The sequence below is a fragment of the Molossus molossus genome, unplaced genomic scaffold (genome assembly GCF_014108415.1).
Source record: "Molossus molossus isolate mMolMol1 unplaced genomic scaffold, mMolMol1.p scaffold_m16_p_4, whole genome shotgun sequence".
Lineage (NCBI taxonomy): Eukaryota > Metazoa > Chordata > Mammalia > Chiroptera > Molossidae > Molossus > Molossus molossus.
Window position 1 is genome coordinate 96,184,817 of NW_023425377.1, and position 72,089 is coordinate 96,256,905.

General features: G+C 39.1%; 1 protein-coding gene across 5 annotated transcripts; it reads right to left on the bottom strand.

The window, feature by feature from the left end:
• Window positions 1-8,490: 8,490 nt before the first annotated feature.
• On the bottom strand, window positions 8,491-55,687 carry GASK1B (golgi associated kinase 1B). Of its 5 annotated transcripts, none has more exons than XM_036241305.1 (5): window positions 55,673-55,687; window positions 53,319-54,459; window positions 37,006-37,220; window positions 14,359-14,585; window positions 8,491-10,818 (listed from the first exon to the last, which is right to left on the bottom strand). In XM_036241305.1, the coding sequence occupies exons 2-5, from the start codon at window positions 54,226-54,228 to the stop codon at window positions 10,611-10,613; spliced, it is 1,560 nt and encodes a 519-aa protein (XP_036097198.1). In that variant the 5' UTR covers window positions 54,229-54,459; window positions 55,673-55,687; the 3' UTR covers window positions 8,491-10,610. The 5 variants fall into 5 exon arrangements, with proteins under 5 accessions (XP_036097198.1, XP_036097195.1, XP_036097194.1 ...); XM_036241302.1 differs by lacking the exon at window positions 55,673-55,687 and adding an exon at window positions 55,134-55,269 and having other exon boundaries at window positions 8,491-10,179; XM_036241301.1 differs by lacking the exon at window positions 55,673-55,687 and adding an exon at window positions 55,134-55,258.
• Between the last annotated feature and the right edge of the window lie 16,402 nt (window positions 55,688-72,089).

Below are 72,089 nucleotides of genomic sequence, written 5' to 3' on the forward strand. Positions count from 1 at the left end.
AATTCCCTTTGTCTCCTATGAATCACGAAGCCCAACATGATAACGCTTTAAACAGTAGGACGTGATGCCGGGAAACATTAAAGATTACCATCTCACATAACATGAGTAGAACCACACACGCATGAGGTATTGTCGATTTCAGTGGCTCATACTTATCTCTATTAGTCAGTTTTTCCACTTAAACACTTGGCGTGGTTTCTGCAATTTTTCTCAGTGTGTATAAGAAATAAAAAGTCTCTCAGAGAAATCAGTCGCTGTGACAGAGTGGAGAGAGCGCTGAATGGAGTTGGGAAGGCTCTGTGGCTCAGTTGTATTAAGCATAAACTGGGAAGTCAAGTAGATTTGGGTATGAATCTCAGTAGGGTCACTTCCTGGCTGTTTGTTCTTGGACAAATTACTAACTTCTTCATTCTTCCATTTTCTTACTGTCAGCTAGTCATCAGGACTAAAGTACCTCACACCATACCAGCCTCCTGGGAAGAACCTGATATGGTGTTATTATTAGATTAAGACATCAGTCATATTGCTTTATATCACCTCTCTAGAACTCATATGTAATCATTTTCAAAAAAAAAAAAAAAAGGTATATATTGTACCAAATGAGCCCCAATAATAACCAGATTTCCAACTGGGTCATTCTAATCGTTATTGGGCTCTGGCTTTATCTCATGCTCTTTCAGTATATTTAAATAGTGTCCAATTTTTTTTTAATTTATTAATTTTTGTTACAGATATTTCTCCTTTTTCCCCCATTGACGCCCTTCTCCCGATCCTGCCCGCCCTCCTCACAGCACTGTTGTCTATGTCCATCGTTTAGGCTTACATGCATAAGTTCTTTGGTTTATCTCTTCCCTCCCCCACCCCCGCCCTCCTCCTCTGAGATTTGTCAATCTGAACCCCTACTTCTATGTCTCTGGGTCTAAGCTGATGAACAAAAAAATAGTGTCCAATTCTTAGGTAAGAAATTTTTAAAGAGTTGGAAGGTGAGGCAAACAAGAGGTTTGTGAAGGTATGCAGAAATGGCCAGGTTAATTTAGCTGTCATTTGCCAAGGCAATAGAAACAACCCTATGCATTTCTTGAGAGTGATAATATGGGGCGGGGTGGGGGTGGGTAGTGGGTAGAGCCTTAGGGCAAGTGAGGGAAGCATGAGAACAGGACAGATTATCAAAGCCTGTATCATCGTGTCCCACAGAAAAGGGGGAAATCAGCATCAGTGAAAAATGGAAAGAACCACTGGAGATTTTATGGAGGCGAAATGGCTATATATTGCCCAGAAGTTATTACAATTGTCAGAAATTACACTAAAAATAAATCTAGAAAAAAATAAAATAGAGGTAGCAATTCTTCAGTGCACTCAAAAACAAAGTGTAGAAAGAAGAAAAAAAGACTGCTAATAACGAAGACGGAGCTCTAGGATGTGGAAGGCCCTTGAAAGGGATTGTGTTACCACGAAGGAAAACAGTCTTCGGGAGTTCGGCCTCTTGAACTTTGCTGTCTGGTTCCTATTACTCTTCCTCTTCAAAAAATGTCATCCATCTCTTTCAGGGCAGGAGGTTTTGCCAAATACACTATTTAAATATTGATTTTAGAACATTTCCTTGATTTGAAAGCATACTACCAAGACTGGCAAAAATCCAAACTATTTCTTCCTGTACTCTTTGTCATGATTTATATGGGCAGTTTTGGGTTTTTTTTCTATCAAAGATAAAATGGAAGAAGACCAGAAAGCAAACTGCATAAAACACACAATTCCTGATAGTAAAATGCATTGGCTGGAGCTATTATGAAGAATTTTTGAGCTATTACTCAGGAGATTCTGATTATGCACACAAAGATGTCTGTAAAATAATGTTTCTTTTTTATAATAGGAACATTTGAAGAACAGAAGGGAAGGTTAAGGGAACGCTCTATGAAAGTTTTTCTTAAGTATGAAATTTTTTTGGCTAATGCTGCCGCCACCTCTTTTATCACATATCACAGATATTAACTTTTACAGTTTAATGATCGAAAATTTGAAGGAAGCTGCTAAAGATGAATGCATTCTTTTTTTCTTTTTCTCTGCTATATCCCAAGAACTAAAGTAGTGCCTGGCACATAGTTGGCAGTCAACAAATATTTGTCACAGGAGTTGAATAAAGTCCTAAAGCAATTAAATTAGCAACTAAATTCTTTCATCATTACCACCTAAGAGCAAATTGGGCCAGAAAATCCTTAGATATGGATTTGATCTCATGGTTTTGAGCACCCCAACCTGAGTGCTCAACCTGAACACTCACCCAACCTGATAATAGTAACTTGGTTTATAATCATCTGTAAAAAGAAGTTGTTCATTAAGAAAAAAAAGAAAAACTATCTCGCTCCCTCTCTGAATTTCTTGTTCCGTGTGTCCGTCTCCATGTGTCCATCCTTCTGATTCTTTCTCAGTGACATAAACTCAGATGACTTTCTCTGACTCAGACAGGTCTTTTTAGGGAAGATTACTGACTGGTGTGATGACTGCAGCTGAAGAAAATAAATCTAAATAAATCTAAAGCCCCACAGCAGCCTGTTTTACATAATGTTTCTAGAATATCTTTTCAAGTTGTTTCCCATGGCAGTATTTTTCTGAGAGTGGTTAATTCCCTTTGAATCTTAACATATGTAATAGTCCACAGTTATGTTTTAAAAATACTTCAAATTAGACCCATCTTACTTTATTCCTTGATTGTCTTGTGCTTAAGTAACGTCTAGAGCTTCCTAAAGTCCTTCTCACATAGAGAAAAGTATAACTAGGGTCTCCAGAATATCACCCTTTATTACTTTGTCCTGAGTCCTGGTTTTCTCTTTTTTCAGTTCTAAAATTCTGAGGCAAGTTTTCTGATTGGCCCGTGGAACCAATCAACTGTGGCCTGGACGTGCAGGCAGAGGTGAAATAAGGTGAGGTGGGTGGTCCCCAAGGGGGAAAAAAGGGTTATTGGATAGACAATAATAGTTTTAGGTTATATTTGTCTCAAATATTATCAGAGTCGCCACCTGTAGCCTTCAGCATGTGCGGTGGTTACCAGAGTTATTCATCAGGTAGTTCAAGTTTGCCTACTTCCCAGACCCTTCTGGTCGGTGAGCTGTGATGGGGAGAGCCAGCTTTCTGACCTTCCACTGAGGCCCAGAAATGGAAACTTCCAGGCTCCTCACCCGCGTGGGGCTCTAGGTGTCTATGAAAAACAAAGCCCTCCTACCAAGCTGGGATGACATACCCTTTTGGTAGACTTCCTTATATTCCAGGCATGTTCTCAAAGAATGCAGATACAGACCCTGGGACAGAGGAAATTAGGGTACATATTTTCAAGCACTTTTACCTCCCATTACCACCCCCACAATGCAAAGCTTTTGCCATGATATTTACTGTGTCATAAATCCTAGATTTAATTTTCCACCTAAAAATGTTTTTCTTGGAGTCCCAACACGTCTCCTTCCCCTGACCCTCACACAACGTTTTTCAATGATCCCTTTCCCCAAGACACCAGACCTCTTTGGGCTCTGACTGATGTCACACAACACGGCAACACATTCTGACACAAGGAAGCTGACAGAGACACTCTTCATAAACTGAATGTGAGAGGACAAAAAAAATTTTAAAGGTTTACCTTTCTTTTAAACTTTTTTTTTTCCTTTATTGATTTTAGAGAGAGAGGAAGTAAGAGGGAATTAAATTAGCAACTAAATTCCTGCTAATTTAGGGAGGGAGAGAGAGAGAGAAACACATCGATTGGCCACCTCCTGCATGCCCCCCACTGAGGATCTGGCCCACAACCTGGGCCTGTGCCCTGACTGGGAATCGAACCGGCAACCTCTTGGTGCATGGGTTGACACTCAACCACTGAGCCACACCGGCCGGACTAAACGGTTTACCTTTTATGGAAGATTTTCTATCAATGGACAAAAAACAGTAGTTCTCAACCAGGGGGTGATTTTGTGCCTCCTCCTACCCCCAAGAAATATTTTGCAATTTCTGGAGACATTTTTGGTTGTCACACTCGAAGGGGTGTTAAGAGGTGTTACTACTGGAATCTGGTAGGTAGCCTAGACTAAAGTCAAGATTTAATTAGGAATTTGTGTTAACGAGGAATTCGGTAGTCTGACTGCTGCCAAGTAACTCCTCTTAAACACAACATATATCTCTCCTTGCAACCAGCAGCAGGAGTAAGACAGAGGAGATAACACCATCCTAGCAGGAATAGTGTTGTACAATAGTCACCACAGCTCTTATAAAAGTGTTACCTGATTAAATAAGAGGATGGTTGACTCTCTCCCAAGAGATGCTATGAATTATTTCTTCATTCTCTTAGGAAAACCTGAATCTTACGAACATTCTCACCGTTAGATAGGATATCTGAACTATTGTTTATCTTTTTAAGTACTATGAAGTTAAAAAAAAAAAATGTTGACCTCAATTTTTAATACTCCTGAGGGCCTGACATGAGGATACAGAACAAGATCTCTTGTTCTTCTAAACAGAAGTCGAGCCAATAACACAGGGTATGAGCCAAACACTGCCTGGTGTCCTGGAGCTAAAGAAAATGTTGGCACATCATGCTAAATCACAGCTGTTTCAGTCTCCTTTAGTTCCTGGTCCCACTCTCTGCAGCCCAGTTTGCCTTTTGAAATACAGCACAGCTAGCTATTCTATAGTACGTGATTAAATGACAAGGGAGGTTTTCTTTATATTTTAGCCCTTTGTCTCAGAAGCTTTAGAAATCTTGACGAGTGCTGCTAAGAAATACAGATTCCTTTTTTAGAAAGAAGATGCATAGAAATGTCTTAATGTGCACATAATTGTGCATATTTTTGTCAACAAACTAAATGCAATCATGAGGGGGAAAAGATACCTTTTCAAAATGAAAACAGAAAAAAGAAAGAAGAGCTAATTGAACCGTACCCAGTGCTGTTATAAGAAAGGGTTTCTGTGACTTCATTCACTTACCGCGTGCATTTTTAGGTTGCTAAACAGTGTCTGCCAGCAACCCGTGAGAGGCAGAACTCTCTAACAGCACGGCCCTATCCCAAGGAACTCAAGAGCTTAAAAATTAGGGAAACTGCCATATTTTGACTTAAAACAGCTGTGCCTGAGTGAAAAGAGGGATAAAAGGTGAAATGAGTCTAGTCTAGACACTCCGAAGTCTCTGACTGGCCAAAGGAAGAGTAAGAAAGGGTTACAGTTCTTCCCATAAATGTCAAGGAAATAATTCCACTGGGGAAAGTTTATTCTTTTTTTTTTTTTTTTTTAGGAAATTGTGTTATAAAAAGCAGGAGCATTATGTTGATGCTCAGAAAACCACTAGTGGTAAGTCAAATAACTTCATTTTATTGTATAGATTGACCTAACTTTCCTCATACTCTAAAAGACACTATAAAATAAATGACTATCTGGAATCTTTTTTATATCAGAGCAAAATCAGGTAACTGACAATCTTTAATAAATTAAAAGATGAAATGAAAATAAACTCAAAGAATTTTATTCTGCAATTAATTGAGTGAGTGGTAGTGAACTTGGAACTGATGGCCTGGGCTATAAATATTAAAATTTTGCTAAAGTAAATGGTCCCTCGACTTCTATTGGTATCTCATTAAATACTCTCAATTTCCATTGGTGTTTTATTTAAATAAAATTGAAATGATTTAAAAGTAAGCTTAAATATTTTTTAATTATTTAAACAACTTTTCCAAAACCTAAGTTTTAACATTAGGTGAAGTCTTTCTAAAGTATATAATATTATTTTCCACCGTCTTAAATATACTGTAAATCAAGAGTTCTTAGCCTCAGAGATCACAAACCTGAGAGGAAAGAGGTCCATGAATGGCTGTCCAGGTGTCCAAAAGCCCTTTGAAATTGTTTGCAGAATTATGTAGCTGAGCTGTACTTTTAATCAGCTTCTTGAAGTGATCCAGGGCTTACATAAGCTAGCATATTTTTTATTAATCAGGATATTCATCATGAACATCTACTATTGGACCATCACACTGGAACACAGTAATGTCCTCAGGACATATTAAAATAAATAGGTCTATTTGCCCAGCCACAAAAATGACTTCAAATTGTCATTTTACACAGTAGTAGTCAACAATAAATTAAAATTCACCGTGAATAAAAAATTCTCTAAGTAAGAATTTATTTCTAGACATTCCTCAAAGAATTTATTTCCTCATTTTTTCCCACTAAAGTTATGTTAAAGTCTAACTATAGGTCTCAGTTGATGATTAATACATTAAAAGTTACTTATTAATTTGTATATCCACTTTGCCCAGCATACAGCTTAACACATAGTAGATTCTCAATCAACTGTGCAATGTGATTATCAAACATTTCATAGTATAAGCTTTCTTATTTCTTCCACTCCCTACCAGTTCACAAAAATATGCCATAAAATTATCAATACACATAAATATGCCTTTGTAAGACACTCAGGATTTATTAAACTACTGCTTCTTATTTTATTGTTGTAGATAATGAAATTTCAGAGTAAGTTTTGGTTCTCTAACTTTCTAAATCGGTTCCAAGACTGAAGATTCTAAATCAATAATTTGGGTAAATTCAGGAAAGTAACTTTGCCTCTTTGTGCCTCAGTTTCTTCATACAGAAGATAAGGGTGTTGGACAAGATGCTGATCACATGGTACCATTCAGATCTTAAATTATGTAACTATGTTGTGAAATTTTGTTAAAGCAAAATTTTCAAAATTTAAAATTATAACTCCCAAGAAAATAAAACTACATGTCTCAGCACTCAAAAATGTAGTTAAAAAATATTCAAAAAGTTTAAACTACCCTAAGAAGCCTGAAACAACACTCAGAAAGAATATATGTACCCCCATGATCATAGCAGCACTATTTACAATAGCTAAGACCTGGAAACAGCCCAAATGTCCATCAGTAGACAAATGGATAAAAAAGCAGTGGTATATATACACAATGGAGTACTATGCAGCTGTAAGAAAGAAAGATCTCTTATCCTTTGAGACGACATGGAGGGACCTGAAAGTATCATCCTAAGTGAAACAAGCCAAACAGAGAAAGACAAGTATCATATGATCTCACTTATTTGTGGAATATAATGAACATAACAATCTGAGGAATGGGGTAGTCCCAGAGACGTGGAATTGGGGTACAGACTGACAATCCCCAGGAGAGGGGGTGGTGGGGGAGAGATAAACCACAGAACTTATATGCATGAGTACATGAACAATGGACATGGACAACAAAGCTGGGGACACGGCGGGGATGGAGGGGAAGGGAGGAATCAGTGGGGGGGGGGGAGGAGAAACATCTGTAACAAAAATAAATTCATTAATTAATTAAAAAAAGAAAGTTTAAACTGTGATTCCTAGGCAAATGTAAAATGAAAATATGTCAGAGATTGTATTCAAATAATTAACAAGGGAACCAGTAAAGTGGTCAAATCATTTCAAAGAGTATTTCAAAAGCTAATATTCATAGTCAATGTTAAGATAACACTGCTTAACTAGATATAAAATTGGTTAATGTCCAACAAGGTAATAAACTGTAAAACCATTAGAATTATCTTTTTCGCCAGACAGAAATTATCTTCATCTCTGTGGTATAAAAATCCACAAGTTAACCTCTGCCCTACAACATCATTAAACAGCCCACTCAATGCAAAATCAAACCCAGCACTGCACCGAAAAGACACAGGAATCTCCTCTGGCTACTGCCATGTGTCAGGTAGCTTTTCTGAAAAGCTGAATTATCTTTCACGAATAAAAGTTCTTAACTCTAGATGATACCATTTAGTGTTTAGAGAAAGGTCTTGATCATCTTTATTTGACCCCTGTATAATTTCCAAAACATATTTTCAGTCTAGTGCCCTAAATGTGCCTTACTTTTTTTCTGTGCTGAGATAAGCATTAGAATTTCATAAGACAGTGTCTAGATGACTCTACATCTAAGATATTTTATTTATTAGATATAATGTAATGCATATTTAAAGGTACAATGGAAACAAACAAGCTATCATACAAGTTCAAAGATTATAAATATTTTGAGCATAAATCAAAGACATTTTATATTTTGAGAAGTTCCACAGGTGCCTTATAAGCATAAAAATACATATGCTATAAAAAAACTGTAAACATAATTGTAAAACTCACCCAAAGCAAAAAAAAACAAAAATTATTCTCTTATAGTTTATGACATATTAACTAATTTGCATACTACCTAAAACAATGTTTTATGCACATCTAGAGAAACTATATCACTAATAATAATAATATCAAATATATGTCTGCACAAGCACAATCCAATAAAATTCTTGACTATTCAATTGTTTCTTTTATCATGAATAAAGATAGCAAACATTCCTCCATATTTAAGTTCTGAATAAATAACCCATCTACAAAGGAAAATGAAGCCATCTACAAAAGAAAAAGCAGGCATTTTTAATTTCCAATATTTTATTACAGATTTTTATGACAACATTTATTTTCATATCAGCTTAAAGAAAATAAATCACTCAAGAATAGCTTTTGTATGCCTGCCAAGGTAAATTGTTCTATTTTGAATTTATCAAGTTATAAATAAACCACATAATGTGCTTATGTGAACCAAACCAAAGCATAATTGGCATATATTTGAAAGGCACAAAGTATTTTCATTGTTTTAATAAGAGGAATGAAGAGCATTACTTATAAGAATGAAAAGCCTAGCCTGCAGCCATCCATTATTCAAAAATAATACAGCATGAATTATTCACTGATTATAAAACAAAACACATTGTTAAAAAAGCAAAAGTGACTAAAACTAACATGTGTCCCTGGACCTTTCCTTAAATGTTAAGCATTTCGGAATAACTGAAGGCAAATAAACAAAGCCCGACCCATACATGGGAGGACCAAGCTGACCAGAAGCCGGTAGCTTGTGACACAAAATTAAAGTTCACTTCTAAGAAGCTGGAATTCCTACCACCAAAATCACAATGTTGATGAAGTTGGTATATTTCATAAAAAGCACATTAAAATGCAAATATGCCACCTTGATAAGACAAGGTGTAAGGCAACTTGACAAAGTTATTTCAAGTCAGTGGCTCAAAGTAGAACCTGGATTCCCAAACTTTTGTTAGGCCAATTTTTTCATTAATATAATGATTAATCAGAAAAGAAAAAAAATGCAATCTTAAAGAGCCCAAATACAACAGGTAAAAGTGAAGACTCAGGGCTATCAAGGGGAATCGCACAGGAGAATTGTCTGAAGGCCAACTCTCCAAATGTTAGCCCAGCAAATAAGGGTGCTAAATAGTAGCACAGTATTTTTAAACTTCAAAGAAAAGGAAAAGTCAGTATATCAGCTTTTAAATAAGAGGTGGAGCGTATTTGAAACCCCTATATGAACATCTGTCATACATGATGACGTGGGTATCTTCCAAGATATAAAGACCCAACACATGAATACTGTATGTCCACATCCTTCCACCTAATTAGAAAGTCGGTAGAGGGAGTTTGGGGAAAATTATTTAAGGCTTAATAATATCAAAATATGCTGTTTTAGTTCTAGTCATGTGCTTTCCGTGAGGAGGAATGATCAGAATCAAGTTTTAATTTATTTGGTTCATATTTCTCATATTGGAATAAGCCAAACAATATATTTAAACACAGTCTGATCCTATTGTCAATATCTGGGCAATATCCATCCAATTAGTTTAAGTACAAATACAATTACACAGAACAAATGTGAAGAAATTCACTGTTATTCATGAAATACACAGAAATTACAGTACAACCCTTGTAAAAATGACAAAATTTTAAAAAAAGAAAAAAAATTTAAAGGGTACTCTATAAGTACAGTTTCAAAGAGGTAACTTCAAACCTTAAAATGTTGAATTTCTAAGCCACTAGACATAAATTGAAAGAAAGCTGAGACAGTAAAACTACCAAATGTATCAAGTAACAGTTTCGGATAGTTTCTACCCTGAAAACAAAACAAGCCTCTAAAAAGGAATGAAAAATGTGATTCTTGCTGCTCAGAATCACAGAAGTGGCTAATTATTTATGGATACAATAGACTATACACTGGTAGTTTTACAAATAACTCACCATTTCTATTGAGAATTATTGTAGGCACTGATGTATTTGCAGATCATGTGCTCAGTTTTCCAGTTTAGAAGTGTCTCTGGGTAAGTGCTGGGACTGCTCTGTTTTAACAATCAGCAACAACAAAAATTCAGGATTCATTCCCATTAGTATTTGGTCAGACCAGAAAATGGCATGAAATATAATTTCTTAAAGGAGTCAGTTTATACTGTTCTTTTCAGCAACATGACACATGTTTTAACAAAGCTTGCCGGAATCATACTCCAAGGATTCTGTAATCAGATGTTGAGACTCACATGACAATGGTCGTGAGAAATATAAGCAAATATTTTTTAAGAAGTATCTTTTTAAGAAGTAAAGCTTTATAAGTCTGCTTAGAGTGCTCAGGCCCATCATATTACTTGGTTAAATTCTTTTATTTTACATATTCATTTACACTGTCTCATTCCTAAAAGGAATTGAGATTTGTATAGTTGATTTAGAAACAAAAACGCATGCATATATCTAGTAGTCCAGCCAGAAGATCCGTTTGTTATTCATTCATAGGTAATACTTTGGCCCCGTGTGCATTGATGTAGGTGAGAAGGATTTTTGCTCTTTGTTCTACTACATCAATAAGCTTTTCAATTCCTTGTCTGCCTCCTTGACTCTCCCAATAAACTTTATCAAGAAACAGAGATTGGAGGAGTTTCTGCCGTAAGTGCTGGCTCTTCAAAACAGAAACTGCAGATTCGGGAAACCTGAAAAGATAAATGGTATTTCATTCTTAGTAATTGTTTGGAAATATCATGCCTTAGCCAACTGCTCTGCCTTTCATTCATCAGGCTTAAATCACATTTGCAAACATTACCTTGAGAATCAAAACTTTTGTCACTGTCAAGCATATACTTCTCTTAATAGTAATAGAGTAGAGCAGTTTGTTTCAAAAGCACTGAATTTTCTATTCCATTGAGAACTTGACCTACTAACATTTGACTTAGGGTCATCATATGTAGGCAAAGAGAGGCACAGAATTAGAAAGGTCTCTGTTAGCCTGGAAAAAAAATACTTCCTTCAATCTTAAACTCCAATTCACCCATGGAAACCTCTTGAATCTGTCAAGTAGAATAGTCTTCTCATAAGTGTCAATGTGGGGTTTTACGCAAGAAAATATGAGAAGCGAAATGTTGACTATTTCAATAAAGTTCTCTTTCTGAGTAGGCGTATAACTGAATTTCATGTAAAACAATGCAAAATATATGTAGTAAGAAGAGAAAGGAATCATTCCAAAATGCCCAATTAAATAAAGAAGTGCCCTTGATTCAGATTATACTTCAGGAATTCTGAGCATTTTATGAAACTGGAATATTAAATTGTTTTCAAATAACTGTAGTGATCCTCAAGTTTTAGAGTTGGGGCATTCCACAATGAACTCTCTGGAAAACTGGAGGCCATTTCAGAAGTGTCCTTCCTGAATTTCCTTAAGAGAGTGCCTTTCGCTTTCTGTTCTTCATTCAGAAAGTAGAAAGCCAGTGGTCTAACATACATTATCTGAAGGACTTCGTAAAAATTCTGGTTCAAAAATCTTAAGTAATGTTTTGCTGAATCACCAATTTGGCCTCTCCTGCTTTTATTAAAATGCTGATGAAAGCACAGTAAAAATGTTGGAGTTGAATAGTAATTTTCAAATGAACTTAGTTGTTCCTTAAAAACTAAAGCAAGAACGTAAACTTGTTGGAAGAGTACAGTTTGCCAGAAATTTCAGGATTTCTAAGCACCTTTTCCAAGTGTCAATGGAGCAAGTTGAAGATGACACCCAGGGGATATGATCCAAGGGATTTGGGTGCCCCTGACATTCAGATGCTGCAGAAAGACCAAAGGTCACAGAGGTGGATGTGCTTAAGGAGTCTGAGTAAGTGTGGAATTAAATAATGCTGATAAGTTCTGAGCTCCCTGAAGACATGCACTATGTAATTTAGTGGCTATAGTATTAATTAAGCATTTTTGCTCTATGAAGTATTAACAAGACATGATTTAAAAAAACAAAAAAACCTCTTTATTGATTTCTAGGGAGAGAGGAAGGGAGAGGGAGAGAGAGATAGAAACATTGATGATCGAGAACATTGATTGGCCGCCTCCTGCATGCCCTCCACTGGGAATCAGGCCCACAACCTGGGCATGTGCCCTGACTGGGAATTGAACCAGCGACTTCTTGGTGCATTGGTCAACGCTCAACCACTGAGCCACACCAGCCGGGCAACAATTCATGATTTAGAAATTCTACAGCTCTTCAACTAATTTAGCTGTGGCAGAGTGTATAAGATAAAATTGTTAAAATTCATGGTTCTTTTCAGTGACAAATCCTTTTTTGTAAATGAAAAATCAAAAAAATTACCTGTATTGCCCTGGCCAGTTTGGTTCAGCGGTTAGAGCATCGGCCTGTAGTCCAAAGAGACCCGGTTCAGTTCTCAATAAGGGCATGTGCCTCGGTTGCAGATTGTCCCCAGCCCTGGTTGGGTCATGCAGGAGGCAGCCACTCGATGTGTCCCTTTCACGTAGATGTTTCTCTGTCTCTCTCTCTTCCTCTCTCTCCCTTCCCTCTATCTGAACAAAAGTGGAAAAATGTCCTCAAGTGAGGATAAAAAAGAAAAATCACCTGTCTTTGCATTACATTAATTAATAGAAATATTCTGTGCATAAATCTGGGTTAGCAAAGTCTTCACTTTTGTTTTTCAATGTGTGAGTTACATATACAAAAAAGATTTAACTTTAAGCTCATTGTTCTTCATAGTGCATTTAAAGTTCAATCTTCTTTGTTTTTGTTTCTGTTGTGTGTTTTTTTGGTACACACCCCTAGCAGGAACCGAACCCAGGACTCTCTGGTCCACAGGCCAACGCTCCAACCACTGAGCCAAACCGGCCAGGGCTCAATCTTCTTTGAAAGCATAAATAAAACAGTATCCAAACATATATGCATGGATGGACTCTATTCTCCATGCACTCTTAATTCTAAGAGAAAATTTAGCACTAGGAATTTAAGAAAACCCATAATATCAACTCATTAAGTGATGCCTTAGGTTTGTAAATTTTCTACACATCAAGTTACTTTAGTTTAGACACTTAAAAGAGAGATATGCCATATATTTAACCTTTAATCCACAAAAAGATGTGCAGAACAGGTATAAACAGGGCAAGACATGGCAAAAACTTATGTAATTCTCACAGGAAAAGTACTATCTCTAGTGTTGAAAGTACCTAAAATGCATATTATCTAATTGTCAGTGCTTCACACCGCTTTTAACTATTTTACTAATGCACCTCTTTATTTTCAAGTCTCAAACATACCCCAAGTCTTTAGTTACTCTAATTTCTGACTAAGGTGGGAAGACAATGAAGAGTGGCTACAGGTGGAGCCTGAAATCTAGCCTTAACCTCCATAGTGGGTTGAGTAGCTCAGTCTCTACTACAGAGTTTCTGCCACTATCAGGTGTCTTAGTTTTATTTCCAATTAGAGGTAGGTTCAAGGTACTTTTTTTTGTAATCTATGTCTACTACCTCATTCAATAGCTGCTGTCCTTTGATATTGTGTTCTACTAAGCAGATTGGCTCCAATTTTTCACCGCATTCATAAAAGTCACGAGTTTGACATGAAGCCTTTGGACATCCTGCCATATCAATATCTGCATGTCTGTCAGCTCCCCTGCTCCAGGCCCTAAACACGGAGCCTCTGCCACCTGCTTATCCCTGTTCTGCCAGTTGCTATTCTAGAGATTCCTGCCTGTTTCCAACCTAATCTACGTGGATTTTCACAGTGAGGGCCAAGCAACATGATGGATGTGAAGCGTAGCAGAAGCTTTGTAGATTGCATTGGTTGGTAATCATGACACCCTAGCTGCAGTCTTGCTCTGTTCCACTTGGGTTTATTTCCTTTTCCTGGGCCTCTAATCCCAGATTCTACAACCACAACTCCTTTCAAGGGTTACAATCAATCAGACACAGGATGTAAGTTTTCTCCAAACCTTACTACTTATTTAATATAAATCTGATGTTGCCCGTCCTGTGTGGCTCAGTGGCTGAGCATCGATCCATGCACCAAGAGGTCGCTGGTCCCATTCCCAGTCAGGGTGCATGTCTAGATTGTGGGTCTGATCCCCAGTGGGAGGCATGCAGGAGGCGCCAATTGATGTTCTATCTCACTGATATTTCTCTCTCTCTCCCTCTCCCTTCTTCTCTCTCTAAAAAAATCAATAAAGAAAAAAAATAATAATATAAATCTGATGATACTACAGTATATAACTTACTCTTTAATGCCTTGTAACAATTTGAAGTTTAAGTTATCTTCACTTCTGTCAAAGAAACCCTTGTTGTCTATAAAGACCAGATGCCTTGGGTCATGCTTTCGCTGGAGAATGTGTGCGAGAGCCACGGAATCTTGGTTGTCACAGTTTGGCCTCAGCCCATTCCGTGCACAGGTATCTTCCTTCCGAGGTCTGAATCCACAGCAATTTGTATCTAAGCGATTGTAAATCTGGAAATGGAAAACAAAAACAAAATCTAAGATGCTGAGTAAAAACAAAACTAGGGGAAGTTAGAAGATTTCCAAAGAACTGGTGCTTTCTAAATAGCTGACTTGCCAGAATCTAATAGGACCAGGCTCATTTAATTAAAGGCAACTGTCAGAATATGTCCAAGGTTCATATCCTTCTGACTCAGTCATGGTTATAAGCATTTCCAGCTCCTGCTAACAGCTCCATAGGCAGATAGATCATCCAAGTTAGGCGTCTCCACCCTTAATATTCAAAGTTCCCACTGACATCACATGTCGATGCACGGCCAGAAGACTTTCTGACTCTCTTCATGACAAAACACAGAAACGGCTGTACTTTCACATATCCAGAAGACTGTATCTTGCTTTCTCCCTTGAGTTGGGTTATAAAAAATCTGAATTACCTCTATGGCTCTAAATGTTTACTCTATCCCCTAACCTCTCTGGGCTTCAGTATTACTATAGCTAACCTGAAATAACAGAACAAATCTGTTGAATAGGTGTAACATCCAATAGTGATAACTAAAAACATGACCTATATGGAGCACACAGGTAGATTCTAAGTAAGTGAACAGAATGAACAAAACTATTGGACCTACTGGGGTTTGTTATGGGAAATAGGGCTATTGCCATATAGAAGGGGGTAAACAGAGATATTAATTAGAAAAGGGAGAGTTGCGTAACTGCCATTTCTTTGGAGAAAGGAAGGAAATAATTAATCATGGCAAATTAAAGCCTGGGCTAGGTGTTAGATAAACTTAAAGTCAAATCTCTGCTTTCACACTTGCTAGCTCTGTGGCCTTTATAGATTCCTTACATCACTGCTTCCTAATTTAATGACCTGTATAATGGGAACGATACTATTCACCTTTGCACAGTTAGTGGGAAAGTTAATGGAAATGTTTGTACACCCTCCAGTCCTGATCCAGGCATCTAGAAGACACTCAAACAATAAAAATTGTTATTACTATTGTTGAGATACACACATTCGAAGTGATTTATCTCAAAACAAGGCAAAAGGCTTCCAAGGCTGAAGGTAATTTCTCCATTTTCATGAAGGAAAACTGAGCCTCAGAGATGTTAGATGACCTACTCTGGGTAAAATTAGTTGCAAAGTTGAGATTTAGAAATAGTTGTGTTTGTCTCTAAAATTTCATGATATTTCCCCAGTATGCCACACTGAATAATTTAAGGCTAGTCAAAGATTGTACATAGACACATGATTCAAAAGATGGCTAGACATAGATTGTCACTTTTCATCTTTTGGCACTAAATTTCCATCCTTTCTCTTCCTGTGCTTTTGCATATGCTGTAGGGCTGGCCACTATAGGAGGCCAGTTGCTAAGAAATGAATGCACCAAGAGTAGTACTAAAATTTAGGCCTACTTTCAAATGATCATGAATTCACCCAACAAAAGTTTATTAAAAATCTACCACTGCCCAGCCAGTGTGGCTCACTGGTTGAGTGTCAACCCATGCACCAAGAGGTTGCCAGTTTGATTCCCAGTCAGGGCACATGCCCAGGTTTTAAGGACCAATCCACAGTGGGGGGCATGAAGGAGGTGGCCAATCGATGTTCTTTCTAATCGATGTTTCTATCCCTCTCCCCCTCTCCCTTCTTCTCTCTCTAAAAATCAGTAAAGAAAAAAATATTAAAAAAAAAAAAATCTTCTACCACCCATCATTGGGCTAAGCCCCAAGGCAAATACTGGCCACCGCCAGAACCTCCCACCACATTACTTCCAGAGGAAAATGGTTGTGTAATTCTGCCTCACTACCCTGTGAAATTTAAGAGCTGGGCAAATGGCCTTCCTCTCTGCTTTCTGCATGTAAGCGGATTTTGTACCAAATAGCATACTTTCAGAAGCAGATATAAGAGAAGTTAGCCTAAGAAAATTTTCTATAAAGTTTATGTAAAACTAGTCACATGGGGTAAGGGTGGTCACTGAGCCACAAAGCATTTGGACAGCTCACAGGGCACACTGTTAGTCTAGAGACAGTCAGTCAATAGGGGAGGCCTCTGTCAGGACTGGTTCCAGGAGGCGATTCCACTGGGCCATAGTCTAACCAGTGGTTTATCCAAAAGGTCACAAGGTTAACGTCAGGGAACAGGACGCTTCCACTGGTCAAAGTGTATTTGTTTGACAGGAAGATGGGAATGTTCACCAAAGGTGAGCCAGAGGGCCCCAAGCAAATTACTATAGATTAAAAGGAAAAAGGATACATTAGAAACTATTAGAAAATTTTATTGAGCCCTTTCTACTCCATTGTATTCATTTAATATGGAGTACTATTCATTTAATAGTACCTTGACTGCCTTTGAATATAAGAAAAACCAAATGACATAAAGAGATTGCAAATGCGAATCATTTAACATCAGGGGGTCCGGTCCGGGAGCAATGAAAAATAACTCTCCTAGAAGCTGCTTCTCATCCATTCCCCTTTTGTAAATATACACTAGTTAATAATTCTCAAAGAATTTCTATATCATTTTCATATGTTTATATCCAGTTATAATGACATTACATGTGGGGGGAAAAACTAAATCCTATTTAATTTTGACTACACATCAAAATTATGTTATGTTGGATATACATGCTTAAAACTTAACCCTTAAGGACAAATCTACCAACTACTTTCTAAATACTGCTCTGAACCCTAAACTCTTCCTTCATTGTTGATTTCATAGTAGTGGGTAAAGGACTAGCACACACATAGCTACAGTTCTGCTGTTTCTACAACACAGCCATGTGAGTCATATATATTAATGTTCAATAATAAGCACGTTCGAATTTAGGCCCTAACGTTCAGTACTTCTGTAAAAATTACAGTTTTCTATTTTTAAACAACATAAAAAGCATTAAAAATTAGAGGTGGAAAAGACCGACTTAGGTCATCATTTCATTGCCTTCCCAACATTACATTGTTTCCTACAGAGTATTTTTAAAGTGCTTCATCGGATCTAATTTTGAATCACTTAACAGTCTGTGATGATTTCACCACTTCCCTGACAGACTGCTGTGCCATTTCAGTCTAACAGACCTTACTATTGAAAAAGGATGTGTGTTCAACTCAACTTCTCTTCCAGATAATGTTTACCAATCCTTTAATCAGGTTTATGCATGTACTTGGTGGGTATGTTCACATGTATTGACTGTGTGTGCGTGTGTGTGTGTGCACACCTACAGGTATAGCATTGAATTCAAATCTGAGATTTACTTTGTTTGTGTCATCCTCCAAGTATATTGAATTATGTCTTTGTATTATCGCCCTTGTCTAGCAAGAGTTTAAATAGCTCTTAAATCTTGTTCCCTAGCTCTTCTTAGTATTTTGTTTAGTCTTCCTTTTGAATTCACATTCAATATAGCAACAATAAATGAACCACAAAACCATAATCCACTCCTTAAAATTCAGTGCTATTCTCCTTGGTTTTTAATTTAGTTACATATTGAATATATTTCTGCTTACTTTTAAGAGATCTTACCTATTTTAAAAAGCCTAATAAAGCATACTCTAGATAGCTATGAATCTATAATGTGGTTTTAACACACTTGTTTAGTGAACACATTAAAACAATCACTTCATTTAACTATAGCATGATTAATACTATAGTTCACATCTATGTGCCTAGGTTCTTAGATAAGTATCTGACAAAGAAGATCATTTGAGAGTAAATTTTGTCAGTAAAGTGACTGTGAGTGTTGAGCATCATTATTGCAGTTTGTTCAAATTTACATCTGTTCACTCTTTAAAACAAGGAAAATCTTTTGCAAAATCGATCTCTGCTGAATCTAAAGATTACTGCCAACCATCATTTTCCATAAAATTCCTCTTTGCTCCTTCAGGAAAATATATCTTTTTAACGTTTACCTAACCAAAATTATACTCTCAAAAATCCAGGTGTTCCAGCCAAATTTTTTGTTGGTGGGATATTTTTAAATCTATTGCCTTCTTCTAAAGTTTCTTTTTAAATTCCATTTTCCTTTGGTAGTGTTAGTTTTGCCTGTAGGAGAAGCATCTTATGATGTGACTTATGTTATGCTCAAAGGACCTAAACATGGATTCCTCTGCTGCACTGATTAGCTCTCCAAAGACCCTTAGAAACCTACAGCTATCCAGTGACTTTCCGCCCTTTTTCATACCACCCATTCTAGCCATGTCTTCAAAAAGCAGGTCCATCAAAGGAATTGTGGTAGCTTCTTCATATTTCCTCTTCCTCAAAACAAAGTGATTAACTGATTAACTGTAGGCAATGCCTGAACAAAGGAAATAAAAAGTTCTAAAAGTGCTGCTAATATTAATAATGAAAAACTTAATACTCGTTTATTCAGTGATTAGTCTATGCCAGGAACTGTACATTTAATGCTTTACATGTACTATTTCATTAAGCCCTCATAGAAACCTTAAGGTGCTGCCTTACAGGTACTACCAATGGTCCCATTTGACAAATGAGAAAACTGAGGCACAAAAAGGCTAGTTGACTGACCCCAGGTACCCGAGCTCATACATAACAGAGCTCAGGATTCTAACCCAAATGTGTATGACTTCAGAGTCCATGCTCTTATCCATCCTGATTGTATTCCTTGTGTGGCCTCCAAGGTACTACTGCAAAAAAGCAAGTGCATTTGTACAGAATATTAAAGGATACCATTCAATAAATACTGGTTATAAGGTTTTAGCAGAAATAGAAAGAATTTCACTGTAAGAGAAAAATTCATGAAGGAGAGGATATTACAGTTAGGTTTTAAGAGACAGTCAGTATTAGCTAAAAAAAATAGGCATGCCCGGCCAGTGTGTCTCAGTAGATTGAGTGTTGTCCCATGGACTGAGAGGTCCTGGTTCCACGACCAGTCAGGACACATGCCCAGGTTGTGGGCTTGATCCCTAGTGGGGGGCACGCAGAAGGCAATCTATTGTCGTTTCTCTCTCACATGTACGTTTCTATCCCTCTCTCCCTTCCTCTCTCTCTAAAAAAACCAATAAAAACATATTTAAAAAAAAATTAGGCAAAGTCATGAAAGTAGGTCATCAAAAGACATGTTTAGAGAAACTAGTGCTTCTCAAACTGCTGTGAGAGATCAGGCGTTATTTTGTTCCCCCCCCCCCCCAGGCCCCACAATCTGTTGTTTTGTTAAATTAAATAAATAGATAGATTTATTTCTAGAGAAATAAAATGCAAAATATCAATATTTTGTTAGATTCAATAGACAAAAATTAGCAAATTGTTATCAAAGTTGTTAATGCTTTCTGACAAGTTCTGTGCTAGTCATGGACGGGCAGGAACTGGCACATGCCTTTGAATCATACTCTGAGTTAATGCAGGACAAGACCCCCAACGAGAGTAAGGGAACATGAAGGCAGGCAGTCAGAGCAAAAAGGGAATACAAGTATTTTGCCTATAAGAAAAAGCTCAAAAAGCTGATGTGTGTACCAGTTTCGCTCTCATTGCCTCATGTAGAACTGGGAGAGAGGTGATAGGCAAAGGAGCCATGCATCCGGTGAAAATGTTGAAAGAGCGAAAACTGAAGGGAACCAAGACCCCATATAATTGGCAGCTGAAGAGAGCATTAATGAAGACTGTTCTTCTTATCATAGATTACAAATTGCCCTCATCCAACTGTTTTTCTCATGCAGTTACTTTAGTTAAACTACATAACCCTATGTATTTTTCTACCTATGTTTTTCTACTCTTCTTTAAGGGTCTGAGTGAGAGTGAATGAGTGTACATGTGGGGTGGGGGCGGGTGTTTCCTGTTTGGTAAATCAGTATCTTGGGATTCTCACTATCTCTCTTCAAGCTATTTGGTTTTGCCATTTAAAAACTGCACCTTTACCAAATAAAACTGCATATATTGTACATAGAAAGTTTAAATTAGGCAGTAAAACATGTAATGGGTAGAATTTAACAATTCGCCATAGTAACTCATCCAATGCCTGTTACATAGTAGGCACTTGATAAATGTTTATTATTGAGAGAACTCCACTGAAAGTTGATCTTCACTTTGTATTTGGCTCTTTACAAAGCTCCTCCAAAACACTGTCTACTGTTGGAAAGAATCAATTAAACGGAGTAATGGTGCCATACTCACTTACTTGTGGAATATAATGAACAAAAAAAGCTGATGAACAAAATAGACCCAGAGACATAGAAAAGAGTACGGTTCAGACTGACAAACCTCAGAGGAGGGTGGCGGGGGGTGAAGGGATGAGATAAACCAAAGAACTTATATGCATGTATGTGTAACCAATAGACATAGACAACAATGCTTGGTGGCGGGGGACACGGGGGCTGGCAGGGCACGGGATAGGGAGGAGGGTATATGCGGGGGAAAAAGGAGAAATGTCTGTAACAAAAATAGATTAGTAAAAAAAGGAAAAAAAATACATGTTTTTTTTTAAAGTAGCATCTAGTGAATGGAGTTGGAAAAAAAAATAGAAAGGGAGCAAACAATGGAACAGCCTGTGTTTGTCATTTGCTCTTGGTTGGCTTCTGTATGTGGGTTTAATTTCAGTTATCATGAACCATGAACTCATATCCCACAGAGAATCGCTGTAACACCTTGCATGTAATAGGCATTTGATAAATAACACAATAAGCAGATGCGACAGAAATAACAATAGGCCATTTTTCTATAATTAGATTATCTTCTGTAAGCTTTCTCAGAAAACCAGTTATCTCGTAGGACGTCTCATTTGTTGTTAGAAAATGCATGGAGAAAAAAATCACATTTTCAGCAATTACCTTATTTCAAAAAGGCAAGACAGTGAGAATCACTACTATTATCGGTACCACCCTAGGTACAGAGAAACACAGAAGCATAAGGACTTATTTATTTATCAGCTAATAACTCACATTGAAAAACTCTTCACATGAACTGTCTCAATGTAAGCCAGTGTGTAGTTGCCATAGTATTAGTGGCACTGGAGTGGCCTCCCTGTAGCCTAGTGAATGTGTGAAGGTAGACCGGATCATAGAGAAGGGCACCTTTCAGACAAATCCCGGTCTCCATGGGCCTTGTTAATTAATATAGACTTAGCTTCTTACTTTGAGAGCTATACAAAAGTGCCCTCACCAGCCTGCACCTGTATTACCTGGGAACTTGCACCTCATAAAATAATAGATTTCATTGTTCTGTGCTGGCTACCATGGTAACAGTTCCCTGTTAAATTAGTATGCATGCAAATGTGACTAGCAGAACAGTTTTTAGATGATGAGAAAAGTAAAAATAGTTTGCAACATATACATCTAACAGTGAGCATAGGCTTCCCTGGACCTCTGCCTCTATAAGTAACAGTCATTGCCCTGTAGCACCAATACCCTAGAATTCCACCCCTCAAAAAACTATCACCGTGTACCAGTTCAATGCAGAATCTCTAGTTTCTTCCACATCACTGAATTATAAATAAAACCCTAACAGTATTTCTTTATGTATAAGTAAAAACATTTTAATGTTACAATATATTTAAATCCATTTCCATAGATGCAGTGTTTAGAATCCATATACTGCACCTTTGATAAGTATCAGAAGTCAAACATCATTCTGCCACAGAAAGATTCTTGAGTCGCCGGGCAAGTGACAATCTATTTTTAGAAAAAGAAATTCACATTCTATAACTTGCACAAGCAGAGCTGCATGAAAACAGTCTCTGCCAGAGGCACGCGCACCTTCCTATAAAGATACATATAAAGCACTCAGACTTAGAAAAACGATAATTTTTACATTTTATGAAATTCCGACTTATAGAGTGGTTTATACTACGCAGATAAATTTAAAGCAGTAATAAAATAACCTTAATATAAGTAAATTTTTAAATGCTTTCTTTCAATGAAATGAAACACCATTTGTGATGATTTAACATTAAATAGGGTTACATCCAAGGGAACGTTGTCATTGAAATAATTTGCCTTGCTTGACTTGATGTATATTAAGTTTTAGTATTCTTATAGAATTTTCATCAAATTTATTTTGACCCGTAATATTTTATATAAGGAAATTGACAAAAATAAGTAAAGATAAACTAAATGATTATACTAAAACACAATTCTAATTATGGTGACAAAAGTTCTTTGTTTGACCAAATTTTAGTCAGGCTCCTGAACCTTCCCCTAGGCCCTTCAGTGCGCTTCCTTCTAAAAGCTAGTTTTAGCAAGAACCCTACTGTCAGTTTAACCAGGAACTGCCCCCCACCCCCACCCTCTCTACCCCCTGTCCTTGGCATCTGATCACTCTCAAAATCTAATCAGCTTCCTCATTTCCATCATCCTCCTGGTGACCCTGACCTGTCTTCAGCAAGAATCTTGTTAGGCCGGTTTACCCAGGCCTCCTCTTACCCCTGAGGTTTCCCCTTAGTAATTTTCCATCCACTGACCCCCCTACTCTGCTCCTTGGCTATAAATTCCCTCTTGCACATGCTGTCTTCAGGGTTGAGCCCAATCTCGATTGCCCACTGTACAATTCCATTGCAATGGTCCCTATCTTATTGCAACGGTCCTGAACAAAGTCTGCCTTACCATCTTTAACAAGTGTCACTCAATTTTTTTTCTTTAACAATTAATTAATTAGTTCCTCAAATCCCTGATCTCTCCAGCCCAGCTATGGATACAACAAAATGTAGGATTAAAGCACAATACATCTGACTGACTTCAGCACAGGATAAAAATTCCATGGCAAAGATTGAAATAAGCAATAGTGACATAAAATTAAATAACATATGCTGCAGTTTTGATTAGTAATTAAATTAGAATTGACCTAGAAATGTTCAGTTGGTCATCACATGGTAATATGAGGTTTATAAATATGTTATTTGACCAGGAATTTCCCCCTCTGATTCAGACTGATACAAGAGCAAAGACTATTGTCTACTAATTTCCTAGCCCATATTGTATGCTAATGAGGCTTTAACATAATCAATGCCAGAATAAATGGGAATAAATACTAGACAATAAGTATAAAGAATATTCAAGGTAGGACAAAAGTAGGTTTACAGTTGTAAGTATGTCAGTTTATTCTTGTATTATAATTTATTAATTATTAATTATTTTCCAGAAAAACAACTATAAACCTACTTTGCCCCACCCTGTATAAAATTCTAAAGGCTTTTAATTTGGAAGCAGACATCTGAGAAATCTATATGATTTTAACAGGAGGGCTATGCTTTGAAATGCAGGGAACTTTTGAATTGGGCCAGGATCCAGAGAAATATGGTCTTGTTGTAGAGGTCAGGTAGCTAACAAGCTATGCCTTTGTGACAAACCAGGGTCAGTATGGCTAGACAGCTTTTTTCTCTTCAAAGTTGTCCCCATGAAAAATCAAATAAATAACCTAAATTCTGTGAAGTGTGAAAATGTGGCCTCTAAAAGTCAGGTCTCCACTGGACAAATGATGTCAAAGCTCAAAAGAGAGACTCATAGTGTCAATGCCTGTGTGTTTACTTTCTCCATCCTGTCAGATTCTCACAGAGAATTTTTAGCAGCAGAAATACATTCCATTTAAGGGCCATAAAAAGTGAAACTATTTGCCTTTTGAAATATAGGCCAATATAAGTCTACTGTTGGTTTCCTAATCTTCCCAAGATTTTCAGAAGGCTTAACTTCTCAGGGAGAAGGTACAATCTGGCAGGTCAATTTCTGCAGGGGAGATTTTACAGACTTCTTAGGATCAGACTCTCTTTGGAAAGGAGGATTCTGAAGGAGCCAGTGTGTGTAAATGGGATGTGCTTTATAAACAGCCAAAGTGGAATCAGTTGGGTGGATCAACTAAGGGGACATCTGGGAAGGAATTGCTCTGAGAAACAAGAGGACAATAGTTCCCAGGTATGAAAATGACATTGTGTCAGTTTGAAGAGCCAAGTCACAAAATATCAAATGATGACTGAAGTCCATAGATTGATCGGGAATTGTCTAGATAGAACAGAGAAATCCCTGAATTCAAATCTGTTGAATTTAACTAAATCCCGTAAGCAGTATCCTGTATGCTTATAATTCCTAATTTTGTTTATAAAATAAAATAAAAAGCACTAAGCTATGCTAACAGGAAAAAATAGAACAAATGATTATAAAGCAATCTGTTTCAATAAAACCTATGAAGCCAATCAAAGCCTTTCATATGATGCTAAAGTGGCCAAAAGCAATAAAAAAATGCTCTGTGGTATTTGTCACATTAAGATTCTGGTTCTGGCCCTGGCTGATTTGGCTCAGCAGTTAAGAGCGTAGGCCTGTGGACCAGAGAGTCCTGGGTTCGGTTTCGCTAAGAGCACGTACCTTGGTTGCAGTTTGTCCCCGGCCCTGGTTGGGGTTGTGTGGGTGGCAGCCACTCAATGTGTCTCTGTCACATCGATGTTTCTCTTTCCTTCCTCTTTCCCTCCCGCTCTATCTGAAGATAAATGCCAAAAAAAAAAAATGTCCTCTTGTGAGGATTTAAAAAAAAAAAAGATTCTGGTTCTAATCTAAGAGAAATTTCTTGGCTGTTGCCTTGACCTATGTTCTCAGGAACAGATGCCCTACCCCTGCAATATCCACCTGCCACTACACCTCTATAACTGGCATCATAAAACCACAGCCTGGCTACAACTTGCCCCTTTCTAATTGTTAAAATAGGAGTAATTGCTAAAAATAGGAGTAATAAGTTACATAAAAATGTATATGATCAGCTGCATTTCAAATATGTAAGTTTTTAAAAACAGAGACATGCACTTATTATGCATGTAAAATGATTTTTAAATTGGCTGAAAAGATGCATTCTAATCTCATGAGTGTGATAGTCTCTGGGGAGAAAACGCAGGAAGAGAACATAAAGAGAGGGTCAAAAGGGACTTTAACTTATTTTTAGTTTATTTATATCTTAATAGTAAATATTGAAAGGAAATATGCAAAAGGAACAATGCCAGGATAATTCTAGAATGTGGAAACATGATATTTGTTATGTTAGTCTTTCTTCTTTGGGATTTTATTTTTAATGTCTCAATGAAGGATATGAAGACCTTGAGAAACAGAATCCAAGAATAAAATCCCAACAAGCTTCCCAAATCCTGTGGGCCAAGAACCCTGCAGTTAACAAACAGTTCCTCCATCCATCTATGCAAAATGACAGCCCCTCACCTCCACCTGACCTAAACGGCACGGCCATGGAAACTTCTTACATGATCTCGTGTATCCCTACAGCACCAAAAGTTATAATGAGCATCTCTATAGTATGGAAAAAAGACCTACATGATCCCTACCACTAAATACCTATAGTATTTGGAGATGTAAAAAAAAAAAATCATAGGTATCTATACATATAAATACAATAAATTCAAGTCCTTATAAATAGGGTAGTTCTGGATGATGACTGGGCTGATCTACTGAATACTTGCCATCCATCGGTGTCTTAGTCCATTTTACTGCTATAACAAAATAGCACACACTGGGTAGCTTATAAACAACAAACATATATTCCTCAAAGTTCTGGAGGCTGGAAGTCTGAGATCAGGGTGCTAGCATTTAGACCACAGCAGCCAGGTACCATGATAAGTACTTCATGTGCATTATTTCATGTTATTCTCAGAATAAATTTCCAAAGGAAGCAAAATCATTTCTATTTAAATAATAAAGAAATTAAATATTAGAGAGATTATAAACTTGACCAAGATGACAGAGCTGACGATTGATGAACCTGGGATTTGAACCCAAGTCTGCCTTACGTAAACACTGTTCTATGATGTTTCTCTATAAATTTAATGTACTAAAAACTTGTCAAATTTTTAAAAACTATATTAGATATTCAGAAGAGAAAGGAAGCTTAATCTGTTTGAGTTACTCCCAGAAGGCTTTGCAGGAAGGGGATTCGAGCTGAACTTTGAGGGATGGGCAGGCTATAGAAAAGATAGGAAGGAATAAGAGCAGTGTTCCAGTGGTGAGTAGGGCATGTTCAACTGACAATGAATAGATCAAACTACAACACACACACACACACCCTGCAGTTAACAAACACAGATATCTCCTATGTGTTTGTTAACTGCAGGGTTCTCAGCCTACCATAAACAAATCCAGTATGAGTGAATTATGGCAGAGGAGAATGAAAAGAAAGTTAGAAGGTCAGGTCATGGTGTTTCTTCAAAGTAATGCTGATTTTTTTGTATATAGAATGTACTACTAGATAACCACATGTTATATAAACTGTGCCACTAGAAAGCTGGATAAGAGAGGAAGGGAAATTACTCTTTGAAAAGTATTCCAACTAGCAAATGAGAAAGTAAAGACAGAATTAGAATATCACCATTTTTCAATGTCTAGTGAATTGGTGGATCAACATTAAACATCAAAGGCTATTACTATCATGGGAAAAAGTACTAACCAGATATTATGTCTCTTCTGGTAGAAGAATATACCACTATCTCAAAAGAAGTCTTGAGAAGATAAATTAAATCTCAGACTGATCGAGAATCTAGACCTGACACCAAAGTATATGGCATGGAAATGACAGGATAATGAGGGTACCATAGAAGTGTAACCAGCCAAATTCAGAGTCTAGAACCCTACAAGACAAGTGATCTAATTTCTTTCATAAGTAAAATGATGGGGAAAGAAGAAGAGGTGATTGTGAAGTCTACAGATTAAAAGACATACCCATTGATCACAAAGTATAGGCTTTATTTGAATTCTGATTCAATTAAACAATTTGTGAGATAGATGATTAGATAGATAGATAGATAGATAGATAGATAGATAGATAGATAGATAGATAGATAGATAGATGATAGACAGATATCTATAAGACAATTAAAAATTTGACTACTGCCCTGGCCGGTTTGGCTCAGTGGTTAGAGTGTCCGCCTGCGGTCCGGAGAGACCCGGGTTCGGTTCCCGCTAAGGGCATGTACCTCGGTTGCAGTTTGTCCCCGGCCCTGGTTGGTCATGCGGGTGGCGGCCACTCGATGTGTCCCTTTCGCATCGATGTTTCCCTCTCTCTCTCCCTCCCACTCTGTCTGTACAAAAAATGGAAAAATGTCCTCGGATGAGGATAAAAAAAAATAAAAATAAAAATAAAAATTTGACTACTGACTGGATATTTGTCTGGAATTATTGTTCATTCTTTGGGGGTGTGATGATGGTGATGTGCTTGTGTGTTTTATCTTCTAGTGATTCAACATATTGAAATATTCACAGATGAAGGAATACGCTGTGGGATTTGCTTCAGATTAATGTGGGCAAAGTAAGTAGATAGAAATAGAGATAAAATAGAACCGGTCATGAGTTCATTGTTATATTTGGATGGTAGGTACACGAGGAGTCATTATAAGTATTCTATCTACTTTTGTATATGATTAAATTTTTCCATAATAAATTATTTAAAGCACTAAGGTATTTAAATTTTATTTTTTTAATCAAATGGGAGTCTACAAAGATATTTTTTCTGCAAAAAGTAATATGATTAAAAAGAAAGTAGAAATGATAAAATCAGCAATAATTTGCACAATATTGAAGTTGGGGAAGATTAGAGACAAGATCAATTAGAAATCTCTTACAAAATTTTGACATATTAATAGGAGTCTGATTAGAGTAGTGCTAATAAGAATGAAAAGAAAAATGTGATTGGAGTGATTTTGAGTAACTGTCAAAGTTTAGTGCTACCCAAAGATGAGGCACCAAGCAAAAGTAGATTCAAAATTTCAAATATGGCTGAATTTTATTTTATTTATTTTATTTTTTTCTTTATTGATTTTGGAAAGAGAGGAAGGGAGACAGAAAGAGAGATAGAAACATGGATGAGAACATCAATTGGCCACCTCCTGCATATCCCCCACTGGGATATGCCTACAACCTGGGCATGTGCCCTGACCGGAAATCGAACCAGCAACCTCTTGGTGCACGCATCGACGGCACTCAACCACTGAGCCACACCAGCTGGGCCAAACATGGCTGATTTTCAAAACAGAAATGTCACGAATAGAAATAGTGAGTCAAGAGGGCAAATTGCTAGTGGATGAGGTGACAAATTTACTGCTAGACTCCAACTTGCTTTTTAAAGGAAATTATTATTTAGCTATATGTGCATAATTATGATGTCATTTGTGCTTTCTCCCTAACTATGATGATTTATTTTAAAATAAAGTCATAAATTAAAATTCTATACTAAAGAGATTAAATAAATAATATAAATAACTCTTTTTAGAACTATTATGATAGCCCAAATTATTATTATTATTATTATTATCATCATCATCATCATTGAGACTGCTGGTGACATAACATGCATATCATTTTACAACTAACATTATTTTATTTTAAAAAATTATTAATGTTGACATTATTGCAGGAGTCCCCTTCCCTGACTCCACTTTCTTGGCATATTTTAGCCATTTCATTCATATCCATTTTTCTGCAAAAATATCTATTTTTAAATTCAGAAGCAAATGTGTATGCTTCTTTTACATCACTTCCCCTGTCTCTACACATTTAAATATATAAAACAATAAATACAGTGTAGGTAGTCACTAAACACCAAGTTTTCTGGCCAGTTTGCTCATGCAATGCAAGCAGTACTCAGAAAAATAAAACTGCAGTGTTACGACATCATTGAAAAGTCTTCTGAGGCCTCTTTAAATAAGATAAGCCCTCTATTGTAGCATCATTAATACTGAAAATAATTTCTCCTAGTTTCACAAATGCATAGAAAAAAATTATGTCAAAGTCACACTTTTGAATTTCATTTATAACAAAGGGCAAACAGTCTACACAATTAAAATTCTGTAGTAACCACAATACATTTCAGTGCTTAGCACATCTAAGCAAAGATTGGAGTTTGTCATTTTTAGTGCCTAGAATGGCCTACTTCCCATGGCCTCTACCTTAGTCAGTCTCTGTAATCAAGTGAAGATTTTTCAATAAACTAAAGTAGAAATATATTGTTCTCTAAATCCTCTGAACCTTGGCAGACTTTACTCCCTAAATCACAGCCAATTCTGTACGCCAACCAATATTGTCAAAGCTAATCCCAGATTTGAGGCCAAGACCATATCTGACTATATCATCCTTCATTGTTTGCTCGCAAATGAACAAAAACTATATAATTTGCTTGCTTGGACACTACCAATAAATAACAGTTAGAAACTCTTTAGATTGGCAATGTACTAATTCTGCAAAACTATAAAACTGATCCAAACTATGTGAAATCCCAGTATCTAGTACCCTGGACTGATATGCTCCCTCTTGTTACAGCACCTGCCTATAAGTATTTTTCCTCACTGATCTCTGAAAGTTGGAGGAGAAACACTTGATCCCTAAGTAGTAGGAGGGACTACTTAGCAGATCTTCATAATCTATCATGGTGGCCACAGTTGGAATCTTTGTTTGCTTAGCACATAAAAGAACCCTATAGAAAGAAATATTCTTTCATTGAAGAAAAGTAATATTTCTTCTTGTTTACATTACAGTTAGTTAAAGGTTTTTTTGTGTGTTGTTTGTTTTTAGATAGAGTGGAAGGGAGGGAGGGAGAGAAAAAACATTGATGTGTGAGAGACACAGCGATTGGTTGCTTCCTAAATAGGATTGAACCTACAACCAAGGTAGGTGCCCTTGAGGTGCCCTTGACCTGCCCTTGACGGGAAATCAAGCTCATGACCCTTTGGTCCAAGGGCCAACATTCTAACCTCTGAGCCAAACCAGCCAAGGCTACAGTTAGTTGAAGTTTTTACTTTAACTATCATAATTGAGTGAAAAAAAATGACACACAATAAAAAGTGGGAGAGAAAAGGTCAAAGACGAAAACCTACTAATCTAATTCATTATATTCAGTAATCAAACCATTAGAAGCCAGGTAAGAGAAGAGTTAACTGAAGAGAAACAACTGTAGGGGGAAAGCCATACCAAGTCACATTTGCTTGTTGAATTTATGAACATACATTTATTACTCACAATCATCTGAGAAAAAACTACCTCATGGAACAGGAAGTTTCCATAAACATCATTTTTCCCACTCTGAATATGTTCATGTTTTTGGCCCATTGTTAGAATCCCTGTCTCTAAAAGTCTTCCCACCTGAATCCTATACTAAATGTCCCATTCTAAGTCAACATTTTCTTACCTACAATTCCACAAGAACAAATATCATCTTATTTGTTTCAACAGGGTGTTAAACTTCACTCAATTATGACATCTAATACATTCTGCTATGATTATTTGTCTTTTCAATTAGATTGCATAACTCTTGAGGACAGGGATATGGTCTCATCTATCTTTTTATCCCCCACATGAGACCCTAAGTATCTGGAATAGGGGAGAGCTCAAAAAAATACCTGTTAAATCTAAGTGAAAAGAAATGTGTCATTTATCTTAATGGTAGAAGCAAACATCTCCCAAGATACATTTGGGTTGGTCCCCCTCTCTGTAAAAACCCCTTATTTTCTTATCAAATAGATAGTTATTCTTAGAAAATATAAGTAGAGCAAGAACTCTGTTAAATAGCAAAAATATTAAATATTTTTTATTCATTTGACTTCTCATTTTCTAAAGTTCTACTTCTCTTCCTTTAACAAATGTTATTTCTTATTGTGAGTACACTTTTATGTCTTTCACCTTTAATGTTTTTAATTTGACATTTTGTATTTAATATTTTAATATAACTAGGTAGTTTTTTTTTTTTATTTTAAAAAAATGCCCTGAGAAACTGACATTTTCAGACATTGTGATGATAATTGAAAGTATCCCAAGTTGAATGAGACAGAGACTGCCTTTCACTTATTAAAGAGGCCAGGCTAGTAAAAAATAATTAAAACTGAATATGCTGAGATCTATAATATAAGTATAAAAGTACATAAGAGTAGAAAATTAAAATAATTTGGAAATGACACAATTTAATGAATAGAATAATGCTAAAATACTTTAATTCTTATATTTACCTCTACTATTATTTCTGGATGATCAATTTCCCTATTAATATGTAATATTCACTGAGCACCTACTATATAACAAGCATGTTCTAAATCCTTTATGTGTATAAAAGTATTGAATCCTCTCAATAGCCCTCTACACAAACAATATTATTATTCCCAATTTTACAGATGAGGAAACTGAAGCAAAGAGGGGTTAAGTAAATTTTCAGTGTTAAAAAATTAGTATTGACAGCTAGGATTCAAATTTAGCAGGCTGGCAGCAGAACCTCAGATTCTAACCATTACACAAACTATCTCTGAGATAAAATTTCCACATCTTAAATCTTTTCCTATTATATTTATATAATTTTTTAAAAGAAATTCGACCAAACCTTAGAAACTCAAATGCTCCCTGGAATACTACCCTTTTGTCATCCTAATGGAGGTGAATTTTTGTCTATGAAGCTCATACCCCCACACTTCCTGAATAAAAGGTTACTTGTGTCTCTGTCACGTTTTATAACCCAGTATAATGGCATAGCCTTTGAGAATGCAGATTTGTTAGCTGGGTAAAACAGAAAGAATGTTGTGTACAGAAAATCAACAACTGGGTTCTGTATTCTCTCTCCCTTGCTGTAGCATCATAGAACAAGTCATTTTAGTTTATTTCAGGCATAACTTTTCTAAAAATGTTCACAAAAGCCATTCATTACACTCCGGTACATTCCCAAACACCATTTAAATAAGGCACATATCAACTTTAAAATAAAAATTTCAGTGAAATTAATTAAAAGGATTATTGTATAAAAGATAAATAGCCCAATCAGTATGGCTCAGTGGAATGAGTGTGTCTGTGGACTGAGAGGCCCCGGTTTGATTCCTGGTCAGGGCACGTCTCCGGGTGGCAGGCTCGATCCCCACAGGGGGTGGGGCGTGCAGGGGGTACCCAATCGATGTTCTCTCTCACACTGATGTTCCTCTCTCTCGCTCCCTTCCTCTCTCTTTAAAAAAACAAAAATATATTTTTAAAAAAGATAACTACTTATTATGGTACTCATAAAAAAGGGACTAAGCTTATTTATTCACATATTTGCTCAGTAAACATCTCTATAAACAGAGTATAATGTTAAATATAAAAATTAAAAAGATAAATTAAGATATGATTTATTAAAAATGTAAAATTTCTCTGGAGTAAAATATACTATGAGTAAAGCCAAATGTAAGACAAATTATTTGAGACATATGGGATTGATAAAGGCAAATTTTCATGATATACAAAATGTTTTTATAAATCAAGAAAATGTTATGGAATGCAATATAAAAAGGCAATGATTTGAACACACAATTCACACAAAAAAATACAAATGATCAATATTTGAAAATATGTATATCTCACTCATAATGAAAGAACTAGCAATATAAACAAGACCCACTACCCTCCATAAAATCAGCCAAAGCATTACTTAGTTTTCCACTTCCCAAAGTTGGCAGTAAAGGGGAATAGGCACTCTTATACCTTACTGGCAAAATTGTAAAATGTTGCAGCATCTAGGGGAAATTAGCCTTTTGCCCGTTGCACAGTGGGAAGCAAATAAATGTTAGATGAATGAATAAATGTACTTCCACTCTCACAGATGCCATCCTCATACATATAATTTGATATACTTTTGTAAATAGTAAACAAATTAACTCTTAACAATAGAATTAATTTCTGACATTTAGATTCAGTGCATTTTTTCGTTTGTTTGTTTGTTTGTTAATCCTCACCCAAAGATATTTTTTCCATTGATTTTTTAGAGAGAGCGGAAGGGAAGGAGGGAGGGAGGGAGGGAGGGAGGGAGAGAGAGAAAAAGAGAGAGAGAGAGAGAGAGAGACAAAGAGAGAGAGAAAATGCATCAATATGGGAGACGCATTGATTAGTTGCCTCCCACAAAGGCCCCAACAGGGGCCAGGGATAGAACCTGCAACCCAGGTTTCGTGCCCTTGATAAGGAATCTAACCTGTGACCCTTCAGGGTGTGGGTCAATGCTCTATCCTCTGAGCCACAACAACCAGGGCTAGATTCAGTGTTTTTTAACCAGAGTCACAATTAGGAACTCCAATCTTGGTATCATAACCTGAACAGGTTCAGTAAAATCTTGCAGAGATCTCATCTTCATAGATTATCAAGACCAAGAAAGTTTCCACCCCCTCAACCCTTCCTCGGGCAGAAGGAGCAAGAGGGTAGACTATGAAAAAGAACTGACCTACCAATAGAATTAGTTCCTGCAGAGGTAGCAGCAGCCTGATGCCCAGTATCTCAAGCCAAAGGTGACCCTGGCTTACAGAGTGTGAGTGAATTGGAGGGAGTCATCCAGGTAATAAATGACAAAGCCTGAACTAAGACAGGAACACAAGCTATGCCTAAAAGGTAGATTTGGGCAATACCAAGGATATCACCGTATGGAGGTGCAGGTGTGTATCACAACGCATTTAGGTGACTCCCAAATTTTTTACTTAGAAAATTAGATGATGATAGTACCATTCCCCCATAAAATAAATAGAAGCATTGTTCAGAAGTTTGTCTCCTAAACCAGAATTACTGAGTTTGAATCCAAATTCTACCACATGCCAGCGATGTGTCCCTGCCCAAGTTATTTCATTTCTCTTTATATTATTCCTCAAATATAAAATAATAATAACAATAGTGTCTACTTCATAGGGTTGACATACACATTAAATTAATTAATTAATATCTTCGTGCTTAGTATCAAGTGCTTAGGACAGTGCCAGGAACATAGCAAGTGTTATATGATTGTTAGATTATTAATAGTATTAGTTTAAGTATTTGAAATATTTATCTGTGTAGAAAATTTATAATTCATGCGTCCATATTTGCCCTCAAGACCACCGACAATGAACACAATGCTGATAAAAGTTGCTGATGTGTTCGGAAGGAGACTGTAGCTCAGCTGGAATCTGTTCTTGCTCAGTCAGGGTAATGAACAGAGAGTTACAAAGTGAACACACATCTTGTGAAAACAGCTCTCTTCCTCCATGTGCCATCATATCTCTTACAGGCAGCATGTATCAGTATTCCCCTAAACAACTGCTTCAGACAGATGGTATATTTAGGATGCTTTAAATATCATGGGAATATTGCCAATCCCATGTTCCTCCTCACGTTTTGTCCTATCCTCTCGATCATTTGCGGCCTACGATCCTACTCAATCTCTTCTTCCTTCACTAGTTACTTTATGGCAAAGTGCTCTACCTCTTTTGACCTCATAACAACAAGAACTTACATTATTTCAGCCACCATTCTCACATGAATCTATCATTTTCTTTTATACATGATACTTTTCAAACTAAATATTTTTTAAAATCAAACTTGGGGTGGACAATGGGGATACAATCTTATACTACTCTGCTACCCCTATGGTTGTTTTCTATAGTATAATACTCAGTAAAAGTTGCATAAATATGTATTCATTGGTTGAATGATAGTTGCAGCTTCCCTCAATGATAAAGACAGAGAGTAGGATGAGATTTAGTTGAAGATTCCAGAATTTAAACCAATATCACTAGAGACAACTTCTAAAAGGGTTAAGGTTAGCTCTTATGTTCATCAGCTACAAACCTCAAGGTCATTGCTTTCTCATAGACTTCACTACCAGGTTCATAGGTTCCCTCTCCATCCTCCCCCTAGTCATTGTCTTCAAACTTCAACATCTAGCTGACCACTCTCCAAACATCTGGCCTCAATATTTCCCTTTACCTACTTAACCCTAAAAGTCTTTATTCATTCGCCACTTTATTGCTAATACATTTTTATCACCCCAACTTCTTTTACTAACCTAAGAAAAACTTGGCAGTTGTTATATAATAATGGGTAAAAATATGAAATTTAGAGTTAGTCAAACTTGCTGAAATCTCTATTTGGGAACTTACTGGGTATTTAACACCTAACAAGTTAGGTAACTGCTGAGAGACAATTCTCCACAGCATTTCTGTAAGTCTTATAGCAGGTATTATTTTGATTATCTCATCAAGTAAGTTGGTATAGCAAAACAGCCTTGAAAAATACAAAGAGTATCTCCCTCTAGGCTGGAAGACAGATTTGTTTTCTGACCAAGATACAAAGACACTGTCTCCTTTTGGGGCAAATTTGAAGCAGGTTTGCTAGCAGCCTCTTACAAGTTTGAGGGTTTCCTAAGCTTGGAGTTCTCAGCAGTGACACAGCTCCACCAGGTGTAGCATTCACCAGGGCCACTCTGTATCACCCCAGTGGGACTTGAGGGGCAAAGGACCATGAAGCTCTTGACACTTGGTATGCCATGCGTAATGAGGTCATTTGTATCTGATTCAGGAGTCTGTTTCTGCTAGCATCCATGAGCATGTGGCTGGCTAACTTGTTAGCTTGCAAGCAGGATAAGATCTCAGACCTGTCACAGTTCTTGATAATAACCTCTTTATGCCCCAGCTTCCCCTACCTGTAAAATGGAGAGGGTGTTTAGAACCAGCCTGAGCCTCGCAGCTGGACTCTTCAACAGTGTTTGTGACTTGACTGCCTCCTTGCCAAAGCAAATTTCATGCTTTCCAGCTCAGCTCTCACTGGTGGCTCTGCAGCATACACGTCATAAATCATCCTCTCCTTCTTGAAAGTCTCTAGTCCCTAGACTGTGACTCTAGTCCCCAGACTGGTTTTCTTCCTACAGTTTTCTGTCTCTTTAGTTCCTTCTTGAAATGTCTCTCATACACACACACACACACACACACACACACACACACACACAAGGAGAATGTTTTGCAAATGTTCTAAGACAGTCCTAAATTTCCCCAAAATACTAATTAACCATACAACAGAAAACCAGTCTGTTTTGTTTGTTTGTTTGTTTGTTTGTTTTTTAATAAAGAAAGGAAAAAGCAGTCATCGGAATGAGGGGGTAGACAGAGTCATGGAATCTTTAAAATGTTGAGTCACTCTATTATGTAGATGGTTAATATTTATTATTCTCCAATGTCTAAATTTAATTAAGTATTTGCAAAAGTTCCTGGAAAGAAAACAAGGAAAATTGGTGGCTGTAAGCTATGTGGCCAAATGACCACTAAAACACAGTGAGAAATGATGGAAGGAAGACAAATTTTTACCACAGACAAATCCCAGGGAATCCCAGCTCCAGATTTCAGCAGTTTTAAGAACTTGCGTTAGTTACTAAACTTCACCAAACTTCCATTTACTCCCTTCCTAAATGGAGTAAGACTACCTGCTTTGAAGAATTGTTAATGGGTTATCTCAACAAACTGTAGCTATGGTGAGTATAACCATTGCAAGATTGAAATGCTACAGAATTGCTTCCTTAGAAATTAGTAAAAGAGCTGAGGGACATTTCTGAATATTTCCCTAAAGGACATGAACTGTGTCACACGTGGCACCATACTTGCCAAATACAGCATCACAGAACTTAAGCTCTGGCTTCGTAAAAATTCAAGGTGCAGAAAATTCCTTAGCATCAGACTTTGTAACTCAGTGTTAGTCTTAGAAAACCACTGACTTGATTTGATGAACATACCTGTAACAGAAAGTCAAAGAGGGCCACCTTGGACCACTCATGGTGATGAATTTCAGTGCAACCCCCTTCAGGTCTGGGGACTCGGCCCTTCTGCCAGCACTTCTGTTTGAGCAACTGCTGGTAGGCTCCCCAGGTGAGCTGAACAGAGGAGTGGGTCTCATTATTGGTCGGAGACAAAGATGGATCCCAGAGAATGACAGGACATGGGCGGCCATCTAGGGAATTTGAGAAACAAAGTTGCTTTTAGCATGCTGTTGCAAATGAAGACTTTCATTTTCACACGCCTTCAAAGCTCACGCTCTCACCTGTCAAACAAGACAGTTTGATTAGATGATATGTAATGATTCCTTTGTCTTCTGAGGCTTTAATATTTTATACCTCAATGATGCATCCTGGGAGAAGTCTTATAAAACGGAAAGGTATTGTTAGACGATAAAAAAATATTTTTAAACAAGATACTTTACAGATGTAGCAGCAATTGGCCACTAACCACCAAGAACAACGTCCTCTGGTTGATGTGGTTTTTCTCCACATCTAAAAGTAGCCACCACAAAAAAGGAAAGACTCCAGACATTTATAATTGTCTATTCAGTGTCTGGGTGGAGCCACTCTCTATTTGTAATAACAACTGTCTGATTTTCCGAGGCCACATTATTATGTCAGGAAGAAAGAGAATTTTTAGAAATCGTAAATTTAAAAGTGAAATTGTATGGTTTACACCAGTCACTACAATCTCCAAAGACAAAGAAGCAAGAGTGGTTTTTTTTTTTTTCCTTTTCTGATAAAAACATCAGTGCTTTTGTAATAGATCATTTACTCACATATAACCTCACAAAGTGTATTTAAGTAAATGTCATTTCTTCAACTGAATGTGTATAAATAATTTTTCAAAATATGCCACTCAAATTTTTTTTCTTTTGGTCTCACTCTTTATAGTTTAGAAATGTTATTGTTAACCGGAATAAAAATGACAACCCTGACTGAAGTCATCATCAACAGGGAAAACCATAATCAGGTCCACTGAATGACACTTCAAGCTTAAAACCAATATATCATTCCCAAACCCCCATTTCTGCTAAATAAAGTCACGGAGCAATTCTATTGAGCAGCTATGCTTATAACTCAAAAATCAGAATGACACTCTTGAGGAAAAAAACAAAAACAACTAAGTCACAGAGATCTGAAAAAGCCCACTTAACTCGCTCTTAACAGGCCTGGACAATAGAAGCCTCTGAAATTATGACTGGAATGTCTAGACACATCACGGGAATTTTTAAAAGCCCTTTTAAATAACCAAAGAGGTTCTCAAAATATAACTGTTTTCCTTTTTCTTAAAGACTTTCGTTTTCCCACCTTGCTTGCCTGCTTCTTGTAAGAGTTTTTATTTCTGGTCTTAAATACAAGAAATGATCATCTCCTCTAACCGCTCTTGAATTTGGGGTTACAGTGACCTCAGTAATGTTAACAGCATTCACTTAATCATTCGAATCACCTATATTTCAGTTTTGTCCCCCTAAAAGTATCTTTCTCCTCTTAGCCTTGAAATTTAGGCCAGGGCATGTGGAAAGTCCTTTAGACTGTAGAAAATACGTCACAGTCATTGACATGCCATTAAGAGAAAAACAGAGAGAAAAACATGAACCATAAATAAAGAACTTCATTTTAATATTCCACTCTCTTTTTTCTTTCTTTTTACTTTCTTAAATGATGTGAGGCTACCAAGAAATAATTTTCTTCTTAGATATAATATAAATATAATTTAAAACATGTGTACTCCAAATATAATGCCAATTAAAACAATAATAACAATAACTATTTAATAATAATAATAATAATATGCCGCAGGCAAAAGCACTGCATTGTCCAGAGGGAGATACACAGACCAGTGTAACCAAACACAAGCAGAAGACACAAGGCAGCTTTCAAAGACATGGGTACTTCAGACTTTTAAAGCTAAACACCAAGAACTCTGTCAGTCAGCGTCTTTGTACCAAGGTTACACACAGATAGCACTTTGCGTTCTCCATGCTAGGAAGTAGTCAAAGGGAGCTGAACCCTAATACTGAAGCTGAACAACACACATCAACACAGGAGACAGGCCAGCACAGTTTCCTCAGCAATCCACTTAAGACCCTCGGAGAAACAAGGGAACGATCTACATAAACAATTGAAATGGTGAACAACCTTCTGAGCAGTCCTTCCTTGCCTTTAGAAATATCTTTCTTATTTTAAACATAATTAAAAGAAAATCTAACTATTTTTAAGAAACATGAAGATGTATAGCTACAAAAGCAAAATCATCTATAACCTCCTCTCCCCAGTTCTGTTATTTGGATATTTACCTCTGGTATTTTCCCCTCCCTTCCTTTCTCACCTAAAAGACGTAAGAACATTACATTTCTGTTTTTAGAAATTTAAGGAGTATAGCTTACAGTTAGAGCTCAGACTCTGGAATCCAACAGACTTTTTAATTCTGGTCATACTCTTAGCTTGGTGACACTAGACAAGTTACACAACCTCTCCTTGCTCTTTTCCTCTGTAAAAGGAGGGTGATAATGTACCTTCCAAAAGGAATTTGTTAGGATAAAAGGGTTCCCATACTTAAAATTCTCAACTTGGTATTTGAATATCTCAGAAAGGTTTTGCTATGATTATTATTACACATATACACTGTATATTTACATAATTCAGCAGTCTTCAACTGGCCTCTGTTTGTTTATTGAGCATCTACTATGTTCCAAGCACTATTCTAGACTTGAATTAATTAATGTATTTTTTTTCTTTCTTAAAGCTTACATTTCCAACAGGAGAAAGAGGCAAAACATGATATAGAAAATAAACTATTTGGGCCCAGCCTGTGTGGCTTAGTGGTTGAGCATCAACCCATGTATCAAGAGGTCACTGGTTCAGTTCCTGGTCAGGGCACATGCCCAGGTTGTGGGCCATACCCCCAGTGGGGGGTATGCAGGGGCCAGCCAGTCGATGTTCTCTCTCATTAATGTTTCTCTCTCTCTCTCCCTCTCCCTTCCTTTCTCTCTAAAAAAAAATCAATAAAGAAAATAAACTATCTGGGATTATCTTTTATATACTTTGTTATGATTATTTCCATAATTATCATATCATAAACATTTCTCTTATAATAAAACATTTTTAAATAGAGTCATCTTTGCAGTGATACAGTAATCAAGCCCAGTGGTCAGCAAATTTGGTTAAGGGCAGATAGTAAATATTTGGGTCTTTGAGGGTCCCCACTGCAGTAGGAAACTGTTATAGCCAAAAGCAGTCAAAGATACTATATCAACAAATGGTCTTGACTCTGCTCCAGTAAAACTTTAAGTCTCATAGTAATATTATTATTTTTTTATCTAACCATTTAACATTGTAGAAACCATTTGTAGCTTACAGGCCACGCGAAAACCGGCAGTGGACCCTCTTTGTCCTGCAGACTGTCGTGTATCAACCCCCGATCTAATCTACAGGTACAATGTATTTTGTTTACCATTTCTCTACTTTAGATCATCACATTTCTTGAATGGTACATTTTCTTTCTTTTTTTTTTAAATTTCTTTCTTTTCTTTTTTTTGTGGTACGTGCCCCTAGCGGAAATCGAACCCAGGACTCTCTGGTCCGCAGGCCAACGCTCAGCCGCTGAGCCAAACTGGCCAGGGCTTAAATTTATTTCTTTATTGACTTTTTTAGAGGGAGAGAGGAAGGGAGAGGGAGAGAAGAGACTGAAACATAGAAGAGAGAGAACATCGACTGGCGACCTCCTGCATGCCCCCCACTGGGATCAGGCCCACAACCTGGGCATGTGCCCTGACCGGGAATCGAACCAGTGACTTCTTGGTGCGTGGGTCGACACTCAACCACTAAGCTATACCAGCTGGGCATTGAATGGTGCATTTTTTGTACTATTGTTTAAAAAGTTGTTCTCTAACTGCCTAAGGGAGCTTTCAACTGATAGGAATAACTGATTTTCAATTAATATTCTGTTTTCCTCTACACTCACCCATGTTCCCTCAGCAAAATATTTTGAATGCTATCACATGAAGACATTCCGTCCTGCCCTGCTGGAAATCAGAGCACCTCAGGACCAGGGCGTTTCCAGAAAGCAAGACAGAGGCAGGGTGAGCAGCAGCCTTCACGCTGAGCAGTGGGCGGCCATGGAGCCTTCGGACACACGGGTCTCCTTGTCTCCATCAGCACGTATGGCCCCCGAGAGCGTAACAGTAGTCAGTATGGCTCCCAACCCAGAGCTATGAGTACTCTTGTGAGAATTCCACTTTTTATAAAATACAGCTGTGAAAAGAATTAACTGAACTTGGATAGATGTGAAGGGATGACAGAAAAATAGCCTCTGAAAATAGGAAACTGGTTAAAGCAGCTTACCCTGAAATTTTTCAGAGATGAGGGGCATTCATCTCTTCGTATTCAAGTTTGTCAAAATGATGCAGTAATGTACTCTCTAGAGAAATATTAACAGTGAAGAGATAAAATTCTAACTGTCAGCGGGGTGAGAAAGCAGGTTTTAAAAAACATGCGGATGTTCAAGTGAATTAAAGGTGATACAGCTGTCTTTAAAAATAAGACTTGTCAGTAAAGCATCCCCCCTCCCCCCGCAATCTGAATATTTTCCCTGAATGTCTGTGCTCTCCCAAGTTGTTCTTTACTCAACAGCACAAAGAAGATATTCTTCTGAGGAGATAGATGTGAAAATTCACTGAGCATGGACACTGTGCATGGTCTCCTTTGCCTCCTGTGAAACACCCTTCACTTCGAACACTGGCCGACTGGCTTTGTTGAACTGTAGGTGGATGCTAAGCATGTTGGGAGGACTTGTGAATGTCAATCTGTATTTGTCACTGAGCAAAAGTAAGTACAAAATGGCCTGAGCACTGAAATCAAAAGTCTTTTCTATCACATGGGCCAAGTTCCCAGACTCCTTGTGCACAGTCCAGCTCAGAGCCCTTCATTGAAAACAACTCTACAAAAGCCACTAAAGGAAACAAGGGTGAGTCCAATGTGAGGCTCATCTTTGTTACAGGAAGCACATTCTTTTGGGTTCCATCGCAACCGTCCAGGGCATTGCAGGAAAACCTTCATGCTGCAGGTCTCTCAGTGACACAGGCCACTCCAGAGGTTGACACAGCTCCAATGGTAGTATAGCAGGGTTCTCATTGTTAGCGATCCCTGAAGTACTATCTGCTCTATTTTTAGGCAGTAGGGTTTTGGCAATGAAAAGCATCAGACTGAAGTGAAAAAGAAGGTCAGATCTCCCTGCACGGTGTTGTTAATGTGAACAAGCTAGTCAGTGTAAGCCCAAGTGAAATAGGAATGGCAAGAGTCTGTCACGACCTGGAGACAGGAGACTTGAAGGATTAGGTGAAATTTTACTTCAAGTCGGGGTTTTCAATATAGTTAATTCACCTATTTACACACAAAAGTATTTACAACTGTCTCTTAATTGTCCTGAAATGGACCTATTGGTTCCTGTATTTCGGATAAAAAGAATTCAGAGTGATGCATACTGGAAATGGAAGCCCAAGCCTTTGAGAGTTTAGAGTTTGGTAGACACAGATGAGAGCACATGCCTGATGATGGTCAAATGAGCCGTTTGACAGTTTGGTGAGTGTTGTGAAGGGAACGGGGAAGGACTTAAATAAAGACTGAGCTCTCAGTGCAAAGCCAAGAGATGAAGCAATGCTGGGCCCCAGAATAGTGATGCGGTAGAATGCCACAGTTTATAAGCAGAGCCTTTGCTGAAAAGGAGCTGAGAGTATGGGGTAGAGAAAGCAGTCATGATGTCAAGTCTATTCTTCACTCTATCACTGGTCTCCACAGGACTGGAGCCAAGTCCTTCAGCCATCCTGACGGAGGCACCAAGTCCCCAAAGGTGCAAAGAAATCTGTCTGGCAGGGCTGTGTGACTATCCAGTGCAATACTGAAATATGTAGCACTGCCCAATAGTACAAGAGCCAAACCTGTGTTCAGCTTTTATGACTTAAAAAAAGGGGCAGGTGGTAAAAAGGCAGAATTACCCAGATTTTTACATGGAGAGATTCTACACAGCCAGCCAAGTTCTGGATATAGGGACTGGTCTTAGAAATACATTTCTGGGTGATTTAGAATACCTTTGTTCAAACAAACAAACAAACAAACAAAAAACTGTATTTACTTATCTAAGTGATTTTCACTTCATAACTTATTTTCTCTGGGTTGGACTGAGTTAAAATAATCTCCACATATCCTCAAGAGTTCGCTGAGGAAGTGGGAAAGGAAAATGTCCTGTGACTTCCTCCATCACGAACTACTTAAAGAATCCAAATCATCAGTTCTGAGTTAAAAAGGGCCCTTTGTTCTGAACCTGTGACTAATGACAGGAACTTCTGCTTTCTAGGTCTGCCCTGGACTTCCGCTGTGTAAATGGAAACTCCCAGACACTTCCTGCCTCAATATTCCCCTTAAAAATACAGGGCTCAAATTTGACTTCAGAGGGTGGTGATGTGGTCTCTGTGCCAGGCTCCACAAACAATGACATTTTGCAAACAATCTTGGTCACATCGGGGTATCCCAGTCCAGGGCAATTCAGTGTTTATTAGTGCAGATAAAAGAACCATAAATTCCTGGCCAGAGTGACCTTAATACAGTGCAAAGCTCATAACATCACTACTCTTCTTAAAAACCCTTCAATAGTTCCCCATTATCAGCAAGATAATGTCTATGTCCTTACATGACATACAATCCACCCACTCTCCACAGTTTTATTTTACCTCATCCTCACCCACAATCCTAATCTCCTTCTTACAGAACTATTTGCAGATTCCTAAACACAATCTGCCTTCACACTTTTTTTACACATCTATTATTTTTACCCTTTCTACACCCACCCCATCTCACTTCGCCCACAATGACTTTTAAGAACCATTTCTGCCCTGGCCAGTTTGGCTCAGCGGTTAGAGCGTCGGCCTGCGGTCCTGAGAGACCTGGGTTCAGTTCCCGCTAAGGGTGCGTACCTCGGTTGCAGTTTGTCCACGGCCCTGGTCGGTCGTGCGGGTGGCAGCCACTCGATGTGTCCCTTTCACATCGATGTTTCTCTCTCTCTCTCTCCCACTCTACCTGAACAAAAAAAAAAATGAAAAAATGTGTCCTCGGGTGAGGATAAAAAAAAAAAAAGAACCATTTCTGACTTACCTCTTTTAGAAGTTCTTACAGTCCCCCTACCTACTCCTTTACACACACACACACACACACACACACACACACACACACACAGGACTTAATTCTCCCCCTCTGTGCCTGCAGGGCCCCTAGAGATATCTCCGCAGAAGTCCTTATCATACCGTCTTGCATGGTGGGTTTGCTTAGCTGGCTCCTGCCCTGTGAGCCGAGAGCTCTGTGATAGCAGGGGCCGTTTTTTAATCATCACTGGATCTTCCACTCCTGTCACAATGACTAAACCAAAGTAAGCGTGCAAAGTTGTGATAAATGAATGAACGAATTTTTCAGACTGCCCCAATTTCCATCTACTGCCCTTCAGTTCTAGGGAACAGTCATTGGGCCCTGAATAAGTGTGGTTGGTATGACATCCTAGGAAGCAGAGAGCTCCTGTTGTCCGTCGAAATGAAGTGAGAAGCATTGGAAGAGACTTGAGAAATGGAGTGGGATGTGCGGAGGTCTCCACGCCCTCATTCTACCCAGCCTGTGCTCAACATCCCCTTTGATGTCACCGTAAGTCTGTGAGACGCTGGACGATGAAAACAGGTCAGGTGGAAACACCACTGCGGCCTCCTCCTGACCCCAAATCACTGTCGTGAGAAGGGAAGCAGTTCAGGAAGGCATCATGGCTACATTAAAAAGTAGGACCAGCCCTGGCCAGTTTTTCTCAGTGGTTAGAGCGTCGGCCCGCAGACCAGAGGGTCCCGGGTTCAGTTCCCACTAAGGGCACGTACCCCAGTTGCAGTTTGTCCCCGGCCCTGGTTGGGGTCGTGTGGGTGGCAACCACTTGATGTGTCTCTTACATGTCTCTCTTATATTGATGTTTCTCTCTCTCTCTTCCTCTTTCTCTCTCTCCCACTCTATATCTTAAGATAAAATGCAGAAATGTCCTCGGGTGAGGATAAAAAAAAAAAAGTAGGACCAAAAGCAGTGGGAAAAGCAGGTTACAATCTGGATGTATGATGAACTGGGAAAGGCCCAGACCACCGGCTAACGGGTGACAGTTCCACACAGAGATGAGGAACGAGGCCATGTGGGGGCCTTCTGACCCCTACCTACATCCCGGCCCCACTACACACAACCTGTGGGCCTTCAGAGGACACATTACTCTCTGAGCCTCATTTTCCCCACAGAAAACCTGTCTAAGAATATCTGATCATGGGGCTGTTGTATAATTGAGCAAAATAATGAACGTAAAGTGCCTAGCAGGTGAGAGACTGGCTTTATCCACTATCAACTTCAAGCACTTCCTTTAAATGGCAATTTTAGGTGCGTTTAGGTGTTTATTTAGTTCAAGTAGACATCACTCTAAATAAACAAACTGTGAAAATCTAAGGAAACACATCACAAAGAGCTGAATCAGCTTAGAAACTGGATGAAAATAAAAGGTAACATTTCCTGAGTGTTACTATGTTTTAGTTACTATTACAGATATTTTATACCTATCGGTTCACTTAATTATCACAACACCTCTATGAGATAAGCACTGTTATCATCATTTTTATTATCATCATCCCTATTATACTAATGAAGAAATCAGGTACAAAGAGATTAAGTTAATTGTTCCAGGTCACATCAAGTGGTAGGACCAGGATTCAAACTCGAGGAGTCTAGATTGGCAGTTGTTATGAGCTGCACTGTGTCCCCTCAAAATTCACATGTTGAAGCTCTAACCCACCGGACCTCAGAATTTGATTGCATTTGAAGAAAGGTCCTTTAAAGAAGTAATTAAGAGGACCCTAGCCTGTTTGGCTCAGTTAGAGCCTGGGTTCAGTTCCCACTAAGGGCATGTACCTCAGTTGCAGTTTGTCTCCGGGCCCAGTTGGGGTTGTGTGGGTGGCATCAATGTATCTCTCTCACATCAATGTTTCTCTCTCTCTTTCTCCCTCTCTCCCTCCCACTTTATCTGGAGATAAATGCAAAATAAATAAATAAGTAAATAAATAAATAAATAAATAAATAAATAAATAAATAAGAGAAAATGAAGCCATTATGGTGGGCCCTACTCCAATCTGACTGTTACCCTTGTAAGAAGAGGAAATGAGAACATCCAGACACAAAGGACAGGCCATGTGAGGGCACAGTGACCAGGTGGCCGTCTGCAAGCCAAGGAGAGAGGCCTCAGAAGGAATCAAGCATACCAACACATTGATCTTGGACTTCTGGCCTCCAGAGCTGTGAGAACATAAATTTCTGTTGTATAAGCCATGCAGTGTGTGGCATCTGTGATGGCAGTCCTAGCAAACTAATGCACCTGTCTAGGCTTTTAACTACAAAGCTATTCGAATTAAAGACTATATAGCTTCTTCCTCATGCTTACAGCCATGCCTTACACACAGAAAGTAAATGCTAGCAATCACAACTGAATTCGTTCGAAATGCCAATATCTGTTCATTAACTGAGGTGTGTGTTTTGGCGGCGGGGTGGGGGGGTAACAGGGGCATCTGTCTAGTCCTTCCACACCTGTGTTGTATTTAGGGAGAGAGACAGCCACCGATTCCATTCTAATGGAAAGGTCATGACCTTGAGATCAGTCTGGTGTTGAGTGAATCTTGAAATCAGTGGCAATAAGAACATTCCTTCCGGGTCACTGAACTCTCACATGGCCCACTAGTGTCAACTCCACAGGGACAGGGATTCCTGACCTTCCCCCTCCCCCACTAAAAGAATGACTGGCACATAGCAGGAGCTCAGTAAATATTTCTTAAAAGAAGAAAAATAAAAGGGATACTATAGTAGGAAATAGCTTGCATGTAGCCGAGGCCCATGCATCTTTTATGTTGTGAGGTTTTCTATCCCAGGCACGTGTGAGATCAGGAGACAAGTTGCAGAGACACAGTGGAGAGAGTTACCCGGTTGCTCTACTTTGTCAATGAAGGCATGTAGTGAGCTAACAAGTAGACACTGGAGCGGAGCTGCTTGGAGCAGATGCTCAGAAAACTTTTGTTTGCTATTGAATGAAAGTATTAAGCTGACCAGCTTAGTTTGATTGCTACAGAAATATACATAAGGCTATTCTGATTTTAAAAACACAATGTGCTTTCAATCCAGCTTTCTTAAAATAAAAGATGATTCCTGCACTCCCAAATACATAGTGTAAGAAAGATTGCACATAGATGTCCAAAATTTCCAAGATTTTGAAGTCAGTGTTTCTCCAAGTTGCGAAGGTATCTCCATCTCGGTTATACACATCTCCCTGCAAAACGCCTCTGTCCTTACTTGAGAGCCTGAAACAACATGAAATATGTGGCTGCCATCCCTCTGCTCTGGAAACCGCACCATCCCCAGCAACTCACAGTGCTGCTTGCATGGACTCGAACACAGTGGAAAATATATAATGTGCTGCTCTTGCTTTATAATGGGGGGGTGGGGTGGGGGTCGGTAATACAACTCAGAAAACAGTGAGCGACTTGGGATCTAGAATGGATTTAAATGGAAGTTAGTGGGATGCCTGCAGTTTGTCATCTCAGCAGCCTCAGCACACAGAATTCCTGGAACCAGGCTGCTTTAATTTAGTATGACAGCTCTGTGGCAATGAAGCAGCATCCTAAAAATGAAGCATACATAATGCATCTTCCATGCTGGGCATAAAAAGCAGTACAATGCTTACATGTTACCAAAATGGTGCCCCTTGGGATTCAATCACATTACGTTGCAAACTGCTAGGGACAGCTTTGGCAAAGCTACTAAATCGAAGATCACAGAGAGGTGCTGGGTGTTCTTACGCTATTGACTTCTACATAGACATATCCACTTTGGCTTGTCTTAGAAAAACATTCTTAAATCTTTTGTTGAATTAATTATCTAAATGTATCAGCACCACACAGTATCTGATGACCTTTGTAATGATTTATGACTTTTGCAAAAATAGCTTGGCAGAAAACATGCTGATATGTTCAGTTACATTTGCATGTACGTGATTATTTCTGTTAAAACAAGAAAATCTGGTAATCACTGGCTTGCCTTAAAAACAATAAACAAAAACAAAACCTCATAGAAATGTCCAGAGTAGTATGCCAATGCTTCCCTTGACTAACAATATTATCAATGTTAAATTGTTAGAGTGAAAAAGGAAATAAAATAGAAATGTTGGCATGGTGATAAATCAGAAGTCACTGTGCTGAAATTTTCACATTTTTGTCACTATGCCATAATTATATCAAGTTATATTTGAAAGTCAGTGTGGATGAAGTAAAGCAACATGAGGAGGACTTAGTATCACACAGAACTGGACACAAATTCCAGTCCCACTACTCACTAGCTATGTGTCCTTGGGCAAATTTCACATCCTCCCTGAGCCTCAGGATTCCATATTTAAAGTATCAATACTATCTGCTGTGTAGGAGTGTTAAGAGATTTAATAGATAAAAAAATACCAAATGTACTATAGGCACTGGAGTCTTTATAAATTCACAGTTGAAGACTTTATTATTGTAAATACAGATTTTTCTACATGTCAGATCACTTTTGCATTTCCTGCAAAGATATGCACAGGATGAGACTATGCTCTGATGAATATTGCTGGATTTTGAAGTATGGTACACTGCAGGCACTCCGGTAGAATTACAACCTTGCCTCTCCCAAGTGCACCTTGTTCATTTCCTGGGTTAGCTTTGGGGTAACTAACACCTGTCATAAAATGGTCTGGTATACAATACAGAACCACTGAGTCCACTAATTTCACATATATTCAGGGAGAATCACCTACAATTCATTAAGTTATACAATCAAGAACCTGTCCCAGACTAACTTGGGCTCATGGCTCTGTGCTGACTAGACGGCCCATGTCAATTTTACTAATTTAAAACACACACACACACACACACACATACACACCTGAAGATGCACTTTATCATTGAGACTTTTTGTCTTTGGACTGAATTTGACAGAAAGCTCATCTGAGAGGCTGGGAGCAGGGAGATCATTCAGATCATAGTATTTGATTTTCTCATATCTACCTTTGCATGTTATGAACTCTTTTACATCCAGGAAATTTATATGACTTTGAGCAAGGAACTTAATTACTCTGGGCCTCTACTTCCACATCCACAAAAGGTCTCTCACAGTGTACCCACCTCATAGAATTTTAATGATATAAGGAATGCATAGTACTTATAATAGTGCCTGGTATAGAGTAACATCGATATTACTCTTGCTATGGTCAAAGTTGTTGTCTTCTTGAGAAAAAAAAAAGAGGTTCCCATAGCCTGAATCTCTGTACCAGTGAGTAATTCATCTGTTTCTATTATATTAAATACCTAGAGATACTAATAGGTTGTGGTAATGGAAAAAGAAGACATATCTTAAGGCCCCTTAAAAGATCGGAGGGAAGAAGATTGATGAAAAGAATAAAGACTTGGAAGTTACAAGCCAGGGTTTGAATTTTATCTAGACAACTAACTCATTGTATGACTTTGAGCTATCTTCTTACTTTTCCTCCATTTCAAAGTTGAGGAAAAAATGTCTACTGCATAGATTTCTTGGAAAGGTTAACTGAGATAAGGCAAATATCTATATTCAGCTAATATAGACTAGATATGTTCTTGGTACTAGGCATGAGTTTATTTCCACAAACATTAGTCAAATGTCAGAGAACAGAAGTGACATTTAGAGAAGATAACTTACAGGATTTCCTGACTACCCACTCTCCCAGATATTAAAAGGTTTACTCCTAACCAACCCAGATCATCAGAGAAATATATACCTAAACTAAATCTCATTGTTCTTCCTACAGAAAAATCATTATCGAATTACATGACAGTGTGAGGCCAGCAAACCATACTGATGAGCCTTATAAGAAAAAGCTCTATAAACCTCATTGTTTGCATTACACAGAGGCTGCCAAAGACATTTTCATTACCTCTACAATAAACTCTTAATAATCCCAGCCTAGATTTAGGACTAAAATCGGAAGCACTTGTCCTGAGTATGGTAAGCTGAGGCAAATATAGATTTACTATTCAGAGTCAATGAAACAGGCCAAGAATGCATTTCTGCATTATTCATAAATATTTACTGAGCGCCTACGATGTGCCAGACTCTCCACTAGGATCTATAAATGCAATGATACACAAGACAGAAATTATTTCTGCCTTCACAAACCTAGAGACTAGTGGAAAGAAACTGATTATTAAACAAGAATTATAATACAAAGTGATGATATAGAATGAGCCAGAAATAAGTGCTGGGTAACTAGGTAAGAGCTATCACCTCCCTGAGTGAACATGGAGGTGAGAATAGAGCAAAGCTTGGACCAAGAGAAGAACAGGAAGACCATGAAAGGAAAATATACACTTCTGGGGAAATTAGGAGAAAAAAAGGCACAAGTCAGAAAAAGAGTATAAATAGGTGGATGGAGAAAGATAACAAGAATCTAAAACTGTCTATGTGTCTCCTACCATGACCAGAACCGATCTGTTTCTATACCTTGCATCAGCATAATAGTCTACATAAGTAGAAGTATACTGTGCAGAGTACGCATAACTATATTTAAATCATTTCATAGACTCTTGAGGAAATTGGCCTGATTTTATAACTCCAAATAACTAAAGCAGAGAAGGTATCGAAGAAATATTTAATTCATCACTCTGAGAGTCATATAAATTTAACCTTGTTGGTTTTTTTTCCATCATCACTTACTTCTGAAAGGAGAGAGGACCAGACTATATTGGGATTATAAACTGCTCCTTCTTCAAACTGAATGCAACTGCCTTCTTTACTCCTAAAGATGTTGGATATTCAGGGCAGAGAATTAAATATATAAGTGGAATCCTGGTATCAAAAAATTTAACTAAGCTATCAGGAGACCTGGGTTTTAGTCCTAGTACATCACATAAAGAAATTATATGTGACCCTGCTGGTGTGGCTCAGTGGATTGAGCATTGTCCCATGGACTGAGAGGACCCGGTTTGATTCTGGTCAAGGCACATGCCCAGGTTTCAGGCTTGCCCCAGTAGGAGGCATGCAGGAGGCAGCCAATCATTGTTTCTCTCACACATTAATGTTTCTTTCTCTCTCTCCCTTCCTCTCTTTCTGAAAAAAATCTACAACAACATATTTTTTAAAAAAGGAAATGATATGTGCGGCTTGGAGGCTATGTGAGTAACTCAATGAACTTGGTACCTCGTGTACCAAGTGTAGTCACAGAAACAGCCAATATTTATTTGAAGGTTTACTGTGTAACAAGCACTGGTTCCACGTATTTCTAGGTATTCACTAACAATAACCTCATGAGGTAGGTATTATTTTCATTTACAGCTAAAGAAATTGAGGCCCACAGAGATACTGTGACATAGCTGATAAATTCTAATACAGGCAGTCTAGCTCCGGAGCTCCAACCCACTACTTTATTCACCCAATTTCCACCAGGAGCACCCCAGAGAAGCTAAGAGGATGGATCTGAGTACTGTGATTCAAGATATATTCCCTGGTTGACCTTCTCAGGATCCTATGTCAACATAAAAATGAAGGGAAGGGCAGTATGACATACCAGGAATGACCCCATGTCCTGTTTTCCCCAGGACAGCCTCAGTGTATGCCTGTTGTCTCAGTGCCCACCCAAATCTTCTCTGACCCCAGGGTGTTCCACACTGAACGAGAAAGCATACAGTCACCTAAGCACGGCGGTTAGAGTTTATGTTCTAAAGTTTGCTGAGCCTACACTCAAAACTTAGCTTAGCCGTTGACATTAGCTGTGGGAGACAATTACTTTGCCTCTAGTTTCTCATCGACTAAATGGAAATAATAATAGTGCCCATCTCATAGCACTGTTGTGAGAACGACAAAGTCAGTGAATGTATGAACCATGTGAGTCAGTTAGGACAGTGCTTAGCAAACAGTGAACACCCAATAAAAATTAGCTTTTACTAACATTTGATGAAAAGTTTGAGAAGCTATCTCACATTGGCATAATCGTGATGGACTACTTTGTGAACCTGAGACATGGAAACATACCTATGAATCTGAAGTACTTAGACATGAACCAGGATGCGTAAGGAATGCCAAATCTTTCTGAGTAAATCACTTCAAGAAGTACCAGTTCTATAACGGAATTACCACCCCGACTCCACTGGAAATCCAGTCCAGTTCTCAGCCTCTCCCAAGGGTTTTAATCCATTCCAGTCCGGACTCCCTGGGAATCTCGCTAAAATACTAAATGTCACGGTGATGAGGAATAAGGGAATATCCTCTGAGTTTATAATCATCTCTCTGGAATCCTTTTTGGCCACTTGGGCCAGCCTGGATTCACAGTGGCAACTTTGGGGATTCTCTGCTTTCCAACACAAGCCGCTGACCCACCCTACTTTGTCTTCAGACCTTGGAAGAGCCTCGAGAGTCAGAGAATATCCTTTAAACAGCAAGAGCACAGGCCACAGGCCAGCCCCGCTGCCTGCCATGGAAATGACTGGCTATACATTCAGAATTTGCCAAAATGTTTGTCACCTGAAAGATTCTTGGAAATCAGGCTCGATCAACCATAGTCATGAACTAGTCATGGCTAGTTAGCATGTCTACTGAGCAAATCACCTATTTTTGTCCCATTTTCTTTGTTAAATAAAGGGGTTAAATTTATCATGAAAAATCAAGGGATTAAATCTAACATGGTCCGGCTCTGGGCTTCTTAAAAAGACTCCCACCTGCTAAAGAAAGATAACCCACTTCCCCCTTACTTTTAAAAAACAAACTAACAAAATTTCACTTACTTCTATAGTAACCTATCTAATAATATACCTGACTGTCATCAAGATCTTTGCCTCCACCCTGGTTTCCTCTCCTCATCCTGCAAATTGCCACTGGCTTTAATTAGATTTAATAAGCCACTGGGACGTGCAGTAAAGGACATGGGGAGCAAAGTTTATACAGTGTAGGCTTACTCTTGCCTGTTGAGTACAGCATTTCCCTGGAACTCTCATATACTCCCAAATGGGGAAAATAAAGAATGCCAGGCATATGGAAAGACACACTGCTGCTGCTGCTTATGTCCAAATGTGAAATGTGGGTGGAGAAAAATCATTTAGAAAAAGAGAGTGAGGGAAGAGAAGAGAAAATCAACCCCAATCCCCAGCAGCTGCAAATAATGAAGCATGTGAAGCTGTTACCTTGGATGAACTCTGATTTCCTGCTCACAGAAGGCAGGGTCCTGTTGAGCCCCAGGATCCTGTCCAGGTGGAAGGCAAACACCTCGCTCATGTCCAAAGGCTGCTTGACCAGCCCGCAGGGGTTAGGGCCACAGCCAGGCATAGAGCCAGAGGTGCTCCCCTCCAGCACCATCAAGTGCGCTTGGCTCTTGGAGGACACTGGCTGGAAGCCCGCCACTACACCATCGGCCAACAGGCGCATTGTGCGGATGTCTTCTTTGCTCAGCCACGAGGGGGAGCTCTCGCTGTAGATCCTGATGTTACTCTCCCTGGCTTTGGGCAGCTGGGTATCTGAGCCCCCAACTCGCACTCCCGGACCACGTATCAAACTCCAGGGTCTTTCCCCAACCTTGGCCAGATTTCCTCTTTGGATGTACCCAGGCACTTCAACATCAGCTGCCCTTGCGGCTTCCTGCGGCTGAAGGGATGGTCCAACCAAAGCCTCCTGTCCCGGGACCAGAGAGGCCAATGCATACTTCTTCCTGCGCTTTGGTCTCACTGTGCCACGGATATTGGCGGGCTTGCTTCTCTTGGAGCGTAGGGTAATGTACACCACATTGGGCAATAGGGTGGTTCCATTGTCCTGGGACTCGGGAGGGGCCAGGGTACCATCCAAGGGTATCTCAGGGAAGGGTGCCTCCGCGGTGTCTCGGCTCTGACGAGGCCCCCGTTCAGCTGTGGGTTTGTGCTGGAGCGATGCGCGCCCCACCTGGCTCACCAGGAAGCCCAGGTAGATGGCACAGGCAGTGCCCAGCAGGAGGTTCCTCCGAGTCCTTGGACGCCGGCTGCTCCAGAGTTTACGCACCCTCGGGACGCACAGGGAGCAGATGAACCAGTTTATGAGCTGCCCTGGCTTGTCTGGACAGGTCATTTCTCGGCCGCATCCACATGTTGAACAGAGTTTAAAGTCTGTTGTCTCCTGATGACATGATGCATGGTTTCCTGAATTCAGCTGTTGCCTCTGCTTGGGCGTCTGTGTGGTCTCCAGTGAGTAGAGATGGAAGTAAGGGATTGGTGATGGAGTTGGGAATGTTCGTGACACTCGCCACAACAAAACTTTTAAAGTCCCATCGGTCTCCCTAAGGAGAAGCGTGGCTTGTTTCTGGGAATGAATGGGAACGGAGTTAACTGAGTCACAATCTAATACTAGTTCCTCCACAAGAGTGAAGAAAAAGTAACTGTTTCCTTTCACTAATATCACCACTAAATATTTTTTAATGAAGCTTAAAAAACAAAACAAGATAGATGTATAGGTTTGATATTCAGTTCAAACTAGTGAGAACAAGCCACACAAATCCAAGAATATTTTGTAACTTGTAGCTAGAGTTATTTAATTTTACTCTGAAGGAAAAACATTAAAGTTAGACAAATCCAGGCTTTTTGTTTTTGAAATTCAGAAATAATTAAAAATAAATAATAGGTTTTAAAAATCTATACCTATTCCATATTTATCTTTTAAATGTTGCACTAACTCATTAGTTAACTTAAAAACAAACATTCAAATTAAAAAATATATTCTCTTATTCTAACAGTACAATTTTTATTCATAAATGTTCCATTATCTTATGTTAATAGTTATCATAATAGAAAGTCATAAATGCCCATATATCTTGAAAGCAGTTACAGTTATTGTCACACACACAAACAGAGAAACACAACATACAAATCGGACTTGCTTTTGAGTTTTCTTTTTCCCACCAAAGTCAGCTGAAAGAAAATAAAAGGATCTCCAGCTCTATTTTTCCACATGATTAAAAAGGAGAAACTATAAGCAACCTTACTCACACAGCTGGCCCCGTGCTTGGCTCCAGGAACAATGTAATCCCTGCCTCTAATGCAAAGAACTTTTAAAGGCTGAGGCATGTAAGTAGAACATATTTCATGGTCAAGAGTGTTCCACATTGCAAATATTTCAGCTCGGCTTTGAAAGCTCCCTTGAAAACTACTGATTGTAAAGCAAAAAAAAAAGTTGCTTGTAAACTGGCTGCTTATAACCCAATTTTAAGACAGGTAAAAAAAATTAATATAGTTTAGAAAATAAATTTTAATTTTAAATTCTGAAAAAGCAAATGCCGTACAGAAGCAGTTTTCATTCAAATAATGTCCTCCTTATTTTTAACCCCTGGGAGCCCTCTAGTGTTCTGTTTGGAAACAGACTCAGAGGTGTCCGTCTCAGGCAGTTAAAAAGAACTGAGAGTGTTTGCTTAGCAGCAGAATAAATATCTTCTAAAACGAGGAATGTTATCACCCCACCCGCTGTCTGTCCCTCTTAGCTGGGGATTAAAGCCCCAGGGTCCCCGGGGACTACTACTCACCTTGCTACCTTGGCCGATTGCAGAGGAACCTTTGCCTCCCACCACTTCAGAGAAGTCCTGAAGGTTCAGAAAAAGGTGAGAAAGGGTTAACGCAAATGAAGAAAAAATAGAACAGCGAGATAAGGGTACACACATAGATAGGGAAAGACGTTTGAAGTGTGTGGTTGCGTGGAGCCACAGTTCACAAACAGCAGTGGAGGATTCTCTCTGATTGGAGGTTTTTTTAAAAACCGGTTAGTAATTGGCTTAGGTAGTTTGCCTGTCCCGGCACAAAGGCAGGGGTTGCTGACCTCCGGGCCTCACTTAGGCTTATTCTTCTTGCTTCCATGGCAAATAGAATCAGAAGGCAGGCAGGGGACAGGATTGTTTCCCCCCTGGAAGAGGAGTTGGTGATGCCGGGGTGTGGGTCAGAGACCAGAGTGTGGTATACAGTCCCAAAAATACACTTTCAAAGCAAAAGAGATGGAGGAGTTGAAATATATAAAAAAGGAGAGAATAAACTTTCTAGTGATAAAGTGCCAAAAACGGTCATAGAACTGTGACTCCAGCACTCTCAGACGCAGACCTCGCTGCTCCTGTGACGTTCTGCCGCCTGGAGGAGAGAGAAGGCGCGAGCAAGTCCGGTGTTGACGGAGGCCCGGAAGTACCTGCTGATTTGGGATGAACTTCCTAAGAACTCAAGCATCAAGGCGATTTTCTTTGGTTTTCCCTTGAAAACTACTGATTCCCAAACTCTGAAAGCGCACTCTCACGAACACTGACTTTTTGTCTAGATAGTAAATGTTAACTTTTTGAAAGGAAACCATGCATTATAACAATCTTATTGTTTTCACTTATTGAGAAGAATAAATTGACCTGACTTTAAAAATTAAAAGTGAGTATATGGCAGAAGCCAGGTTATAAGCAGAGGCCTCTCCTAGCTGTTTTTAAAGCAACTTTTTTAGTGGAAAAATATTAAGTAGATAAGAATTGAATGACTTAGTAAATTTGGTAGACTGACCCCTCCTCCCTCCCCCAAAATTATCTCTTTATGAGAAGCAATACATTGCCTCTCCTTATAGCCACGAGGGAGGAATTCGTGGAGTCTAAAGGCTATAATGTTTCGAGAAGGCGCTGCAGAGGGAGGAAGCCTTGGTTTGACGGTGTCCTCCTTCACTGCCTAGCTCTGGTCCCTTGTGGCAAGTAATCTGACCTTTCTAATCCTCAATTTCTATCTCTGTGACAAGAAGAAGAATACCACTTACCCCATCAGTTTCTCATGATTATTAAATGAGATAGGGTGAGGGAATGATAATCAGGCAGTGGGTTTTTAACCTAAAAGCCCCCGAACAAGCTAGACAACTAAACCTCTCTATTTCAGCTGTGGATGCCGAAGGGCTCAATGCTCTGCCTCCCACCCCCGCTCCCTGACCACACTCACAGAGCCAGAAGAGACACCTGGCCCAAGTCATTCTTGGCGAAGGATAAAATAACCCAAGCTTCGGTGGTTTTCAGCCTGTGGAAAGGAGTAAAGATTGGATAAAGCTGTCTTGATTCTCAGGCTCCTTGCAGGAAACTAGTGCATAGCTACAAATTATCTCGTCTCTCCTCACCTAAGGCACAGTTTGTGTAAAAGAAATAAACTGCAGAGTACACTTAAAGGAAGGAAGGCCCCTGGCTACCCTAGATTAAATCTGGCACATTAGAAATGCTTTGGGGTTATAAATAAACACCTTCAAAGTGCAGGAGAAGGTGAAGAGAAACGTGGGGTCCTTATTTCATTGATATCTAGTAGTTGTGAGATTCCGTTGTGTCCCCCACCGTGATCCAGACATGTGTGACATGTCTGATGAGTTGTTGAGGTACAGAAACTACACATGCATGTTTTATGAATTGACAGAGAACCTGGATTAGAAAACTCAGACTGTTAATATCACATACCTTGCCCATCCACCCATTCCCACCTCCCCAGCCCTATAGTGTCAAACCCCAGGAAAGAACTATAGGCAAACACAGATGGAAATATGTGCATATATTATTCTGTGAGATATGGAGGCACCAGCACCACACTTTGGTTTCCAGACAAGGAAACGTGATGCAGGGTCAGGGAGCATCCCATGCTCACCACCACTTCCAGGTGTTGGCAACTTTAGAAGCACTGGTGGGCAGCACCTGGCATGGGCCTCATGGTTCCCATGGAAGCTGTCACAGCAGCAGCGGGCTCAGCAGAGAGTTACCTTTAAGTAGCTGCACACTATAGAAAACATCCATAGACAGCTAGTGTGGTGTAACCAGAAATGACTGGGTTATAGCCTGTAAATGACAAGCCCTGGCATTCCTGTAACACAACTGAGGGATTTTGAGAGGTGCTGGAGGTCTTGCTTTTATGCAAGAGTCAGCACAATCTGAGTCATTCCCGCTAAAAGTGCTTGACACCCATAGGCTGGTGAGACTTGGGGAAAATGTAGGTTGCAGAGCCACTTAACATTTATGAAAGACCCACTAAATGCCAGTCACTAAAGCTGGGTTCTGTGGGGGGAATGCAGTGTCTGAGGCTCTGTAATGTCTCAAAAAATATTAATGAATGAATGAACAAACAAATGAACATATTAAGAGAGTAAAGTGCAATCCCTATACCAGTGGTCCTCAAAGAGTGGCCCTGGACCAGCAGCAGCAGCTTCACCTGGAATTTGTTAGAAATGTGCACCCTTGAACCCCACCCCAGATCTCCTGGACTGGAAACTGTTGGAGGAGAGGCTCTGTGTTCTGCACGGTAACAAGCCCTCCAGTAGTCTGATGCAGGCTAAAATTGGAGAACCATTGCCCTAGGAATTCCAAGAAGGACGGGGCAGGCCAGGAAGAAAATGGAAACATGCCAATAGAGAAAGGATAGGATACAGTAAAAAGTTGTACAAAGACTCAAAACAACATTTCCAATTTACATAAGACTTTTCTGTACCTTTTCCTTCTTTATGGGGGGGGTGGGGCATTTCCTTCTCAACATTTCATCCATTGGTTGGAAAAGACTGAACACGTGAGTATCACATACTCTGCAGAGTCCCCACCCTCACCGACCCAGATCTAAAGACCCAAGCCCTTTCTCAAAGCAAAGTCATAGCATAAATACTGGAAAAAGGAGATGTTTGAGAGGGGCTACAGTTCACAACCCATGGAATGAAAAACAGGGACACTGGTAGCTGGATATGGAGCGACTCGGGAAAAATGCAGGAAAAAATCAAATCCTGTACAGGCCACCAATAGAAATGTCTGTTCGAGAAGAATCGCACTGTTTTCTAAAGGGAAGTCAGAAGGTTCCCATGGTCATAAAATGTGTCCCATAGGCAAAAATTATAAACCAAAATGCTTTGTTGAGAAGCCTGGCATGGGTTTGAAATTTAAAAAATGAGCAGATAAAAAGCACTATAACAGCCCTGGCTGGTTTGGCTCAGCGGTTAGAGTGACAGCCGGTGGTCCCGAGAGACCCGGGTTTGGTTCCCACTAAGGGCACGTACCTCGGTTGCAGTTTGTCCCCAGTCCTGGTTGGGTTGTGCGGGTGGCGGCTACTCGATGTGTCCCTTTCACGTCGATGTTTCTCTCTCTCTCTCCCTCCCACTCTATCTGAACAAAATATCAAAAATAAAAAAAAATAAAAAAGCACTATAACACATAGAAGAAAGTTAAATGAACATGTCACCCTGGCCTGTGTGGCTCAGTTGGTTGAGTATCATCCCTTGCACCAAAAGGTCTCCTGCCAGGGCACATGCCTGGGTTGTGAACTCCACCCCCAGTGGGGGGCATGAAGGAGGCAGCAGATCAATGTTTCTTTCTCACATAGCTGTTCTCTCTCTCTCTCTCACTCTCTCTCTCTCTCAAATCAATAAAAACATATTTAAAAAAGAATGAACATGCCATTTCTCTAAATATTACACACTTCAATTATTTTTCCACAGGAAATAACCAATGCTCCAGTTAAGAATGCACATTGTTTTGCAGTTCTTTGGAGAATGAAGACAACCTTAAGAGAATCACTAGCTCAAAGGCAACACTCCTTGTTCTATCTTCATAGCAATTGCTTACGATATCGAAATAGCCAGGCAATATAGTTTATGATAATAAATCTACATTTAATTCAGTTGAGTTGAGGAATTTGTAAATAAAATATTCTTACCTCAGCTCTATACTTTTGGCAAGTGGTATAGACTGATCGCTTGTGTCCCTTCAACATTCGTATGTTGAAACTCTAATGGCCAATATATTTGGGGATGAGGCCTTTGGGAAGTAATTAGATTGTAAAGTTGGAGCCCTCAGGATGGAATCAGTGGCATTCTAAAAAGAAACAAAAGAGAGCTTGCTTCCTCTGTCTCTGCTCTGTGCCCTGTGAGGACACAGGAAGGAGACAGCCATCTGCAAACCAGGGACAGGGCTCTCAGCAGAGTTCCCCCATGTTGGCATTCAGATCTCAGACTTTTCAGCCTTCAGATTGTGAGAAATAAATTTTTGTTGTTTAAGCCCCCCAGTGCATGGTGATTTGTTATGGCAGCTTGAACTAAGACACCAAGATATTTAATTTTATTGCATTTTCTCATCTGAAAAACCAGGATTATTGTATCTAGTTCCCAGGGTTGTTCTAAGAGCTAAATTATATGTTATATGGGAATCAGTTAGCACAGTGCTTGCTTGATACACAGTAAGAGGTAATGGCTCATTCACTTGCTCTCTTTTGCTTGCAAGGATGATGCTAATGACTAAACAATCTCTAACGAGACCATAAAAAAACACTGATAGATAAACCATGATCAACACATAACTTCAAGTTCAAAAAATAGTTGTCAGTTGTAGTAAGCTACTAAATGCAGCAAAACAGTCAGCATTTGCTCACTATCTCCTTCTGTACTTAACAAAGGACATAAAAGATAATCAAGAGTATATTCTACATGCTACTTTGGATTCAATTCTTTGATAATTTTGCCTTTGCTATTAGAATTAGTCTATAGTAACCACTGTGAGGCTATATATGTATTAGGGTGGGTTCTTGGCAATGTACAGCCGATCCTTTTGTTATAGTACTAATGAGACACAGTAGGAACTTAACTCTTGCTGTTACCAGTTAGCCTATGTAAAATAATTTCCTTATGCCTTGTTCCACATAATGTCCCAGAACCTATCTATGACCTTAAGTGAGGACTTACCATCATTAAAGTCAGGGTATTTGCCAAAAAGGTATTAGCTGTAGATCGCATATTGAAGAATTTCTCTTTAGGTGATTTGATACTTTCAGACACCTTAAACACACTTTCCCCAAGCCTCTGGCAATGTTACCAGAACAATAATGACTGAAGAAAACTGTAGTATAATAGTTTACCTGTTCTTGAAAATAGCACTTCAGAGGGTTGGTGTGAGGATTAGATGAATTAATAAAGGCACTTAACCACACCGAAAAAAAGTTAACTTTGTCATCAGGATACTGTGATGGGAGAAAATAGATCTTAGAAATATTCACTTCTTATGAACAAAGAGATATTCAGAACTAATCATGCCTATTTACATAATGATCATGGGAGAGATCACCCAATAATTGGGTCAATTTAGCTAGCCAGTTTTTCAGGCACATCTTCCTATTATAGAGAAGCTTGTAATGTGTTATCAGAGACTGAGGTGTGTATTGCCATATCTTTAGATGTCTGTATTATTCTTTTATTTTTTATTTAAAATCTCTCTGGAGCAACTACTATGTAACAGTCACTGTCAACTTTCTTTGGGTGTAGTAGCAGTGAAAAGGACACTCGATGGTCTAACAGTCAAAGAGCATGTAGGATCCTACATTCCAGACCATTAGTTCCATCAGTCTCTACCTTCCTCTCCATCTACCACCCTTAGAACCCTCCCAAACCTAACAGGCATGCCTAGTTTCCAAGTTCAAGTCTTCCCATTCTGTCTTGTCTCGATATAGTTAAGCCGATCATGCCTACACCTAGCCTCAATACAGTTCTAATCAGGCCAGTTCTGTCACCTGCCAGTGACGGCTCTAGACCAGTTTGATTCGTTTTATAGATTATTCACTTAAGTTTGATGAATAATTACCTCCCAATCTGTCTTATGTTTTAGTCTAAAACAGCTTATTTTTACTTATTCACTTATTCAATCTTGGGTAAAAGAAGAATTTTTTTTTCTTTAAGTAAGAAAAAAATCTCAAGGATTAAAGAAAATCAGTTCAATTTTAGCTAATGGATAACTTTTCCTCTAAAATATATAAGTATTTAAAATAAAATTTTAAAAAGTTTAATAAGATGGGCTTGGAATTTCTGCAGCTAACATTTTTAAATGTCTTAAAAGCTTAGTGAATCTAAGTTTATCACTAAACAGTCTTATTATTTTTGTAAGTTTTCCACAGAGAGCATAATTAAATATTAAAATGTATAACTTCTGCTTCAGCAGTATGTCAGGCTAGATACTCTCAAAGTCCTTCTTACTTTAAAACTAGACACAGGATAAATTCGAAAAAACATACATGATCCACTATTTACAAGTTCTCTAAAAAAGAAAGGATTTCCAAATTTAAAATGTCCACAAATGAATATCATTTTATCTGAGGTGAATATAAGCAATCACCAAGCATACAAAGAAGAAAAGAAAACAAACACAAAGAGAGAAAAATTGTAGAATGATCAGAATCCAAACATAAATGTAGTATACATTAAATGTATTTAAGAGAAGGCCAAGTGAGCATGCAACAAGAAGGAATTAACAATGACTGAGAACACATTAAAAAGAAATTTAAAAAAAACAATATTCAGAAATGATTTTTAAAAGTTGTTGAAATTAAAATTCAAGGGATAAAATGTTTGGCCCTGGATCCAACAGTGTATCTTATGTTAAACAAAGTCTATCAAAAATAACTTTAAACGTTGGAATAACATATAAACCATCCTTTGAAATCACTGGAGAACCAACACAAGTAACACTGAGCAGCTAGGATCCTTGAGAAAGGGAAGCACAGAGGTACACTCCGTGTTCACCTCAGCCTTTTCCCAAGGGCTAGCATAATTTCCAAATTATGGCAAAGGTGAAAAGGGCCCAGAAAGAAAGCAGCAGCCGCATAGCTCTGAGGACAAAGAGTTCAAGGATTTTAGGAGCAAAATATGGGAGAGAAAGGAACCTCAGAGAAAGTGCCCACAAATCTGCACTCAAATGTCCCTCAAATGCTGGTCCACTTCTGCGCTGTGAATGTGCAAGGCAAGCCTGAGGAAATGCAACGAGCCGCGGACAGGAGTTGAGCTGGATTTCAGCAGCTGAACAGCACTGGAATGTTAGACTGTTATTCAAGGCAGAGGAAACTTGCTAAATGCAGGCCTGAGACCTGGAAAGGGGCATTCCCCAGGGTTAATGGTCACCCCTATGAGTAAAGCCAAAACCGAGGTAAGTATGGGACAGCTAAGCTTAAAACCATGTCATGATTGGATCAAGGTCATTCACTGAAACTTTTTTTTTTTAATCTTCACCCAAGGACACTTTTCGATATTTTGTTCAGATAGAGTGGGGAGAGGAAGAAAGAGACAAACATCGACGTGAAAGGGACACACCGAGTGGCTGCCACCCATATGACCCAACCAGGGCCAGGGACAAACTGCAACCAAGGTATGCGCTCTTAGCGGGAACCGAACCCGGGTCTCCCAGGACCTCAGGCCGAGGCTCCAACTGCTGAGCCAAACCGGCCAGGGCTGAAACTCTTTTTTTTTTTTTATTTGTCTTTACTGTTGAAAATATTACAGATGCCCCCCTTTTTTTTCCCAATGACCCCCCTCCACCCCACTCCTGCCACGCCACCCCAGGCTCTCACCACACTATTGTCTATGTCCATGGGTTATGCATACACACTGAAACCCTTTATGACTAAATACCTTAACACTTTTTGGAAGAATATCATGTAGAACCTTTACAGTTTACCAGCCATAATCTGAAAATTAGAAAATAGGCTAAAAATAACAAAAGCAAATGACCAATATAAAGAGAACAGGTGAAAAATGAAGAGATCCAGGAGCTAGCGACAGGGCCAACAAGGAGGCAAGACTGCTGCTGACCGAGGCCACTGGGCAAAGCCCCAACCAGTGCTGCCTGGCCAGCCCTGGGCCTGCGCGGGCACCGGGCCTGCACGGCCGACTCCCAGGTGCTGTGCAGATGGAGCTCCTGGCTCTTGTGGTTGCCACGCCCTGCGGCCGCTGCCACAGGCTTTTCCTGCTACACCTGCACAAGCCTCTGCCCTCTGCCCACTGAAATGACCCATGTGTGAGCTGCCAGTGGTCATCTGCCACTTAAGAAGGTTGCCCCTCTCTGTGACTTGCCTAAATCGTGTTTAGATGGCACATTAGGAGTCAGGGAAAAGGTTAGCCATCCCGTTGTTAACTGCTGATGAGGCTCTCCGGCTCTAACCAGGAGACAACCTGTACTTGTAAGATTCAGACATTTTAGAAAATCATTTGTTCACTGTAAAAATAATAAATAAATAAATAAATAAGGAAGTCATGAAGGAAGGCAAGAAATTTTCCCAAGTGTAGTATAGTCTTTATAGGAGCAACTTGACTGTTAAAAAATATAAACATTGCTCTGGCCAGTTTGGCTCAGTGGTTAGAGCGTCAGCCTGAGGTCCAGAGAGAAGCCAGGTTCGGTTCCCAGTAAGGGCAGGTACCTCGGTGGCAGTTTGTCCCCGGCCCCGGTTGGGTCATGCAGGTGGCAACCACTTGATGTGTCCCTTTCACGGCAATGTTTCTCTCTCTCTCCCTCCCTCCTACTCTATCTGAACAAAATATCGAAAGATGTCCTCGGGTGAGGATAAAAAAAAAAAGTATAAGCATTTATCCTAAGACTACGTGGTAGTTCAAACTGGTGAAAGACATAAATTAAAAGATTCAAAAACTCATTAACTTAAGAAAGGATATATCAAAGAAAATTATCCATAAGCACCTTATAGCCAATTTACTCAAAACCAAAACAGATATGGCTGAAAAGAGAATTTATAACCTGAAAAGGTTGTTTAGAAGAAAACATCCAAACGGAAACACAGACGTTACGAGGATGGAACATACAGAAAAGAGCATGAGACTTATCAGACGGGGTGAGAGGTTGAAAACAAGCATAATGTGAGGTAAGAAAGAAAGGAGAATGTGACAAAAGCAACGTGTGAAGGACAAAATGGCCAAGAGTTATTCAGATTCAAGAAATGCTACAAATGACCCTAGCTGGGTAGCTCATTTGGTTAGAGCGTCATCCTGATACGCCAAGGTTGCGAGTTCGATTCGGTCAGGGCACATACAAGAAGCAACCAATGAATGCGAAAATAAGTGGAACAACAAATCAATGTCTCTCTCGCTCTCTCTCTCTCTCTCTCTTTCTCTCTCTGTGTATGTGTATATATATATATGCATACATACATATATATATATATATACTCTCTTGAATCAATAAATAAAAATAACAATGAATTTAAAAGAAGAAATGCTACAAACCCAAGAAGGATTAATACAAGCATTTTATATAAAGAAAACAGTACAAAGTTTGAATAATTAAACTATAGCTGTATTTTAGTACAGAATCTTGAAGCTCAAAGAGGTCTGAGAGATAGACTAAAACACCAACTTTATAGAGGAAGCGGCCTGAGAGCTTAACTAACTTAAGGAAAGTCGGACAAAGCACAGACAGAATCAGAATTCTTGAGTTCGAATTAAGTGGTCTTCTTGCTACATAAGCCTTTCTCTCTTATTTAATTGGATATGCCGGCAACATTATCAAATGATATGATTATTCTGTCCTTTTTAAGATATACTGTCTTCATTTCTAAATCTTTCTTGCCTAACTGCTATATTGCCAAGCAGGTTGACAGTGTAAAAAAGTAATGCTGGGTCAGTCAAGTGGTCAAGATTGCTTACCGTTCATGGTGGAGCAGAGACAGAAATCTGGGTTCCTGAACTTTCAGTGACAGAGTGCTCCTCACATCCAGCTGTTGGGTTTTCGTGTGTCTATTTTTAATGGCACATGAGCAGCACACCTAAGACCACAAAAGTCCTGGTCTTGCACCTTTACCTTTATCCTTAGCAACTATTATTTTTTGATTCATACCGTTTCTTTTTTTAGTGTCATTTTTCCACCTGTATTGAAGTACAATAAAATTATACTTCAATACAGGTAGAAGTGTATTTAAAGTGTATACACTTTAAATTTAAAGTGTATAATATGATGATTTTATATTTGTATATATTGTGAAATGATTCACACACACACACACACACACCTTCTATAGCAGCTAGTCTAGCTCAGAAAGATTTTACCTGTTTTCTTCACCCTTTCAGTCTGAGGACATGAACTACTAGATAACCATGAAGCCTAATTTTTTTTTTTATCCTCACCTGGAGGACATTTTTGCATTTATCCTCAGTTACAGCGGGAGGAAGAGAGAGAGAGAGAGAGAAACATCAGTGTGAGAGAGGCATCGACTGGTTGCCACCTGCAAGACCCCAACCAAGGCCAGGGACGAACCGCAACAGAGGTACGTGCCCTTAGCGGGAACCAAACCCAGGACTCTCTGGTCCGCCGTAACCACTGAGCCAAACCGGCCAGGGCATGAAGCCTAATTCTTAATGTTCAAGGCAGAGATGAGAGGAGTTCATATCCTTATCACTGGGGTCAAAGATAAGGTCTAGGTGCTCCACTGGAGTTGTTACTTGGAGGTCAGGAAAATACAGAAATCATGGAGCGAGCCCACCCTCAACCTGCCTTCAGCCCAGGAAACAGCATCAGCTTTAGAGCGTGACCTTCGAGCTAGGGCAGCCCAGTTGATAATGTACTGGGGCTGCTTCTTTCATCACCAGCCCAAAGGGCCAGTGTAAGTGAAAGGCACTTGAGTTTAAGCTTGTTCATAACACATCCATCTCTGCATGGAGCCTAGGTTAAGAGTCGCCCATTTTGCTAGCAGCCTGCAGTCCTAGAGAGTTAGACAATCAGGAGCTACCTCACAATGTTGAAAACGTCTTGATATTTTCTGCATTCCTTTCTCCAGGATAGAGTTAGTTGTTACCTTCTCTCCCTCCCACGGATTTATTCTTTTTCTGTACACTCATAATTCCCTCAACTTCTTTCCACTTAGTCTGTGGTCTTATCCTTCGTAATTAGTCGAATGCTTTCTTGTTGTTGATGTTTTCAGGCAACTGAAAACCCAGTTCAAGCTTCCACAAAAATAAATTGAATTGGCTAGTGTCACTCAAACATCAGAGAGAGAGAGTAGGCTTCAGTGTCGTTCAGCCACGTCAGGCCGTGTTTCTCTGTTGTTCTCCTGACTGTACCCTTGTCCATTGGCTGCCTTCATCCTCAGGCTGACTTGCCTCCTGTTTACAGGTGGCTTCCTGATGCAACAGACTCTACATGATCCCTCTTTCATATCCAGGTGAAAAACACAACTGTAAGCATCTCACAACCACTCAACAAGTTTTCTGAGCTTCGTGCAGAAGCCAATCACTATAGATAAAGGAATGTCACATAGGTTTACACCTGGGTTACTTGCTCATCGCTGAAAGAATAACTGTAGCAAATGATTTCCAATTGTCTCTGGAGCTGGTGTGATGTCAACCCCAAAGAAATCCTTAATCTCCTGGCTGCTACACAGGGAGAAACTGTTACATTGGTGTCGGGTAGACAAACAAAACATCCATTGTAATTATTTCAACAGATAGATTTTTTTTTGTATAGATTTTTTTTCCTATGGCTCTCGTGAAAACTGGAAAGCCTGGAAGATAGATGGTGCTGAGTTATCTCTGGATCTTAGGTCCTACCTCAGAGCTGACATGTAATCGATATTCAATAGTCACCTGAATAAATGAACAAATAAAATAATAATTGATTTTCCTCAAAAATATATTTGTCACCAACCATTCTTATAATTCTTAAAGCATGCTATTGTTACAATAATATTTGCACAATACCTTATTGTTCAATCCCACCCTCTATGGTTATAATTTTTACCTCTTGCTTCCTGGGTCTTTCACTTGATTTCAACACATCACCGGTTATTTTTAGAGCTGCTATTAACACAGACTTCAATTGCTATCCTGTTTTCCCCTTGAGCTGTGAAGCAGTTGCCATGGAAACAGAATTCAATACCTCTCTCTAGAGCCTCACATCAATGCAATTTGATGAGAGGGACTAACATACTACCTCCTACCTCTATTTTATAGGTCTGAAGATCTATTTCCTCAAAAGATGCAAGTCATTACTGGGGCAAGGCATACTTGATGAAATATAGGTTTGACAGCTTGTCCAAGGAAATGTATCAGAGTTCTCACCTGGAAATAATTCCCTAATCAGAGTTGGAGAAAGTTTTGAATGCTTGAATGGACAAAAAATTCTAAGTCACAAGGTAGATTTTATTTAAAGGTTGGAGGAAGGATCATTTTAATTGCTACCACTCATTCAGCACAAAGTCTCAGACTTGCAGCCTTTTTCAGAAAATCATGCATGGTGATTAGGTGGGGGAAAACTCCCCTTCCTTCAATCCCACCTACACAAAGAGTGAGATTTGAAATCTAATCCAGGTACACTGTTGCAGGAAGGGAGGAGTACGTTCCCAAGCATGTTCTCTGGATGAGGCAACTCCCCTTAGCCAAGGAAGATTCTCTGGACAAAATTGTAGTTCTAAGCCTCTGAGCTGCTGGGGGAAGGATACACTGGCTATGTGGGGAACTGTGTGGGGAACCAATGGCATTAACTACATATGAGTACAAATGATTCATCACCAGGTCCTAAACTTTCAGCTGGAACACATTTTCATTGTGTAAAACCAAGCTTTGACCTTGTCAGCACTCCAGAATCTTTTATTTGGTGGCTCAATGTGCTGTGATAGAATTTTCTAACTTGTCTTGGGTTGTTTGCCCTGAGTCTGTCTCTGTGGGTGTATCTCCGAAAGTAATCTGGGTTAACCCAAAGATAAGGTCTAGAAGGAGCCGGGATGGGATAGATGCAGGTGACAAAGGGGCAGAGGCGGACAGATTACAATACTAGAGCCACCTGTATCAACAGGTACCTAGAGCACAGGGACCTAAGCAGAGCCGGAAGTGAGTAGACAAGTCATCGCTAAGTAGTCATAAAAGTACTGAATCTTAGAAACAAGCAGGTAACAATGAGCTCATGGATGAGAAACAAAGCCAAAAGATACATGTACAGACTGGAACAGGTTCAATAGACTAAGATTAGTACCAGAGAAAAAGAAGAGGCAGAAAATGAGGCTGGACTATAAGACAATACCCTGATTTTGTTGTGGGATCTTTTTCTTAGTGCAATGGTTTTAAATTTCCTCTATCAAGATGATATTTTAAAGACGACACTCAGTATACCTGCTCTTGATCTATGCCTTCTCTGTCTCTGAGGAAAAAGGAAATTACCCATGAGCTACATCAAGATTGATTCTCCCAAGTACTCTAGTCTCCAGAGTTTTGTTCTTTGCTGTGTTAACCCTTGCCCTTATCCTAACCCCATCCCAGCTGTTCCCAAGGAACATTAAGTTCCATTAATATTTTTCTAGGAGAGAAGCAGATCAATATTGTTAATGGAGTTTGTTCTACATACCAGCAGGTTTGGAAATACTTTTTGTCAAGACATGCACAGACTTCCTAACACTGAATACCTCTGCAACAAAGCCAGACCACACTTGGACCATTTCTACCTAGGACTCAGGCGCATTCATGGTTGCCAGATTCTCCGCAGGGTACTAGTTAGGGCTGTTTTCTTGCCTTCTTCACCCTAGGCCCATTTCCATGGCTGGGAGCAGATCTTGTTTTTACTTGACTTGCTCTGGACAAAATTTTCAACCTGCTCCTACCCTACCTGACTCTTATATTTTGCTCGGTATTACTTAAACCCTACCCTCCATGCCAGCTCTCATTGCATTCCCTACAACCATTCTTGCTTCCTCACCCATTCTTGTTTTCACAGTCCTGTGATACTCACCTCTCTCACTCTGTTACAGAATAGCTAGAAATGCTAGACTGCATTGAGAGAGTGTCATAGGGGAAAATGTCAGAGTTGAGTTCATAGCAGGACCAAGGTCTTGCAAGCCATTGTAAAAACTTGGGTTTTTAATCCTAGGAAAATGGAGAATCATTGGAGGGATTTCACTGGAGGATTTTTAGCTGAAGAGGGAACATGGTCTAAAAATTATAGAAAAGGATCACTCTAGATGCTGTTTTAGAAACAGACAGCAGGGGCCAGGAAGAGTGGAAGCAGGAAAGCCCTCCACAGAACGTCAGAATACTGCAGACTGAGATGATGGAGGCTTCATCCAGGATGGTTGCAGTAGACGTGGTAAGATGAGGTCAGATTCAGATGTATAATTTTTTTTTAATTTTTTTCCTTTATTGATTTTTAGAGAAAGAGGAAGTGAAAAGGAGAGAGAGATAGAAACACCGTTGAGCGAGAACTTCGATTGGCCACCTTCTGCATGCCCCCCACTGGGGATCGCTCCCACAACCTGAGCATGTGTCCTGACCAGGAATCAACTGGCGACCTCTTGGTGCATGGGTCGATGCTCAACCAGTGAGCCACACCGACCAGACACAGATATATATTTTTTTAATTGAAGGAATAGGATTTCCTGACAGATTGGACATGGGGCATGACAGAAAGAATGAAGTCAAGGTTGATTCTAAGAGTTTTGGTCTGAGGATTTATTTAGACACTTGCATACTATTTCAGGACACCATTATTGTGCCAGGCATTGTTCTAAGTACTTTGCCAAGCATGACTCATTTAATCCTTACAACGATGAAATGATATAGATGTTATTAGACTCCCCATTTTATAGATGAGTCACATGCACAGATTGCTTAAATGACTTGTGCAAGGTCCCTGCAAATATTGCTATGAACTGAAATGGATCAGTGTAGGAGTAGAACTGATTTGGAGAAGGGTTGGGGACTTACATTTCTACTTTTTAAAGTCTTTCAGCTGATATTAGTCTATGGTATACACTTTGGGGGGGAGGGGTACTTTCCTTTACCATCAAGGTTCTTTCTGTTGGTCAAATAATGAAATCTACATGAAACGGGTTAACAAAACAACATAACCAAATTTAATTACATACCTATATATGGGAACCCCACATAGATGGGACAGTCTGAAACCCCTCATATATGAGAGGTTCTGGGACAGAAAGTTAAAATGAGGTACATGTGACATTGCAAGCTAAGGATGAGGTAAGATGCCTTGGGCTTCAGAGGGGAGGAAGGTCATTCACAGGACAATAAGAGAAAATGTTTAGTAATTGGAAGTTTGCCCAGCCCTATTGATAGGTCATAAAGACTTACATCTGACAATAACTCTTCTTGTAAGCAAGGCCCCAATTTAAATTTTTTAAGGGAGAGGTAAAAGTTTCTCATGAGCCCCCAGGGTCTCAATTGCCTTTGGCTTAAAATAGTCTGCATACCACAGAGGCAAATCTTGGGGTGACTCATCTGAACCCCTACTACTTATGCTGTTTAATGTTTACCAGTTCCTTGGGCTCAAAAATACAAAGTAGTACTTCCTGAGTATTTGAGGATTTCTATGCTACAAATATTCCCACCATGGCCAATTTCAAACCCGACTTTGTTGGGTATGGAGTTTGGAGGAGACGCACACAAGCTGCCATCGGCTGTGGTATAGCTCAAACTGGAACCTTTTTAATTGTTCTGAAGTCCTAGTGAACATCTCACAAAGGTACTTCAGGGCTCGACTGAGAAGGAGAATTTATGGCTGGAGATGTAGCCAAATCAGTTGGGAAAACTAATTTAGACTGGAACCAGAGATTGAAATATAGATGATAAAGCAAAAATAGACAACAAGTCCAAAGATATGGATTAACGTAGGGGTTATAGAACTGTAGGAGAGCGAAATGGTTGAATTAGTGATTCTTGGTTGATGGCACAAGGGTCTAGTGTACAGAAGTCTAGACTACAAACCTGAAAAGACTTCAAAATTAGGTCAGCCAATCAAAAGTCTTAGGAGTAAGTAAAAGAGGAAATCGAGTCAGTGCAGAAAAGAGGCATCAGCAAAGTTCGGTAGCTGGCAGTAGCAGAGACGCTCAAGCATAGCGTTTTGCGAAATGACTGCTTCTACAAACCATCTGCTTCGAACCTCCAGGAGTTATTTAAAAAAATATTTCTGATGCAGTGTGCCTAGGTTAGGTCAAGGAAATATGTGCTTCTTACTAGCTCTGTAAGCGATTTACATATACCAGGTTTCGGTAACTGATAAATATCAAAGGCAAAGGACTCAGGATATCCAGCAGTCCCAAGAGCAAATCAAAGACACCCAATTATGAGATTAAAGTTTAGGGCCAGAGTAGTAATGCCTGAAAGAAATTGGACAAGGATAACACAGCTGCCAAATAAATACACAGGTCAGAAATAATGCTGGGACTTAA

What these genes read in the sequence shown, in the direction of transcription:
- GASK1B (XM_036241301.1), bottom strand. Translation starts at nt 55,220, where the DNA reads ATGCCTCAGCCTTTAAAAGTTCTTTGCATTAGAGGCAGGGATTACATT. An exon ending in GGGCCAGCTGTGTGAGTAAG is followed by an intron (nt 54,460 to 55,133) that starts GTTGCTTATAGT and finishes ATTCATTCCCAG; the next exon opens with AAACAAGCCACGCTTCTCCT. An exon ending in TCTTTGACTTTCTGTTACAG is followed by an intron (nt 14,586 to 37,005) that starts GTATGTTCATCA and finishes TTCCATTTCCAG; the next exon opens with ATTTACAATCGCTTAGATAC.